The 51,069-nt window shown below is 46.9% G+C and overlaps 1 protein-coding gene across 1 annotated transcript; it reads right to left on the bottom strand.

Annotated features, from left to right (window-relative positions):
- Positions 1–5,645: 5,645 nt before the first annotated feature.
- On the bottom strand, positions 5,646–22,734 carry ACTA2 (actin alpha 2, smooth muscle). Its single transcript, XM_032312746.1, has 9 exons — positions 22,606–22,734; positions 18,082–18,235; positions 16,412–16,540; positions 13,688–13,798; positions 11,814–11,898; positions 11,274–11,435; positions 9,430–9,621; positions 8,391–8,572; positions 5,646–5,935 (listed from the first exon to the last, which is right to left on the bottom strand). Exons 2-9 carry the CDS (start codon positions 18,208–18,210, stop codon positions 5,792–5,794), a joined length of 1,134 nt encoding a protein of 377 aa, XP_032168637.1. The 5' UTR covers positions 18,211–18,235; positions 22,606–22,734; the 3' UTR covers positions 5,646–5,791.
- Between the last annotated feature and the right edge of the window lie 28,335 nt (positions 22,735–51,069).

Genomic DNA, 51,069 nt, shown 5'->3' with positions numbered 1-51,069 from the left:
TGGAGGCCCAAAGTCTGAGGGAAAGCCCACACGTTCAGGCTCTGAGTAGGGGCTCTCTCCAGGTTTGCGGACAGCCACCTTCTTCGGTGTCCTCACGTGATGGACAGAGCTCATCTCCCCGGAGTCTCTTCTTATATGGACACTGATCCCATCATCAGGGCTCCACCCTCCTGACTCAGTCACCCCTACAGGCCACTTCCCTCCACACACCATCACACCACGGATTAGATTACAACATATGGATTTTGAGGGGAGAGGTGGGAGGTACAGACATTCAGTCTATAGCAAGGCCAGTGCCAAAAAGCTAATGTTTTATCCATTTGCCATGCTTTATAGAAGTGCTACTGTATATCTCCTGAAATCCCATAATTACATTAAGTAGCATTCAAGAGCATGTGAATAGCTGTTACTCTGTTCCCTGTGATCTGGTGTTCAAATGCCTTCCAACAGAGTTACGGAATTAAGAAGCTTTCAAAAAGAAAGTTGATTAAGTCATACTTAATCAAGTCAGACTCGGAAGACCTGGGGATCATGACCTGAGCCGAAGGCAGAGGCTTCACCATCTGAGCCATCCAGGTGCCCCGAAAGCCAAAATTAAAAAAACAAAACAACAACAACAACAAAACCACCTCATTTAAGTAATGTCTATACCCATTGTGGGGCTCAAATCCACTACCCCGAGATCAAGAGCCACACACACTTTGAGCCAGCCAGACACTCCAAAGTCAAATTTGAATAATAAAATCCAAGCTCATGACGAAGATGCCTGAGGCTTCTAGAACTCTGTCATCACACGCTTACTGCTGTGGGACACCCAGTCCCAGGCAACTATCGAGGTCACTAGAATATTTTTAGGGTATTTTATTTATTTATTATATTTTATTAATATTTATGATATTTGTTTAAATATAAATATGTTTATGTTTATATTATTTATTTATTTATTTATTAGAATATTTTTAGAATATTTTTCTAAATGAAAAAGAATTTCATTTTACCAAGGACCGTTGACTTCTTGACTGGGTAAGATTAGAAATACAGGGGAAGGGGCTTTTGGGTGACTCAGTCGGTTGAGCGTCTGCCTTCAGTTCTGGTTGTGATCCTGGGGTGCTGGGATCCAGCCGTGCATCTGGCTCCCTGTTTGGCAGGGAGTCGGCTTCTCCCTGTCCCTCTGTTCCTCCCCCTGCTTGTTGTCTCTCTCTCTTTCTCTTAAATAAATATTAGAAATACAGGAGACAGAACTGACAGGAGCCATACCAATGGCATTTAAATACTACTTTTCTTCATGTGAAACTCAGTGGTTTATGCATTCACACGGGAAAAGGCTATCTGGGGACATCCATCTGAAATCACAAGCATTTCATTTTTTTAAGAACAAGGGCTAGTTCTTAATATGAGGGTGGAAATTGCCTGCTTCATATATTTTTTGTATGGGACAAGGGATGTCATTTTGTAGAGGGAGATCTGGTGGATGATTTTAGGCCGTTTCTTCAGGAGTTTCAGGTTGTAGTGTATGCAGAGTGATCTAAAGAGGGGAGGAAATAATGGACCCAATGATAGGACGGAGGAATAAGCTTCAAAACCAAATGTGGTGGGAAAGAAAGAGACATGACCTAAGAAGAATACGGAAGTACCACCTGTGGGACATCTGAGCTTCAGTCTTTGAAAAACTGTCCTTGACTACACTGCGTAAAAGCCTTTTGTCCTCATCAGTTTTCCTTCAAGATAGTGTATGTCACGGGGCACCTGGGTGGCTTAGTGGGTTAAAGCCTCTGCCTTCGGCTCAGGTCGTGATCCCAGGGTCCTGGGATCGAGCCCTGCATCAGGCTCTCTGCTCAACAGGGAGCCTGCTTCCTCCTCTCTCTCTGCCTGCCTCTCTGCCTACTTGTGATCTCCCTCTGTCAAATAAATAAATAAAATCTTAAAAAAAAAAAAAATAGCCTCTCAAGATAGTGTATGTCACAAAAGCAACGAGGCAAACCGTAATCATTTATATTCCCTCCAGACGTCAGAGCGGGCATGGAGTCATGACAAGAACATTCTGGAAGAGCTGTAGCCACCGGGAATAAATCAGAGAGGTAGCAGTCCCTGCGTGTTCGTTTTCCCGATACATTTCTGATGATGACATGAAGAATTTAACCCACCAGATGAAGCACTCACAAACGGTGAATAATTCCAATAGCCAAATTTCTCACTCAAAATGGCCTTCCTGACAGAGGAGGTGCTGTCTGGTTTGGGGACCGACGTTTCACAGAGAAAACGGTATGAATTCCGCTTGGGAAAATCATAGCCCAGTCATAGTCAAACTATGTGTCAGACTGTGTGTGGTCCCAGGCTTTGGGGTTCTCTTTTCAGTTCTCCACGGGGACGTTCTGTCCCATCTCGGCCTCTGCCGGGAACCCGGGCCACCCACATCCTACTTCCCCTTCCCCAGACTCAACCCCCCTCAGCTCCCCCCCAATATTTTCCTAGTTAACTCCTACTACGTTTCTCGTAAACACTACATCTTCAGGGGGGCCTCTCCGAGCCCCTGGCTGTAAGAGCCCGTCTGTCATATTCATATTCCGCTTTTGTGACCCTCACCGCGCACGCCGGCTACATGTGTACTGTCCATCTTTCTCTCCAGACCGGAAGCTCCATCTGCCAGAGCCACGCCTGTTCTCTCTGCATGACTCACACCTGTCCCAGCCCTAGCTGACAGCAGGTGTCCCTCGAGCAGCACCTGACCTAACGTGGGTTTCCCGGGAAGGAACGTGACTTGTACATCCGGTTTTCATACTCTGATGTGGAACTCTAGGGCTGGCTCTTTCCCTCCCCCTCCTCCCCCTCCTCCTCCTCCTGCTCTTTCTCATCCTCCTCCTCTTCTCCATATCTTTTCGAGTAAGCTTAGCGGCAGCAGTGGCTTCTGGTGGAACCGAGTGTATTGGCGCAGACTCCTTTCCCCCTGCAATCGGGCCTTCCTCTCCAGGCTGCTCCGTGTTAGAAATCCTCCTGAAGATATCCGGGCTGGCCTGGTTCCACAGTGATGCCAAACGGACAACAAAGACTTATTTGGTTTCCAAAAAATAAAGGAGTAACACTCCCACCCATCTGTTCACAACACAGGTGTGAATCAATGTTCCTGGAAACCCGTGTCATCTTTTGGCGGGGGTGGGTGGGTTGCAGAAGCCTGTCATGGAGAAATTCATAGGTTCGAGAGTCCAGTTCCCTATCGTTAAGGGAGAAAAGGGGATTCAAGCGGCAGCCAAATTGTTTGCTGGTTTTATGCCCTTGAGATTCATATGACGCTCATCCACAAGACCCTGCCACCTGCCCAGCCTTTCAGGTCACGGGTCATCTCGCGGACTCAAGGGGAGGAGAACTGAGACTGGGCAAAGGTGTGTCGGCTCTGAAGCTGGGCGCTCACAAGGAAGGAGCGTTTCACGGAAGCTCCTTGGTTCTGGTTCTCCTGAGTTCTGCCTCTGGCCATGACGCTCAGATTCTCAGACTCTCCCAAGCCCTCCTTCCCTTAGTGCATGTCCCCTGGTGATAGACAGGAGGTGCAACAGGGCAGCAGACTGGCTCTGTAAACCCTGTAGTGAGGATGGGCGTGGCTGGCGGGTTTTGCCTGAATTACAAGAGCGATCTGAGTACAGATCAGAGTACAGCTACCTGCGCTAATGCCCAAGTTTTACGACCTGGTAGGTAGTGGAACGCCCTTGCCTAGTAAGCGTGAATCTGCAACCGGGAAATTTCCCTCAGTCGTAGCATGTCACAGCAGTTCTCGAGTTTTGATGTGCGAAGGAATCAACAAAGAAGTCTGATTAAAACTCAAGCTTCCAGTCTCAGTTCCAAAGATACTAGTTCAGCAGGCTTTGGATTATGACCCAGGAATCTGCCCACTTAACATGAGCCCCCAGTGATGTTGACCTGTGTGGCCTGTGCCTTGAGGTACACTGGCCTAAGGGCTGAGAGCTGGGCTTAGAGCCAAGGTCAAGTTGCCCCTCTCCCAGTGGTAGGACTGCTCAGTTCCTCCATCTGTCTGTCAAAAGGCAGTAAGAATACCAACTCCGTAGGCTTGTCGTTGGATAAAATAAGGTCTTAATATAGTTAGGACATGCCAACTCATTATTTGTCGTATTACTGTTATTAACCCCAGCCACAGGGCCAGAGAAGACGAGGGAAGAGGAAAAGCTTGGATTTTCTGGGCCAACCAGGCATCAAGTCTTGGGTAGGTCTGCAGTAAGATGCTGCAGAGACAGAGACAGACAAGAGATGGACAGACACCCCTCGCTCGAAGGACTGCCACTGGTTGCTGACCTCCACTTAGATTTTCCCACACGAGGGACAAGCGGAACCCAGCTGGGGGGCTGCAGAGGACACTGAAGAGCCCGGGGAGAAAAGCACTTTGAGACTAAGGCCCCTATGAGTAGGGAAGGTGTTTCTGTGCCTCTTTGTACCTCCCAAGCCAAAATGGGTAAAAGAGGAGCTGAAGTGGACAGCTCCTCTGTATGATGCTATTCAGGGAACAATTTCTGTTCCTTCCTCTGTGAAAGGGACATGATAATGATACCATGCCCACCGCGTTCAGAAGAACACAAAAGGGAGAAGATGTATAAAGCCCTTTGTGTGGTGGGCCTTGGAGAGTCCTGCTGACCTTTCCATCCCTTCTCGTGTGATTCTCTCTGTAGCTATGGATCAGGAGAAGGGAAACCGAAATCCGAAAGCATCATGAGATTTTAGAGCAGCATTTCTTGTTCTTTTAAGAATCTGTTTCCCCTGAAAGACTGAAAGTCAGACTTTCTTTTAATACCCATACGGATGGGCACAGCTTACAATGATTCGACTTCAGATTTTTCAACTTTATGATGGCGTGAAAACAAAAGGCATTCAGTAGAAACTGTACTTCGAATCTGAATTTCGATCTTTCCCCCAGGCTAGCACTGTGTGGTAGATACCGTCTCCTGAGGCTGGGCGGGAGCTGCGGACACAGATCCCAAGGTCAATGACAGACACACTTCCCCCTATTTCGAACCCGTCTTTCACTGCACAGTAATTCATAGATTACACAAGATATCCAGCACTTGTCTTTTTATAAAATAGGCTTTGTGCCAGGTGGTTTTGCCCAACGGGAGCCTCGTGTCAGTGTTTGGAGTGCATCTGAGGGCAGCTGGGCTCATCTAACCATGTTCCATAGCTAGATGCATTAAAATGCATTTTGACTCGCAGTATTACCAACTCAGGTTGGGTTTGTGGGGATGTAACCCATTGCAATTTGAGGAAAATCTGTATATTCATTGTTGCTTATGTTTCATATATATGATAATCATACACCTGTATCTCTAATACCCAGAGTTACTGTTCTGTTTTCACTCAACAGGCTCCCAGTACTGAGGTTTTAAGACAGCAAAGTAATGTAATGACGGGAAAGTTGTGAGCTCAGGGTGGCTTATCCTACTGATACACTTTCATCCATGTTTCCATTTACTTCGTGTATATTTTCAAATTATTTCCACTGACAGCATTTGCTCCGAACTTGCCAGGTTTGTCTGAGCGAGTCTGGCCTACCCGTGTTGTGTTCCAGGATCCACCACCAGGGGGAGCCACTGGTCCATCTACAAAAGCAGGTGAGCCACAGGGGGCCCAGCAGAGGCCAAGACTGCAGGTGACCAGTAACATATTTCAGATTTATTAAAAAACACGTAGGTAACAAGTCAGAGCTTTGGCTAGGAATGATTTGGAAAAGAATTGAAGGCATTACTCCACATAACATTCACAGTTGTGTGCCAGAGACAGAGAGCAAGGGCGTGTTTTAGAAGCATTTGCGGTGGACGATGGAGGGCCCGGCCTCGTCGTACTCCTGTTTGCTGATCCACATCTGCTGGAAGGTGGACAGGGAGGCCAGGATGGAGCCGCCGATCCAGACAGAGTACTTGCGCTCCGGAGGGGCGATGATCTGTTGGCCGGGATGAGAAAGAAGGGCCGTTAAAGCACTGGGACAGGGCCGGGCATCCCCCCAGGGTCCAGACTGGGTGCACCTCGCTGGAGTTCTGTGGACAGCGGGGACAGTCTTGGCTGTCGGATGCCTGGCCCTAACCCCACCCTGACCCTAAGCCCAGCGAGGCAACCAGTGAATTTAGACTCTGCCTCCTCCCACCTCTTTAAGTCTACTGAGATGCACTGTTTGACACTGGAGGGGCTCAGGGTCCCCTGTTGGATGACATTTCTCTGGGGTAGGTCCCAGTAAGTTGCCCTGCCTGGCTCTCCCTGCTACCCAGGACTGACACGCAGGCCATGCTAATGTTCCTTAAATAACTGAATGGTTTAGAAGCAGAGAGAAATGACTCCGGATAGGGGTCCCTTCTACCTGCTGGAACCCCAAAACATAGCTACGGCGGAGCAAATTCCCAACCCCAGTCCTCACTGGAATACTTGGGTACAGACAAATATGGACACTTGGGCAAAAAGACAAGGTATTTCCGAAACCACGGTGAAAATGTTTAATTCCTGTCTATTCCCCAAGCTCTGTTTGAACGTGTATTTTTCTTTTTTTTAAAAAAGATTCTATTTATTTATTTGACAGAGAGAGACACAGCAAAAGAGGGAACACAAGCTGGGGAGTGGGAGAGGGAGAAGCAGGCTCCCCGCTGAGCAGGGAGCCTGATGTGGGTTTTGAACCCAGGACCCTGGGATCATGACCTGAGCTGAAGGCAGATGCTTAACAACGGAGCCACCCAGGTCCCCCTGAACATGTATTTTTCATACAAGTAGCTGATATTTGCTGAGCACCTTCTATGTGCTTAACACGACGCTAAGCGTTTTACACATATTACCTCAAACCAGTTTAGAGAGTATTGAATTAGCCCCATGTTACACATGCGGAAACAGAGTCTGAGAGAGGTTTAAGTAACTGACATTAGGTCACGCTGGTGGTGCTCCCATCAGACCCAATATTCAAACCTGGACCTCTCCCAGATGAGGTTTTGTTTTGTTTCGTTTTGTTTTAGAAACAACCTTATCCTGTGGGGGGTAATTCTAGATGGACAGAAAGGTAACAAATACAGTGCAGAGTCCCTATAACCACCACCATCCTGTTTGAGTTTTCCCTGAATTCATCACCTTATGGCCCCAGATTTTTTTAACGGGTTTTCTCTCCCCCCAGGGGAGTCACAAGTTCCGCATTCGTGTCATTCAAGAAGCTAGGTTTGGGTAAGCAGGAAAGGCCAGCTCTGGTCATGTAACACACCCCCACCTGGGCAGGCTTTGTCAGTGCGTTCACTGACCAGAGCTGGTTGCATGTCTCTCCTCCCCGCCACCCCACATGGGAGTAAGGGGGAGACAGCCAATCAGAGGAGCATCCAAGAAACACCAACCTTGGGAAAGAGTCTCTCCTCTCACTATACAGTCTTTCAGAGCCTGCGGTGCAGGCAGATAACTCTGGTCTATCTATCTGTCTGTTACCTACAAACCCTTTTCAAAAGACAAGGGAGTGCAAGTAACAGAGAATGTGTCTGAATACTTCCCACGTGTGTGGTCTGCACGCAAGTGTCCTCTCTTCCGCTCCCTGGGACATGGGTTAGAGAGTCCCAGCATGGCTTCTGACTTCAGAGCGGGAAAACAGCTTTGGAGAAGTCTCTAGGCACCTGTCAGTCTGCCTCCAAAGAACTGTCTGTTTCATCTCTGAGCTCCCATGACTGGGAGTGCACACACATAATAGAAGGGTCTTTGGTGGCTCGGGGACCGAACTTGGTCATCCTGGAGGGATTCTGCACTTCTGAGCACCTAGATCAAAAGGCCAGACAGAGAGCCAGAGATACAACTCTAATTCTTGGCCACAGAGCTGAGGTCAGGGTTGACAGTGGAAAAAGAGCACATGGGATAGAAACTACAACATTTAAACCTCTTCGGAAACAGGTCCGTATCGTCTGATTTTTGGTAATGTTCTGTGTGTGATGCACGATTTCTGTGATGGGGAAAATGATGCAATGTATATTTTTAAGAGGTACGATGGAAATCATCTAGACTTACTGTTGGGATCGTTTCACAATACAGGCAAATACTGAGTTAAGGTTGTACACCTGAAACTAATAAAACGTTACGTGTGAGTTATATCTTAATAGAAAAATCAAGGCATATGCCCATATGGGAGCTCTGTTGAACTTCACTTCTGAAAGCTGCTGATGGCCAAGGATGATTATAGGTGAAATTTTGTGCCAAATAATTTAGCTTCTCTGATGAACTGGACTGACTTACACCCTATAAAGGGTGGAACTTGTGGATGTGGACCCACTGCTTAACGGGAAACCACCAGCACACGTGAGTACGACGTGGCCTCCGAGAGCCCGTCGCATCTGGTGATGGGTTGGCATCACAGCCGGCAGCACAGCTGTGGCCCCTACCCTGAACCGTACCTTGATCTTCATGGTGCTGGGGGCCAGTGCCGTGATCTCCTTCTGCATGCGGTCAGCAATGCCGGGGTACATGGTGGTGCCCCCTGAGAGGACGTTGTTAGCATAGAGGTCCTTCCTGATGTCAATGTCACACTTCATGATACTGTTGTATGTGGTTTCATGGATGCCAGCGGACTCCATCCCTGCGAAGGAGACACAGGTCATGATCCTTGCAGGGGTGGAGGACAAAACTCAGGGCAGACTGAAAAAGCATCGTGAGCTGCTGGAGGGTCTTAGGCTGGACGGAAGCTAGGGAGGCATCGCGGTATGAGCACCGCCTGTCCTGATGGTCTCCACGCTCTCCCACCTCTCATCTAGTGGGGAAGCCTTGCCACGGTGCCTCCGGGGGGCAAGGGCTACAATATCACTTCGCTGGAGGTGGGGGGCAGAGCCTCAGGCTCCCCGCGGGAGGTTCCTACAGAGCCAGTGAGAGCAGCTGTAGCTTGGGACAAACCCAAGTCTCTCATTGCCTGCTCCCTTGCCAGCGCCCCTCAAAGCTAAAGGGTGCCAAAGCCCAGGGAGGTGCTTCATCCGACCCAAGCCCGGGCTCACGCCTCCAAGAGCCCACCCTCTGTAAACAACCAGGCTAATGTCCAAGGTCAGTGCTAATGCAGGAACAAGCTCTTGGGTTTCCTCTCCCACCACCGCACTCCTTCCATAGTCTCAGCATTCAGCCTATCCTTCCCACCCATCCGGGGCTCCTGTGTCCTCAGCACAGGGAGCAGCTGACTTTTTTCACCATACCCCCCCCACACACACACACCAAGGAGGCTTTGGGCTTGACTACAGCATAGACCATGTTGGCTTAGAAAGAAAACTCCTTTCCTGGCCTTCTGCGCTCCCTAGAAATCGAACACTCTCTTCCTTGCCCTGGTTTAGAAATGCATTTGGTCTTGCAGTGCCCACAGGCAGAAGGGTGCTGAGAGCCAGGAGCTGGCTGGATTGCGGGGAGGGGCTAGGGTGCTCCGCCCCTGCGCAGCGAGGGGACGCTGAAGCCTACCGATGAAGGAGGGCTGGAACAGGGTCTCCGGGCAGCGGAAGCGCTCGTTCCCGATGGTGATCACCTGCCCGTCGGGCAGCTCGTAGCTCTTCTCGAGGGAAGAGGAGGACGCAGCTGTGGCCATCTCGTTTTCGAAGTCCAGAGCCACGTAGCACAGCTTCTCCTTGATGTCGCGTACGATCTCGCGCTCGGCTGGCAAAACACAAACATGCAGGTTTGCGACAGGTGTTAAAACCCCCACCTGCCTCCCTTGGGCATCGCCCCCAATATGGGTGCCTTCAAAAACGTGCGTAAATTCGATCTGCAACCCCAAATCCGTGATGGCAATTAAACTACAGGCCCACGAGGGAGCCCCTTCTGTCCCTAACAGAGGGGAAAATACTGTCTGGAAAACATGACGGGAAACATGCTAGCTACAGGCATCCTTCTGCATGATACTTGTGGGACTTTTTTTTTTTTTTTTCAGGATTAACTATTCACTCTCTGTTACGCTTGTCCTACAACAGTTCATTATATGGAGTTTTCAGTTGTCCAAGAAGTCTCATGTTTTGAGGCCCCCATGGTTTTCTTTTTCTTTTCTTTCTTTTTTTTTTTTCTTTTTTATTTTTAGTTATTTATTTGACAGGGAGATCACAAGTAGGCAGAGGTAGGCAGAGAGAATGAGGAGGAAGCAGGCTCCTTGCTGGGCAGAGAGCCCAATGCGGGGCTCGATCCCAGGACCCTGGGATCATGACCTGAGCCAAAGGCAGAGGCTTTAACCCACTGAGCCACCCAGGTGCCCTGAGGCCCCCACGGTTTTCAAAAAGCTCCGAGACCCATGCTGACCAGCCCAGGTAGGTCTCAGGTCACACCACTGGCATATTCATTTCCTTCCAGAAGGAGACGAGCCCTGGCTCAGGCCTGGTCCCAGCCCAGGGGGCTCCGTGGTGCCCAGCGCAGGGTAGGGGGGCAGCAAGTACTCCTCGGATTCTTGCACGCTGAACTTCTAACCTCTTGGTTCCACCTAGGCCCCTGGAGCCTTTTGGAGATCACCTGGGGTTCTTTGTAGGGAGCAGAAGAGCAACGTAGGAAGGAATTCAACTCCTTACCCCAGAAACTTTAACATCCACAGGGCTCAAGCTCGGGGTCTGTAATAAACCTCAGGTGTGTCCAGACACCGAAATGTGTGGACACCACCAGATCGCTGGGGGGAGGGCCGGCAGCCAGGGCATCGAGGACGCCACTGGCAAATGTAGACGTGCGGCAGGTGCTTGGAGGCCGAAGACACCTGAACAGCTTGCTGCCAGGCTGGTCTTCCGACTAGCTAACGATAACTAGCTTACTGACTTACAGATGCGGAATTACTCAGTGCTGGGAATTCTGCATGCTTGGTGTCATTCAATATGACAATCGTGTGAGGGGTGACCCCCCTCCCCATTCTACAGATGAGGAGACTGTGGTTTGGTGAGGTTGGGTCACCTTGCTGGTGAGTGTCAGGACTGGGCCCCGGCCCTCCCCTGGTGTCTCCAAGAGCAGCACCCTGGGCCCCTGGCAAACACTGCCCAATGTTGTCCCCTGTCTCTGACCTCTCAGTGTCCTACTTGTGAACAGAGGAGGTTAAAAAAATGTCCAAGTGATAGACCCCCGCTTAGCTGTCCTCCTAGAGGTTCTCACTGTTCTTAAGGAGACCCTCTCATCACTTGGAGCAAAAAAGGGGCTGTGCCTGACTTGGGGCATTGAAATCAAGCCTTGCCACCCACATAGTCTCCTCCCATTGCCTCCCTGGATGGTCCCTAGGGTCCTGGATGTCACTGTGAAGAGACGTGGCCCCTTTGCCCCCCGGCCCTCACTCCTGCCCGCCTCACCGGTCGTCACGAAGGAGTAGCCGCGCTCGGTCAGGATCTTCATGAGGTAGTCGGTGAGGTCGCGGCCGGCCAGGTCCAGACGCATGATGGCATGTGGCAGGGCATAGCCCTCATAGATGGGCACGTTGTGGGTGACCCCGTCTCCAGAGTCCAGCACGATGCCTGGGGAACAAATGGGCACAAAGAAAATCACCACGGCAGCAGGTGTGTTGCTGGGGGGAGGGGGCACCTGGGCGAGCGGAAGGGGAGTTTCTGAGCCTCTGATTTGAAAGAGAAGAGAGAAAGCATGTGACAGCATGGTCCGAGCAGGGCAGGGCTGGGGGAAGATAGAGACAGAGCGGGAAGAGAGAGAAAGAGAAAGTCCTGCTGGAAATAGAGCTCGAGGGCTTATTTTTTAAGGTGGGAAGAAGGCCTTTCTCAGGGCCGGGATTAGCCCTGTCTGGTCTAGCTACCCACCCCACCCCAAGTCCATCCAAACTCCATGTTTACAACTGTCAAAGCCCGTCATGGACGGTGCACCCAATCCGGGCTCCCACCTACCGGTCGTGCGGCCAGATGCGTAGAGGGACAGTACTGCCTGGATAGCCACATACATAGCCGGGACGTTGAAAGTCTCAAACATAATCTGCAAAGCAAGCCAAAGAGCTACATTAGGGATGTGACCAGTCTTGGCAAGAATGGTCAAGAGAGCGCCCCCTGCAGGTGGGCTCGGAACACAGCCCTGCCTGTGTGGCTCAGGGCAGAGGGCATGGTGCCCTGAGGTGCAGGGAGGGGGAGGGGCGGTGCACACCCGAGAGGGGTGGGGGTACGCAGGGGGTGGCCCTGGCTCCCACGAGACCTTGGAGATCTCATCAGCTGACCGCTGCGGGCTTCCTTCCTGGTGTCTCAACTGTCCACGGAGGAGTTTGGACTAGGCGAGCTGCGGTGTGAGCAACCTAGGACGGACTAATGGTACTAAAGCCAAAGGCAAAGAAAAGATGACTTTCAGGCTTGGACTTCTCTGTTCTACAAAAGGACATCTTGGACCAGAAGCCCCGACCGGTTGGGAACAAGCCCAGTTCCGTGAATTGTCTGAGGTCCCTGTTCGGTCTGTTCCACTTTCTCATGGAGTTACTGGGTCAATGTCAGCCCAAGAATCCAAAGTCACTTTGGCTTGAACGGAAGGGACCTTGATCCTGAAAGACGAGACACGCCCCCTGGAAGCTAAGGGACCTACATGAAGGCCAGTGCCTCAGTTCATGCAGTCTGGGGACAAGACCAGAGCCACTGCAGGTCACGGCTGAGAAGGTGATGCACTCAGAGATGCCCATGGGCCTCCCCTTCTCCACCTGCCAAACCCTGCCTGGTCTATCCGCCAGAACATCTCACATCGTTTGCTGGACAGCCATGATTCCCAACTGTTCTTCCACTCCCACACCATTCCCAGGGATAAGAACACCCGTCAGAAATGACATAGATGGTCACGTGGAGGGAATCCCAGGGGCACAGGTGTCCCCTGCACAGAATGACCGCCCGTGTGTTGGTGTAAGTGCCAAGAGCTCTTCTGAGGGAAAGGTCCTGCGTATATAAATTTATTGATCCCAAAAGATCCCAGGTCTGTTCCAGGCTCTGCTGCTTTGAGCTGTATGACCTTGCGGCAGTCACCCCTTGTACACAATCCTTGAAATGCTTGTTTATATAATCAAATATCTCATTCTATAACCACTTCTCTAACTCTTCATTTATAGACTACAAACTGCTTCACCTTGTTCAGGTTTAAAGAGACAATGCAGGTGACATGCTTTACCCACAGCTTCAGTAGAGCAAGTATTAAGCTGATATTGGATGCTTCTGTTTGGTAGCTCATCCAAACTGGAAGGCTTGTCTGTCCGGTGGAATGGGTGATCTCCTACCCTAAGGTCTCTGGGCGTCACACAAGTCACAATAATGACAGTAAAAACTATTATTGCTGAACATATCTTGTATCAGGCACTGCCAAGCACATCTGACATTTTGCCTCACTATTTTTCACATCAACACTTTGAAAAATAATAGTACTAGTCTTATTCCCAAGACACACGGGCAAGGAGACCAGGAATCCAAATTAAAGGGATTCATTAAGCTCGTGAAGCTGAGAAGCAACAGATTCCCCGCTGGATGTTAACCCACATTTTGAAATGATTTCTCCTTCCAAGTTTGTAACCTAATATGCCCAGCCTTTTCCATTACATATTCTAATTTCCTATTGCTTCTGGAGTCAAGGGGCCGTTCCTGCCCTAAGGGAGTGGGTAACATCATGATGTTTCTGTCCTTGGGAATCCCCAGGTTCCTGGGAAGTTGTTGGTCTGTGAGGAGACTGCTGGGCTGGGCCTCCTCTCTGCTCTCCTGCCCCGCGCCTTTCAAACAGAGTGCTGGATCCTGGAGTGGCTCTTTACCTGGGTCATCTTCTCCCGGTTGGCCTTGGGGTTCAGGGGTGCCTCGGTGAGTAGGGTTGGATGCTCCTCAGGGGCAACACGAAGCTCATTGTAGAAGGAATGGTGCCAGATCTAGCGGGGGCCAAGGAGAAACGCGATGAGGTGATGTTGTGGGGGGCTGCGGGCCCCCAAAAAGGGACCAGAATGAGCTACACGAAACTAGGACCAAATCGTACGTTACAAGCACTCACCAAATGTCCATGTTTTTACTGACACAGACACTGAAGCTTAAAGACTGTGAGTCACTTACCCAAGGAGTCACCTCGAGGAAGTGACTCAGCAAAAACCCAGACCCCGGTCACGGGGGCGGGACAGCATAGTGGCTAAGGGCATAGGCCCAAGCGTCAAATCCAGGTTCAAATCCCAGCTCAACCACTTCTTGGTGGTGCGAGCTAAGGCAAATTTTAATCCTTCCCAGCTCATCTCACCGTAGGTAATATGAAAATAACTTGTCTGTCTTTGTGAGAACCCTAGAGTTACTATTCACTCCAGTGCCTGGCCCAGAATGAATATTATTATTATCACTCAACTATACCTTTGTTTAAAGTCATCTCTATGGCCAGTGTGGAGCTTGAACTCACCATCCCGACATCAGGAGTCTCACACTCTTTGGGCTGAGCCAGCCGGGTGCCAACTATATCTTTTCCCCTATGACCACTTCAGTTAATATTCCTGGGAAAATGATTTAGTTTTGCAAGTAAATGAGTGAATGAGTGAATGAGTCAACGAGTGAATGCGTGAATGGATGAATGAAACTGACCTGAAAAAGCTAGGTACCATTTTTAATACTTCTTGGGAAATTTCCCTCCATAACATATCCTAAGAAGACAGGTGTCCCCCTCTCTGGTCTCCAGGGCTGGGAGAAGCCTGCCCTTGTGGACACGCTCTGGACCTTCCATTTGTGGACGGATATCTGACCTTCAGGTGCTTTGAAAAAAGCCTGTGTCCGCTGATAGCTCATTCGTGTGAGGTACTTTGGACATGAGCATGTTTGCTTTATGGTTGAATGTCCTCGATGCCAAGAAGAACAGACCATTGTAAAAAGGGCTAAATTAATTCTTTTTAAGGGCCCAAGAAATCTTTGCTAGCACGGGGAATATGAGATTCATCCAGAACTGACACAAAACAAAACAAAACGGGAACTGCTTGCCCAAGTTTTTATAAATCGACAAAAGCCAGACTGACTTTAAAGAATCTTTATCTTGTCCTGGTGTCTTTGGTTCTGAAGTTGTGGTTTCTAGAAAGGAAAGAAGGCTCTTGAAAGTTGTACTCCTTTGATGGGATAAAAGTAGCAGAGTGTTCAAGAAATCCCACAAGTCATGTTATATGCTGTGGTTACGCCGAAATTGAGAAAACAACCAACCAACGCCTCCCCTCGGCAAGCCTCTCTCCCCACCTCACTTTAAATTTCAGTTTTATAAATGATTAAATGCTTTATTCCTCCCAATTCTCTCAGTGCGTGCATTCTGAGATGCTGCTATCTCCACGGAGAAACTCTCAGAGTGTTTCCTACTGTCATTAATACCTTCTTCTCCGTGCAAACTGCAGCCCTAACCAAATCCGGCATCTCAGAGAAAGCAAACCTAATGAAATGCTGTTGTAGGGAAGTAGAGTCCTTGGCATTTTTACTGATAAATTCTCACAATACTATTTTCTTTTAAACTGGTGAGATTGTGTGTGTGTGTGTGTGTGTGTGTAGGGAACTGACAAATAAAAGTCCAGATATCGGGATTCTAATATTTTGCTACATTAAAAAAAATTAGTGTCATTTTCCCATTAGCCTGTCTGCTTTTTCTCCAATCATTTGTTTCTATGATGCCTAATAATGAACATTAAAATCCTAGGATTTGGGGCACTGGGTGGCTCGGTCAGTTAAGTATCTGACTCTTGATTTCAGCTCAGGTCATGATCTTAGGATCGGGAGATGGAACTCTGCACTGGACTCCACGCTGGGTGTGGGGCCTGCTAAAGATCCTCTCTCCCGCCCCCTCTTTCCCTCCCCACCCTCGTTCACCACCCCCTCAATCTTAAAAAAAAAAAATAAATCCAAGGATTTAACTCTTCCCACAGCTCTTTTATATTAAATTGGGAGATAAAGCATTCACTTAATGCAACACAGAGAGGTACTTTTTAAAATATTTAAAAATTTGTGTCTGTTGCTTGAGCTTCAGTATAATGGGGAACATTCAGCAATGTGCCAAATGTGCAATGTCATGACTCCCGCTTCTAGAGCGAAAACTAAAACACTTAAAAGAAACACTTAAAAGAAATTCAGGGTGATTGGTGAAAAGCTTTCCAGCGTGGGCCCTGGGCAGGGCAGAGCTACTCTGGCTCCTCTCCGCCACTGGGAGGCACAGCCTTCCCGCGGCTGGTGAGAGCAGGGAGGGAGGGGTTGGGGGGGGTAGGAGGGGGAGGTGATTCTTCTGGCTGCCCTCCCTGGGAGGGTAATCCAGTTGACTGAGCCAACAGACTGTTAATTCCTACCACTGGCAAAGGACTACTGCTCTCATCTGAAGAACCCTCTCCCTTTAATTAGTTTATAAATCTTTTATGCAGGGAATTTTTTTTTTTTTCAAAGAAGCATTTCAGGATTTTTTTTTCCCCCAACCATAGCAAAATCTTTTGAACCAGGGCCATGGAAATTATGCATCCTGAGTGCTCGACCTACAGAAAAGTTCCTGGTACCTTTTCCATGTCGTCCCAGTTGGTGATGATGCCGTGCTCTATGGGGTACTTCAAGGTCAGGATTCCCCTTTTGCTCTGTGCTTCGTCACCCACGTAGCTGTCCTTTTGTCCCATTCCCACCATCACTCCCTGTAAAGATTCAACACAGCCTGAGTCAGCCTCCTCTAGAACTTGTGAACTGATTCCGATCCAATCACAAAGGGTTAAATTATTGCAAGAGGAAGTTCTCTTTTAGTTCCAGCAACTTGATATTCTGTATCTAGTGGCTCTGCTCTTAAACAACATCCCTCAGTGGATTGGCAACAGACCTGATCCATCTCCAAATAGCAGAAGGCCTTATGGGTTAAGCAACTTTACACTATAAATTTTTATCTCCTCTTTTTCTTAATGAGCTCTGTTAAGGCAGACACTGTCCTTGTCTTGTTCGCCTTGAGAACAAATTTCCCAGCAAGTATTTATCGCTCAGGAATTACTTGTGAAATGAATGTATGAAATTTTACATGTTAGTTAGAGGGCACTTTGCCTCTTGTTAACCCTTGAACCTGTACTGTTAAAGCGGTCGCCCACGTAAGAGATGTGAATATTTTCTAACCATTATAAGCAAAAGTATTATATTGACAAACGAGAGCTCGGTGCTTGATTTCTAATGGATAAATCCGTACCAATCAACATTAAGATGTTTGCCTAAATTAGTCGGAAGTACATTTTTAATCATTGAAGTGCAGCTTAAAAAAAAAAAAAAAAGAGAGAGAGAGAGAGAAAGGACATTGTCGTTGCTGGGATTTTAAATGGCACCGGAGTGCTTGTTTCAGAATTGCAAAAACAGTTGTTGCTATTAGAGCCATAAATAGTGGTTTGTACGAATATCTCCATTGCACGCAGTTCAACAAAGAGATAGATTTCAGATTTCATTCATGGGACGTGGCTATTATTATTATTTGTACGACTATATGCCAAACTGAGAGTCACGGAGATTAGTCAGACAAGCTCCGCAAGCAACCACATTGCTGATGCAGAAGGAGACTTTCTAAGATGAAAGGTGGCGGCCCCCAACATTTTGTTTACACATAATTTTCTATAAAATTATCATGTGGCTGTCCACGGATATGTCACCAACCCCTAAGATATGTAAAATTGCACTTGGCAGCAAAGCCTCCTTTCGTCTAATATCAAGATCTTTGAGAGGAGTGACCTAGGCGTTTATTTTAATCTCCTTCCAAAGAGGGACTGTGGTTTGCATTCCTGGGTAATTCACAGTATTTCTCATGATGATAATGATCGTACTGAGACAAAAAGGAATGTGAGAAAAGGTTAACTTTATGTCCGACAGATACCCACTAGATAATCTGTCTACATGGTCTATGAAATTCGTACTTATTCCTAGACATCAATCATCAGAGGTCTGTTTTTAACAAGGTTACATCATTTCTGGAGAGACCACGAGAGACACTCTGGGGATACTCACGGACACACAGAAATAGAGCGACCTAACCTATAGCCCCGTTTCTCTCTATTCCAATCAGAATTTGTTTTATTGAATACATTTGATGGGCAACGTTGTGCAAGTTTAAGGTGCACACCTGTTATCTTGATACATTTATATCTTGTAATGGGACTGTCAATGTAGCGATATTTATCACATTCCATAATTGTAGTACGGTATTGCTTACCTGGTGTCTGGGGCGTCCCACGATGGATGGGAAAACAGCCCTGGGAGCATCGTCCCCAGCAAAGCCGGCCTTACAGAGCCCAGAGCCATTGTCACACACCAGGGCGGTGCTGTCCTCCTCTTCACACATTTTGATGGAGCTGCTTCACAGGGTCCTACGGGAACAGGGATGAAGCCCACCCAGCTGTCATCCAGTGATTGTGGCCCTTAACTGACCACTCCTACTCTGTACACCTAGAGTGCACACCACAGGCCGTTATCACAGCATTTATTTCAAAGTACTTTAATTAGACTGAACGCTTTTATAAGCCACAATTCAGAAGTCCATGTTCATACAATTGACCCCCAACACTGTGCCTGGCTTATCACATGTGCTCAGAAGCACTTTAAAGAATGACCACGCAGGGGGCACCTGGATGGATTAGTGGGTTAAGCGCTGCTTTTGGCTCGGGTCATGATCTTGGGGTCCTGGAGTTGAGCCACACGTTAGGCTCCCTGTTCAGCGGGGTGTCTCCTTCTCCCTCTGCCCTTCCCACTGCTTGTGCTCTCTCTCTCTCTGTCTCGCTCTATTTCTCTCTCTCTCAAATGAATAAATAAAATCTTTAAAAAAAAAAAAAAAAAAAAGAATGACCAAGCAAGTGAATGAATGAACAAGTGTAGAGCACAGACGGGGAGTATCAGACTAGGAGACCAGATCTTCACACAGATAAGTGACTTATCATATGTTAAAGAAGTTTCTGGAATTTGCTGTCTGTACCAACCCAAACACATTTCTCTGGATAGATTATCACATTAAAATATTTTCTTGAGGGGCGCCTGGGTGGCTCAGTGGGTTAAAGCCTCTGCCTTCGGCTCAGGTCATGGTCCCAGGGTCCTGGGATCGAGCCCCGAATCAGGCTCTCTGCTCAGCAGGGAGTCTGCTTCCTCCTCTCTCTCTGCCTGCCTCTCTGCCTACTTGTAATCTCTGTCTGTCAAATAAATAAATAAAATATTTAAAAAAATATTTTCTTGACAAGGTAGATTTTGAGGGGTGGGCAGCATGGGAAAATTTGGAAATGCTGAGAAGCTGAAATGTTAAATGTAAAGTGTTGAAAAGGGAAATCTCTTCTGGATCCCAAGAACTGTTGTTTTACCTTTGGAAAAACATTAGAGCCAATTGAAACTTTCGAAGAAAGTGCTTTAAATTTTAGGGGCCACAGTTATTCTCCATTAATAAAAATCATAGCTAACTTAAACATCCATGTGAGGGAAAGTCTAAGAAATTGCACATTGGGTAGTAGGATACCTTGTTGCCATTAAGAAAGATAAAGGACAGGAAAGAGTTTATTTCATGTAAAGATAATTGATTAGAGAAAACAACATCGCATGATCCTATTTTAAAAATGTATTTTTATGCATCGAGAAAAGATTAATTATATTTACCGAGACATTGATGGATATTATTTTTAAAAGATTTTACTTATTTATTTGAGGGACAGACAGTAAGAGAGAGCACGAGAGAGGAGAAGGTCCGAGGGGGAAGCAGACTCCCTGTGGAGCTGGGAGCCCCATGGCGGAACTCGATCCCGGGACTCCGGGAGCATGACCCGAGCCAAAGGCAGTCACTCAACCAACTGAGCCACCCAGGCACCCCTGGTGTTGGTGTTTTTAATGATCTTCCTTGGGCCCTGTCAAATTTTCTAAGCTGAGCATGCCTTCTTTAGTAATAAAACAATATGTTTAATATCCTACTCCTATGCTTGGATCCTATCACCAAATTTGAAAAGTTGAAGCAGAAGTAGCAACTTTATAGTTTTGGGAAATTGAAGGTCTGTTAGAGAGACCATTTTCATTCATTGCCCTCATTTCCATTAATGAGAAAATACAGAGGAAATGTTTTGCTCAAGGGCGCTGGAGGCAGAGCTGAATCCAAGATCAGGTCCCTTTGGCTAGCCCCTTAACTTTCAGTTTAGATGCCTTCCATTTTTCCGATCAGACTTAGGTGGACATATCTTGTAAAGAGAGGGACACCCACAGTTCTCTGCTCCAGTTTGAGATTTTAAGATTTCAAGCTGAGGAGGATTCTTGTAAGCTGGTGAGCTCACTACAGATCCGGAACCAGATATGAAAGGCAATTCTTTTAAGGAAATTTCTGGGGTGTGAGAAGAGAAAAATAACAACACCAAAAAAACGTTTTGCAAACAAAAAAACAAAATCAAAAACAACAACAATGACAACAACAACAACAAAAATGCTTTGTAATTTTCTAGATCATTCCCAGGAAATCAATGCTATATCTGTCCAGATGCACTGTAACCCTTTGCAAAGAGTGTGAACCTCAGCTGAGGCCATGCATTTTACAATCTGGATCAGATACTGTTCTCTCCAACTGACAAACAAGGAAATCAAGACTCGATGAATTGAAGTGACCTGTCCAGGTTCCCAGCACTGGTGAAGTTAGGACCACGAGGAAAACAGAGCATGATGATGATTATGGCTTGGGCTCTGCAGTCAGACCACCCGGGTGTGAGTCTGGACTCCACCCCTCAGAAGCCCTGTGACTTAGTAAATTATTTAATATTTGTCAATCACAGTTTTCTTCTCTGTAAGACAGCAAGAATATCAGTTCATGCTATACAGGGTTCTTATGATGGAGGGTTAGTTTTTTTATAGAAAGCACTGAAAATAATTTGTAGTAGCATACACATTATGAGTTCTCAATAAATGTTCAAGTTATGATAATTAGTATAATTATATAATTATCCTCTTTATCCAGATCTCTGTATCTCTAGTCTTGGCTTGCTTTCCATACTGTCCCCAGGCATAGCGTGGAGAGCCTTGACCTGTGGAGTCCACTTGTCAGAATGGAGAATGAAACAGATCAACTCGATCTTTCCCTCCCCAGCCATCCCTTCCCTTCCCAGACACTGGATTCCATTCGGCATTTACGTGATCCGGCTTCCGACCTTGCAGAGTAAGAAGCTGCAGAAGTGAGAAAGACAGAGGAGACAAGACTGAACGGGCAGTAAGAATCAGAGGCATGCAGGGGAGCCAGCCAGCTCCAAGAGGCAGGCTCCCCCGGGATGCGTTAAGCAGACTTTCCAAACCAAAAGAGTTGAAGACGCGATGAATTACGTGGCAGTAGCACACTCTGAAAACGTGACAAGAGGATGTCCTTACTACCTCCTTTCTTGGCCAGCCAGGCTTGAAGGGAGTGTTTGGGTAATACTGCAGAGAATGAAAGCTGACCCCCAGTGTCAGAACGCATGCAGGAAAAAAAAAATCTCAAAATTCAGTAAATACGTTTTTATTTGGCAAAAAAAAAAGTCCACAAGCGATTTTCTAATCTCTCAGAGGAGCACTGCCATTGGAGAAGAATTCTCTGAGTCCCAGGAAAGAAGCTGGCTCAGTGATTTACAGCCCTTATCTATAACCTGAATGAGCAGCTCAATTTGGAGCAAAGCATTTCCTAATTAGGTAAAACACACTCGAGTGTCTGCTTTTGGAACTGCCCCCCTGGCCAGGGGGGTTGCTCCAACTGTTTCTCGTGCATCTTGTGCCAAAAATGAGTAGTTAAGGCGGGGCGGGGCAGTGGGGGAGTGGAGAACACTGCAGTTCCCAGCTCATCCCTCTTGAAATGCAAACCATATTTAGTCAAGGATCACAAAATGGAAGGAAAAAGCTTAGTGTGAAAACCCCAGTCTGGCCGAAGCAGCCAAGCCCTGATTTACAGGGAAGTTGAAGTTCAGCCTAGGGGAGGCAGGGCTGGCTCTGCAGTCAGGTCAGCCTCACCCGGGGAGACAGAAATGCAAAGCAGACCTCCCATAGGCTGAGACCAGAGCAGCTCTCAGCTGCACGCCACTGTGCTCCCTCCCTCTTTACTCACAGAGAAAGATGCATCGGGTTTCCTACTGCACTTGGCTGCAAATGACCAATGGACCATGCAATGCACATTCTGAGGCATAAATTCACAGACATTCTCAAGAGACGCGCTTTCCTACAGCAGACACTACCAATCAGAGCCTAGGAACCCAGAAGCAAACACGCAGAGTCAACATCAAAGACCAGGCAAGCGGGCTCTCTGTTTGCTTCTAAAACCCACTTCCAGGCACCCTCGCTGCACACAAAAAAACACAGTCCAGTGAGAAGTCCCCATACCAAACCTAACTGCAAACAAATGCTGGAGTTTCCAGCATCCAAAAATAAATAAACGTGTGATTTACTGGAAATCACTAGTCTGCGGCTCTGAAACGCCTGCGAGATCTGGGCTGCTGATTTAGCATGAAGACATCCTCCAGGTGACACACGGATTCCGTCTCATCTCCCTTTTGCCCTCCTCCCCCACATCCAACAGCACCTTCGCTTTGTTTTTCAAGTTGAATAACTAGCGGCTAAGAGCTCCAATCATTTCTCTACTGCTGTGCTCATTCAGGAATTTCAGAGCGCGCCAGCCCAGCCCGAGCTCCAGCGATGACGTCTGGTCGCACTGAGTAATATCAGAGCTGCCGGGATCTGGAAGTCACATCCCTGGGTTGGTGCCACTTACCCTGAGGAGGCTCGGCTGGGTTCCTCCGCTCTGGGTGGTGTTCGGGGAGGCTGAATGCTGAAGGGTTATATAGCCCCTTGGCCTGCTTCCCTCCCACTGGCTTCCCAAACAAGGAACAAAGACAGACTTGGGCCCAGCGTTCGGGCTAACACAACCATATAGGGACCTCAGCACAAAACTCTCTAATCTGGGTGGCCGGAGGTCTGGGTCTCTTCCACCGCATTCCACTGCTCTGCTCAAGGAGCGGGAGGCAGCTCAGCTGCCAGAGGGAGATAAACACCCCAAGCCTCCAGAGCCACTCCTGAGATGCCCAGAGACACTGAGCTCCTTGTGTGATGGGGCAGACACAGGCCGGGCCGTATGTTCCTGCTCTCCCGAGGGCGTTCAGGGCATTTCTGAACGACCTGAGCACGAAGAGGAGTGGCCTCGAGAAGTAGGCACTTTAAAAAAAAAAAAAAAAAAACTCCTCTATGAAGGGGGCCTGCAATGGAGACATTGCTCCAAATGATCATAAGTAGAGAGAAAGAGAGAGACGTGATTTGACGGCCGTCATGCTGTTTCTGAGTCGAGTCCGTGTGTGGTGTTCATGGAACTAGGAATTGAAGTGCAGACAGGGTTGACGGGCCCCTGTTTCCCAGAGGAGCCTGGGGACTCAGCGTGACCTTGACCACTTAGTCCTTTGGCACATCGCAAATGCCCACCAACTGTGACCGAGGGATCTAGCAGAATGATGACGGGCCACTTTTGACCAGAGTCCATGCCGCCCCGTGTCCCAGAAACAGTTTGGGAGAGAAAGGGGCGTGTTCAAGGGTGGGGGGGATCCCTCTGACCCCCCTCTCTACCTGCTGACCCATTTGACAGGTGACAGAGAGGCAGGTGAGTATCTCAAAGATAAGCAGGCAGCGGGCATGGATCTGGCTGTGAGCTCTCATGCCCAGGGGTCAGTGGGAGCTTCAGTGTTTGACATCGTCCGCTCTTCTCCTCCAAGCCAGGTTCCTAACTAAATTCATAATAGAAGTCTTGTGGATGGACAGCGTGAGTACTTCCAGACCGCTGACACAGGAGAGCAGTCCCAGAATGAATGGCTTTATTTGACAGCTGAGAGCAGCTGTTCCCTCCCTTTAACTGGGTCTGGTACGTCGTTGGATTGGTGGTACGCACGCACATACACGTGTGTTCATCTTGGAGAGGCGGCACTGCGGATTAGGAGAACATTTCAAATGGCTTAAGACTACATAAATAATAACGGGTTTCTCTGTGTTTTTCGGAATCTGGCCAGTGGGTCTACTTTTTATCAACCAGAAAACACAACAGTCTGAAAGCTCAAATATGAAGATTTCATAATGTAACGTGAAATTCGGTCTGCAGGACTAAACCAGTGGTTTTTAATCTCAGGGACCAGGTGAAGCAAAAATCCCCTGTTTTCCTGGTTAGAGGGCCTTTGGCCTAGAGGTCGTATTCCGGTCTCAGGAGTGGCTGTCTCATGCCTGGTAACTTTGTAAGGTGACTAGCTGTCTAAACACCACAGACAAGACTCGCGGTACTCACCTTACTAATTTTTGCATTAGTTTCCTCCTTGATAATGGTAGTGTATACGACAGCCCTGACAATAACCAGACTGATGTCAACAGACATACTTACAAGGAGACTCAAGATTTAGTTTTTCTTAGGAGCTTTTTGCCCTTTTTCTCTTTCTCCCTCCCCTCCTTTCCTCCTTCCTTGCTCTCTTCCTCCCCACCCGCTCTTTCTTTTCTTCATCTGTGATACTAACCAGAGAGGACCTATAACTGAAAGTAAATTTCTGGGCAGGTGATTAAATGGTCTCATTGTCTGGTTTGAGATTTATACTTCTGTGCCCATCCAAGTCCCTTCACGGAGAGAAAGCAGCACCCTGTGCGTATGTGCGTGCACAGAGAAATCTCCAGCCAAGGGGCCAGATACCTTCTGTATCCATGGAGCTACGAGCCAATTAGGAAAACAGAAGTGTCTGATGGCTCGGCTGCTGTTCAGGAAAAGTATAAAATAAATTCCAAACCCTAAGCACATAGTCAAGAATCCTCTCCAGACGTGCTGTTCCACAAACATCACGAAAGCCGTCTTGGTAGCATTACCCAGTGATGATTTATGATCAATCCCTGAAGATCTGGGAAAAGTTTCATCCTCTCGGGCTGGGGTGGGCACGGTCTAGAGCTGAGTAAACAGTGAGTGCTCAATAATTGCCTAACAAGTTCTTGATCATTCTCTAGCACCATCACCATGTAGGCTTGAGTTAGACCATTGTCAATCCTGGCAAACACCCCTACCATCTGGAATCTGGTGAGATGATTCTGTGCTGCTGTTGCGAATTTGGGCTGTAGGAGTTGCTTTCTCCAGACTGATCACGCTCCTGGGTTCTTCCGTATTATAGTCAGCTCGTAAGAGTCATCTCATCGGAGAAGACATGGTGAGAGCAAGGTGCCTTTTCTGTCTCCCATTCTTGACATTCTCCAGGTCCCGGAAATCTCACATCCCAAGGTTGAGCTGTGCTAAGACAGCGCAGGCAGACAAACGCATGAAACCCAGACTACACACGGCCCCTCTCACGTCACCTGCACACCTTCACCAGGCTCTGCTCTGCTCTCCACTTGAACACCACGAGATCTTCAGGACAAGTTTAGTTTGATGCCTCCCATGGAGGTGGGAGGGCTGGTATTTGGGGGTTATGCTAATGCTCTTGTAGATGGCTTTAATGTTACTAGTCTTCTCATTAACTCAAAATCTGAGAAGCCCAAGGGCTCTCCCAGGAGAGAAGGCACTTCGCACACTCCACGTGAGGGGAATAACATGCAGCCTATGGAAGGAATACAGTGACTATCAGCCCTCACACCTTGGCTTTGTACAAACAAACATTTTCGGAGGGATTTCAGTGTAGAGTTCAAGTTCTGGATCTACTGCTTGCCAGCTTTGGGTCCTCTGTCTGCCTTAGCTTTTTTTCTTTCTTTTCTCTTTTAAGGTTTTATTTATTTGATAGAGAACGGGCACATGAGCCTGGGGGAGAGCCAGAGGGAGTGGGAGAAGCAGGCTCTGTGGAGGTCCATCCCAGGACTCTGAGATCGTGACCTGAGCTGAAGGCAGACATTTAATCGACTGAGCCACCCCGGTGCTCCTGCCTGAGCGTTCTTATATGAAAAATTCTATGAATAATCCTATGTTATCACAAGACAGTCGTGAGTTGCAGAGAATAAAATGAACAGAGCCCAGGAACTCCATCTTGACCTCAGATGTTCTGTAAGAGGGACCTGGATCTACAGGTGAGAAAGACACTTGCTCAGACAACAAAGGTGAAGAGGAGAACTTGACCCTAAGACCTTGACATGCTGTGTTTGTTTCCTGTTGCTTCTTTAACGAATCCCAATGAACAGACTGGCTTCAAACAACAAAATTTATTATATTCCGGTTCTTGAGGTCGAAAATCCGCACAAGGTTTCACGGGGCCAACATCAAGGCGGGGGTGGGGGAGAATCTGTTTCCCGGTCACCTGTTTTCCAGAGGTGGTCTGTGTTCCCCTCCACCCTTAAGGCTGACAATAAACCATCTTCAGATCTCAATATCTGACTCTACCCATCCCGCCTCCCTCTTCAAAGGGCTCTTGGGATTAACGCAGGATTATCTTCCCATTTTAAGTTTAGTAAATTAATCACATCTGCAAAGTCCCCCCCCCCGCCCCCCCGTCTCAGGTACCAAGCCCCCAAGGCTTTGGGATTAGGATGGGAGCACGCACGTGTGGCAAGCCTATCCCAGCACACACAGATGTTTCCTGTTGCATGCCCAGGCCTTTGTAACAGTTTCTCAGTTTAAAAAAAAAAAAAAAGATTTCCATGAATGGTGTTGACATTAAGCATACTTACTAACATTTAATAGACACTTCGGAGATAGTACCAGGGTCCTGTCTTAAGAGAGGTATCTGAGTACCATAAAGCTGTCTGTCCCTGATCCCGTGAAGCCAGTAAGGAAAACAGAGGAAGCCTGTGGACTCCTGGAAGCTTTTCCGAGTGTCAAGAATATGTAATGTGTTTCAAGGTTAAGAGACTCCCTTCGAGTGCTCTGTGTTTATTTCATTGCGCTGCGTTCCTGGAAGCAGACAATGCCTGCTGGGCTTCTGAATTGCACCCTGCTGGATTTTGGACACAACGACTTCAACATTCTCACGGTCAGGGTGATGCAGGAAATGAGGCTTGCCCGTGCAGAACAGAGAGCTTTACACGCTAAGTTAAATCCCGGGAGGAGAAGGACATTCTCTATTGTGTCTTTCTGAACTGCACTTAATTTCTCAAGCTTCTCCTTCCTTATCTGCCCCCCTTGCAAGCACTAGGCTCCAACACGGCCCAGGGCTACTGAACGGTAGACTTTCCCACTAAGAGACCGGTTCACAGCTCAGGACTTCTGGTCCCTCTTCTCTGCCTGGCGCAACCTTTGGCCGTTCACCTCTCTACCTATACCCCCACCCCGGCTAGGCTCGAACTTCCCAGAATCCTCCTGACTGAAACCCTCCTCCCCAGAAATCTTGGATCGCCAAGGGGAATGTCATGGGCTGCCTCTAACTGAAGGGGTTCCGGGGTGCGGGACTGTCAGCGCCTGAGAAAGTCCTGAGCCAACCAGGACGAGTTGGTGAGTCTGATCTTCTTTAGTGGTTCTGTGTGGCCTCTCCCACGTCTTACTCATAGGGAATCCTTCGGCACTCTTCCCCTTCGAGGCTCTGGGAGAAGATCACAGGCATCCCCTTCACACCCATGCTACAGAGCAGCACTGTCCCACAGAACTTTCCGCCGGGATGGAAAGGTTTGGTATCTGTGTGTGGCTACCGTATTAGACAACACATGTCTGGGAAGTGATTTTTAACCTCATGGCCTTGAACTAAAACCAACTCAGGGATTTTTAAAAACCTCAAATGCCCAGGCCACACTCCAGATCAAGTAAATCAGAGCATCTGGAGAAGGACACGGGCAATCAAAGTACCGCCCAAAACGAGAACCTTCAGAAGACTCCAGGGTTCTCCAAGCATCCAAATTATGGTTGATTGGCTTGTATCCAAATCATGAAGAGAGGGTGTGTTAATAACACAGGAAACTGAAACCCCTCCCACTCAAACACATCTTCTAAATCAAGATCCCTGGGGAAAATCTCAGAATAGCCCTTTTAAAATAAACTTTTCACTTTAAGATTTTATTTACTTATTTTGGAAAGAAAGCATGTGTAAGGAGAGGGCAGTGGTGGTGGGGGAGGAGAATCTCAAGCAGACTCTTGGCTGAGTGGGGACCCCGACTCGGGGCTCAATCTCACACGACCCTGAGATCACGACCTGAGCATGAACCTAGAGTCAGATGCTTAACCCAGCTGTGCCACCAGGCGCCTCCCCTATAAACTTTTCACTTTAGAAGCATTTGGGTTTATGGAAACGCCATGAAGACAGTACAGAGAGTTCCCATATCCCCGACACCCACTGACTCTATGATTAACATCTTACCTTAGTGTGGTAACTGGTCACAGTCAATGAACCAATAGGACACCTTATTATTAACTACAGTCAATGCTTTATCCAGATTTCCTGAGTTTTTACCTAACGTCCCCTTTCTGTGCCAGGAACCCATCCCGGACACCACGTTACAATTGGTTGTCATTGGGGCGCCTGGGTGGTTCAGTGGGTTAAAACCTCTGCCTTCAGCTCAGGTCATGATCCCAGGGTCCTGGGATCGAGCCCCGCATCGGGCTCTCTGCTCAGCAGGGAGCCTGCTTCCTCCTCTCTCTCTCTGCCTGCCTCTCTGCCTACCTGTGATCTCTGTCTGTCAAATAAATAAATAAAATCTTAAAAAAAATAAATAAATAAAATAATAAAAAAAAAACAAAACAAAAAAAAAACCAATTGGTTGTCATGTCTCCTGAGGTTCTGCTTGACTTTTTCGCCCACCCAAGTACTCACCAGGCCCGACCCTGCTTAACTTCCGAGATCAGACGAGATCAGGCACGTTCAGGGTGGTATCTCTTGGTAACTCTTGGCTGTTTCTTAGACTTTCTTTATTTTTAATGACCTTGACAGTTTTGAGGAGTACTGGTCATGTATTTTGCAAAGTGTCCCTCAACTGGGAGTTGCCTGATGTTTTTTTGCATATTTAGGCTGGGGTTGTACGTTTTGGAGGAAGATTCCAACATGAAATGCCGTTCTCATCACTTTGTATTAAGTGTATGCCCTATCAAGAGAGCTTATCACCATCGATGTCAGTCCTAATTACCCCAGTGAAGTTTGTCAGGTTTCTCTACTGTAGACACTCTCCTCCCAGCCCCTTGGGTACTGAACCTTTCAGAAGGAAGTCACCAAGCACAGCCCCCTCTTAAAGAATGGGGAGTCATGCTCTGCCTCCTTGAGGGCTGAGTGCCTACAAGAATTATCCAGAATGGAATCGACTTCTGATAGGATCCTCCAGGATTCGTATCCATACTGAAACTTGGGAATTGCTGGGCCAACAGGACGGAATCACGTGATGTCCTGGGGTTCCTTCCAACTTGGTAACTCTCTGATTCTGAGTGTGGTTGACATGGCAACCAGGGGGATTTGCTGGGTTCCAGTGGTGACGGACTGATAGTCAGTTATTTAGTCTAGAAACCAAGTCGTGGATCCTCTAGACACAAAACAGGGAATAAACACAGAATTGTTGATATTACCACCATGGCGTGTTTTGGAATTGGAATCCGGCATGTTGGAGGAGAAAAAAAGACCACACTGTGGAAGATATAGCAGGGTATATAAATACACGTACACATATATGCATGCTTTGGGCTGGAGTCAGACACTGTTGTAGACTCCGCTAAGGGACAGAAAGTGTCGGCACCAACTAGAGACAGGGAGTTATGGACCCTGGGATATAGGAGGTCCCGTGAGGAGGGTCACTTGGCACATGAGCGGTCTGGGACACTTCTGAACATGAGGAAGAACAATAACAAAGATTTTTTAAGCCATTAGTATGCAGCAGACAACAGCTGGACTAATAACATACCCATTCTTTAAATTACAAAGCAGAAGCTGAGTTTTCATAACTTACCCAAGGTCACACCGTAACTGAGTGATGGGTGTAGGATTCAAACCCTATGACCTCAGACCTGAGGTTAAAGCACGGATCAGGCCAGCTGCATTATTAGAGGAACAGGTATTCCCAAAGACACATGGAGAAGGTCAGGCACCTCCATATTCCCACTCAGGAAGGTGGACAAAGGAAGTAGCCTCATTCATGTCACTGACTTGGGAGAAACAATGTAGGAAGGGTGGGTCGAAGGTGGGACCATCCGCCAGAGCGTGGGCACATGAACCGTTGACAGGGTTTGTGGCGGAAAACGTAATTCTGAAACTCAGTGGTCACTAAGAGAAGCTATGGCCTGGTCACAGGGCAGTCTCACTGCAGGAAACGTGTTCAGTTATTGCTGTTTATAAGCCACGGAAAGTCTCTACAGCCTAGATCCCCATTTGGCTTTAGCAAAGCTGAGTTTAGAGATTTGACCTATCATTTCTCAAGTCATGGATCACTGAAGTGTTCCATTTTATTTTATTTGTTATTATTTTGTTATTTTATTTTATTTTATTTTTGAAGTGTTCCATTTTATTTTATTTCAATTTATTTTATTTATTTTATTATATTATATTATTTTATGTTATTTTATTTTGGCTTGGAACTGTTCCATTTTAATAGTGAAGGAAATGACCAGGGACGCATGAAAGGGTTGAGAGAGGCCCCGGAGCCTGGCCACACAGAGGAATGGCTGTAGGCAACAGAAGGCATAGTGGGAGTCGGAACCTCGGGGAGACTGAGGGCAGTCCAGATAACACACTATGAAGGAGAAGACGCATCTTCGTCTTCCATGTGACGGTAGAACCGGCACCCACGGGTCACAAGGAAACGGACTTCATTTGCTGTCACCAGGAAACTGAAACATTTCTAACAACCCAACAACACAGAGGACAAATGTCTTGGAGAGGTACAGAGTGTCTTGTCCATTGAATTAATGGATTGGAAGCAAGATGGTACCAGGGCTGTTAGAGAATGAGTTCTCATATTATGTAGAAACCTTGAAGAGACCTTTGAGTACCTTTAACTACTTGACTCTCCAATACCATGGTATGAGTGACCCTGTACCTGGTGTCTCGCCAAGTGTTACTGCCCACCTCCGTTCTGTGAAATACCGGACTGACACGATCCGCCATTACCTGTGAGAGGCAAAAAGTAACTGAAAATGGCCAAGTGGTTGATGCCTCTAAAGAGCAGAGGGCCCAGGAAGCCCACGAAGGCGTCCGCTACCACTCAGCTCCTACGCATTGCTGGTACGCTAGTTCAGAGTAGATAGTTTTTCCTCTTTTTAATAGAAGGCCAAAATTGCAAGTTTTATATGTAATTCCCTTGTTCTTCAATGCAGGCAACTGAATTACACTAGATAAATCCGTTCTGTGGGCCTTCAGTTGGTAAACTGGGGTATAAATGACACTACTAATCCAGTCCTCACAGCATTTCAACAGGTTATTAATTCCAGAATGAGTGGGGGGGGGATAGATATAAAAAGCCATCAAGAATTAACTTTAAAAAAGGTTTTACATGAGAGGCGTTTGGGTGGCTCAGTCGGTTAGGTGACCGACTCCTGGTTTTCCCTCAGGTCATGATCTCGGGGTTCTGGGATTGAGCCCCACATTGGGCTCTGAGCTCAGTGGGGAGTCTGCTTGGGATTCTCTCTCCCTCTGCCCCTGCCCCACGACTCTCCCTCTAAAATAAATAAATGCTTCTTTTTTTATTTTTTTAAAGATATTATTTATTTGACAGAGATCACAAGCAGGCAGAGAGGCAGAGAGAGAGGTGGGGGGAAGCAGGCTCCCTGCTGAGCAGAGACCCCGATGTGGGGCTTGATCCCAGGACCCTGAGATCATGACCTGAGCTGAAGGCAGAGGCTTAACCCACTGAGCCACCCAGGTGCCCCTAAATAAATGCTTTTTTTTAAAAAAAAAAATGCTTTACAATGATATAACAGAATAGGGGGAAAGGGGCATCAAATCTGGTGCACAGATCTCAATGGAGAAGGCTTCAGATCTGCATCTTCTAGCCTGCTTTGTTATCAGCTGTTTAGATGTGGTCGTGCAAACTTCACTCAGGAGAAGGCGTAACGTAAACCTTGGGTCCCTGTCTCTGATGATAGGACCACAGATGGTGGATATCCTCTGAACCTGAAAACATCACACGCTATCTCAGCGTCTACAGTCAGCCAAAGTCACCATCCAACTAGCAAGTGCTTACCATGACCAGGGAATAAAGGCTATCAGGAAATGTCAGGAAGTTTCCAGGATGTCAGTTCTCTGGGCAGTTTCTGAGGAGCGTGGGATTTGGAGGAAATGGCAGATAATGTCATAGTGGATTCCTAGGAGAACAGAACTTCCATCGAGGGCCAAGGTATATCCCTGAGCAAGAGCACACAGATCCTGAGATGCACGAAATTTCACGCCTTTCCAAACGAAGAGATTAAGTAACAAGTCCTAATTATGAGCAGGGCTATGATTAGAACCTGTGGAGAGTTTTTATTTTTTAAACTCTCACCTGAGTTTATAGAGCCCGGTGATTTCCGCTCCTGTACCAGAAGGGGCCTTAGGAAGCTAACCCACTTCATCAGTACCCACTACAGCTCAGATCTGGACCTGCGACCCAAACCAACCACCCATTCTTCTGGGTCACCATAGTGTTGGCACATCTCTGTCCTTGGAGGGCAGATTAGTTTTTGTCTGCAACCAAGGTTCATTCTCATCAAAAGCTGGCAGAGAAGGTGAGTGGGCAAACGTGGGCAACACCACGCTTTGGGGCAACATGGAGGTGGGCTCTGGAGTAATCAGACGGATTTCCTTGCATGGCCGATAAAGCACCAGGCAGAAGACGTAATGAGCACGGAGCTGTGCATTCCTTCACGTTTGCCTAAAGGTCTCATCTCTCTGTGTTCATTCCTCATTTCCACGCTCTAGGCTCTAATTCCAGCTAGACTAAGACTCTTGCTCTGCCACCTCGTTTCTGATTTCCGTTTTTCCTAAGAGGCCCTGTCTGAGCCCCCAGGTACCCTGAGCACCATCTCTGCATATTGTACCAACTGTTCCCTTTCCCTCTGCGTAGCCACAACTGTTCAATGATTCGGGGAGCAAGAACACACAGGAGGCTCCCTCCCACTTGCTGCCCCCTGGCAATCTTCACCAAGCTCTGCAAGCTTCCTTAACGTCCTAGGCTCCCCGCCCTTGCCCCAGCACACAAATCCAGAGGCCTGCCTCAAAGCCTTCCTGCCTTCTGCTTCCAGAGCCTGAGACGCCTTCTCACTTCCTATCCTGCTAAATCCTGTTCCTGCCTTTTCTCAAAAGCCTGTTGGAACAAACCGTCTTAGACTCCTGTTTCTACATGGAGGATGCATTCCAGTGATTCCCTCATCGCCTCTCCTTGTTGTAAGCTCTTCTGTTTTCTCAGGTGCGCCTCAGGTGGGTCACCGGGAGCCCGCCAGCCTTGGGAGGCAGCCAGACGGATGGTTATTCCTTCCGCCTAGAGTGGGATCTCAGGAATGCAGTTACGTAACTTCTGGTCTCCCCCGCCCCCCGCCCAACCTTAAAAGGGCTTCAGTAACGATCGCAGACGTCGTTATTTTCAGAAAGTTTTCCTAAATTATTTTAAGAAAAGAACCGGTAAGATGTGTGAGATAAGGCCATTCTCTGGCCCCAGGTTTTCCCTAGCACATTTTAGGATTATTTCAATGGACAGCTTTGCCCTCTTTTTCTGAAGCAGAGTGCGGTTGATCCCACCCCGAGGAGATTGAACCCATGAGGTTTAACAGTACGCATCCACTACCCAACAATGCATAGCACAGAGCCCTTGGCCAAGCAACGGGACCAGTTGGGGAGATCAGGTCATCAGTCAAGGCAGGTGAGGCTAGCCACCTTGCTTCTCTGTGCATTTGCACAAAGGACAATGGCTAACCAAAGGACCCCGTTACTAACAGAACAGCAGACTCCTTGGACAAGCCTCTGTTTTAGGATCGACCACGGGTTTTGGCTGACGTGCCGCTAACTGATTGTTGATCACCATCAGGGCTGGTCTATGAGGCCAAGAAGAAGGCATAGTTCCTGCAGTGTGTTCCTGCGGCACACATGCAGACACCAGGAGGTGGGCTCTGGACAAGACTAGAGTCCTGTCTTCCATCTCAGTGTTGCCACTAACTGTCTGTGTGGTTTCAAACGGTTCGCTCACCCCTCCAGCCTTGGTTTTATCACCCTCCACTATAAGTGTGTGAACCCCTATATTTTAATGTCCTTTATCCCTCGGCCCATCTCTGCATTATTAAATTCTAAAATATAAACTCTTCCAATGGCCTCTATGAGGTAACAGGCTAGAGGGGTTGATCGTTTTCACAAAAGGAAAGGCTGTCTCAGATACAGTGGATGAGATTCTGCCCTGGGAGCCAGAACTTCATCTTTAATCGGCGGGACAGGTGATGTGTGCCTCAGTTTCCCCATTTGCAAAATGACAATGACTCCTGCTCAACCACTTTGCAGGGTTCCTCAGCTTATAGTACTTACGAAAGACACAAACTGTGCAACTGTTTTGAAAACAATAAAGTAGCAATCAAGGGGCACAGCACAAATTATCTGCTATATTGGGATTAATCCAGGCGGGGATCAGGTGTCAGGAGATGCTCACATGGTCACCATCCAGAGGGAGGTGGGCGGCACTAGGAACTTAGGGTTCTAGTAGAAGATCCCGGGGCTTGAGTGAGGAGACCCTACAAGGAGCAAAGTGGCCTCGGTGGTGCTAAGGGAGGTCAGGCTGTGTGCCAAGATGAGCCCAGTGTGAATGCGACACTCTTTTTAGCATCAGACATACTCCAGCTCCTAGAAAAGAAAACGAACAGGAAGGACCCTGGGAGATTTCTTTGGATGCCTCAAGAATTCCAAAAACTGCAACTTGGAATTCGAGGCATTCACTTCCTTTTCTAACAAAATGAGACCCTGTAGGGTAATTTCATGCCGAGGAGCTCCCCCTCCCCCTTAAACGCTAGCTAGAAATCCGAGCTAGTTGGAACAGGCCAAGACTCTCCTTCTCCACGATGACAGGCATCATCAAGTAGGAGCTCTGAAATTCGGCTAGGAGCAAAACCTGGTATTCCAATGTACTCTGGGTCTTTGGGCCAATCACCCAGCAGGCCAGCTCCTCGGTTTCTTCATCTGAGAAATGGGGACGATGTGACATCCACTTCATTGGGTCACTGTGGGGAATGTCAGATTCTGATGACTTTCCGTCTTCTGCCCCCTTCTATCACTCCGTCCCTGTGTGTATCTTCATCTCTGCCCACATGGCTTAAATCCAAATTGCTTAATGCAGCGCACGCTAGCAAACACAAACAAAAAGGAACACAAGAACCTTTGTGTCTTAAGCTTGCGAGCTGGAAGAGGAGCAGTTGAAGTCAAACATTTTGTTTCACAGTTTTCTCCCTTGAAGTCCCATCTCGTCAAGACCCATAGAAGAAAGCAGGCCGAATCTCTGCAAATTATTTCAGCCAGGGCAGCAACCATGAAGGTCCACACGCTTGCACACCTTTTAACTGTCACGACACAGAAAGATGGTTGATGAGGTTTTCTTCTCCCTATCCCCTGCTTTGGGAAACTCCTTGGAACATACATACATTGGAGTTTTTTGAATGAGATATCTCAAGATTTTTTCAGAATGATCATTAGACTGCAAGTTTATATTTTGCCCAGAAATCTAATGACTGGAGTGCCCAGACCGTATCTGCTTATTTGCTGTCACGTACACAGTAATTGGGATTATTCTGGTTGTGACCTGAAGGTGTGGCGTGATCCTGCCAAGTAATTTGTATTTAATGCGTACATTGTATGCCGAGCTTGCATGAACATCTTTGAAAACCCTTCATTCAGATGTGTCAGAATGAGCAACTCTCATTTATCCGAAGTACTGGCCTAACCAGCATATCTCATTCTATATTTGGGGCATCAGATCTGTGCATTTAATGGGCTTCTTGACTTTGCAGCAAGAATGGACCATAGAGGTGATTTCTTTTAGGGAAAGAACCCACCAAGCCTACACTTGGCAGTCTTGGGTGCCCTTAGGCTTCAAATTCATAAGAGAACAATTGAAAACATGTTTGTGTCCCTGAGTCCATGACAACCAGAACTTTATCCAAAAAGCCGCCATGGAGGCTGGTAACACGGGTTCTCCGTTGACCTGAAGGAATGCAGGCGAGGTCTGCATTTTGCGCACAGATCTGTCCACAGAGAGCTTTTTTGGTAGAGAAGAACAGAAAACCCTGGCTTCTTCCGGCAACTGGAGGCAGGCAGCCCCTCCTCCAAGAGTAGTCAAAATACCACTCTGGAGAACCTTGACTTTATAAGGGAAGGCAGCTTCTGAGTCACAGAAAGGCTTTTCCTGCTCCATTCTCCCCGGCTGGCCTGGAATGAGCTTCTGCTAAAAATGCTTCATTTCAGGCAACTGTTGATGTAGGAATTCCTGCCCTCTATTCTAGTAACAGAATGTGTACATGGTGCAGAGTTCTACAGGTTCCTATACCCCACTCATGCCTTTTAAAGCCTTCTTCTTGGAAAGTGGCGTAGGGAAGAAAGGCTTCTCAGGCTCTGGGAAGGAAAGGCTCCGTCCACCAGAACTTTGTATGGGTTTGGAATCTGGGGTAAAGCATTACATTATTTTACTTGTTCCCAGGCTACATATGGATGGAAAATGCGTCTGGGTAGAAGATCCTTCTGGATGAGGAGAAACATCCCAGTAAAATGAAGTGTTAAGTGTTTGGAAAGCTATGCTCTGTGTTTGGTTTGGTTTGGTTTGATTTTTGGCCCGCACTGAATAGTACTCCATCCTACTCAGTAAGTAGGATTTTGGGTCTTAACCAAAAAGTGTAATCCTAAGTAATAGAGATGGGGAAAATGGGAACACAGGGTTATTTCCATAAGATTAAAATAGATTTTTCCCATGCCCTGTTGGCTTTCATTTCTCTCATCTCCCAGAAAACTCCACTGAATTTAGTGTTAATATTTTGTCTCAAAACAAAACAAAACAAAACAAAAAAACCCCAAAAACCACAAACCACAAAAACCCCAAAACTGCTATGGAAGAAATGAATTACCTGTTGTCTAATTGAGCAAAGGAGACTTTCAGACATTTGGGCTTCCTCCGTCAGGATCCTTCATAGGGGACGGGTCACTCCTACTCACATTTCTTAGATCTCTGGGATGGTGGCTTTCTTCAGGAAGCCTTCCCGGACCCCCGGAACCCTTCCCAGTTACACTCTAAGAGCATCCGACCTTCTGCGGGTGGTACTTAGCAGTGTTGGTAGTAGTCCGTGTGTGCATGGTCGTTTCACTCATAGTCCCCTCTCTCATTCGGCTAAGGGCAGGGACCCCGACTCTCACCACCTCGTCTCCGGTGGCTATGCCAATGCCCGGGGGCTCGCAGGTGCTCAGTAAATGCTTCTCACATGGATGTTGGTAAACGATAAACTTGCCTGGGCTTTTAGGATGAATGAAGGCTCCCAATCCTTTAGAAAATACACACGTTTTGGAAACAGTGCTGATGACACACCCGATTTGTCCCTGCACCAACGACTGGAAAGGACGATGAATTTAGATGACTTTTTAGCGATAGAACATTGTCCCCAGGATTCGGGCCATCCATCAATCTCTCACGCTCAATGTTAGGATGTAAGAGATGATGCTTGAGAAAAATCTTTACTCTGACAATTTTCTTACGCTTCCTTCCCCTACGGTTCAAAACTTCAGTTGTTTGGATGGGTGAGTGTCTCACTTCCAGATGCGTAAGAGACGGCGTGTACTTCCAGATGCGTGGGGTAAGAGACGGGGTGTTTGTTTTTCCGTCTTGTTCACTTGATGAAATAAGAACAACTAAGGACAAATACGAACATGAAATGAGCAAACCTCACGCGGGATGCTTTGCAGAAAGAGTCGGTGGGACGGCGCCATATGATTTTGTTCAAATTTTGTCAATGCAGCCCATTACAATTTAAGTGAGGATCCGAGTGTTTTGGGTAAACAGAATAAGCTAAGAATGAGTGGGAGATGTGTTTCCTTAAGTTCCATCTGCTAAAGGTTTAGCTCCAAATCTCATTATCTGACTAACTCCTTCCTCTCCAGACCATGTGGATTTGATGTTTTTCCAATGGGTTTGCAAGAAGCAGAAGCATCAAGGGTAACCACCTGAAGAGTTGTTGGCCGTTCGTTTTGATTTTGTGTTTTACATTTGTAAACTGAGGCTAGGATGCGGGTGGACCCGCAGCAGGGACTGGCTTCAGCAATTTGTGCAATATCCTTCTTCTCGTCCTTGCTGTATTTTGCCCTAGAAGACACTCAGGAATGGGTGTTCGGTGGGTGTTGCTCAGACCGGGAGCCGACATACAGATCTGTAGCTTTTCTAACTGTTTATTGAAGCCAGATTTCTAGTTTCCGGAGAGCTAGGAGACTGCTGCCTGATGGAAACACTTAATAATTATCCATTTCTAGTGAAATGCAACAATGAACAGGAGAGGAGCGTAAGTTCAGCTGGTCTTCAGGCAGCAGGAAAGTAAGAGATCAGCTACTGTTATTTTTAATAGTGATCGGTGTCAAAAAGGAGTTGGGGGGACAGAGCATTTAGGAAAACAATCAATCCCCATCTTTTTAGTCTATTAGCCTCTAATGTCATAGTTGATGTGGTTGGATTTCCACCTACTATTTTTTTTTTAAGATTTTACTTATTTATTTGACAGATAGAGATCACAAGTAGGCTGAGAGGCAGGCAGAGAGAGAGAGAGAGGAAGGGAAGCAGGCTCCCTGCTGAGCAGAGAGCCTGATGGGGGTGGGGGGGAGGGTTGATCCTAGGACCCTGGGATCATGACCAAAGCCGAAGGCAGAGGCTTTAACCCACTGAGCCACTCCAGTGCCCTTCCACCTACTATTTTATGACTTACTTCTGTTTATTACCTTTGTTTCCTCTTCTCTCCTGCCTTCTTTTGTATTATTTGAATATTTCCTAAATGTCATTTTAATTGTTTTACTGTATCTTCTTGCCTTGTATGTAAACAGTTGCCCCAGGGTTCAAAATATACATCCTTGCACAGTCTCTGTCCACTTAGAGTTAGTATTGCACCACTTCATGGGAAGTGTTGAAATCTACATTTACCTCCTCGTCCTGTTAACGATGCACATGACAGATCCCATTCGGTGGTGTCATTTTTGCTTTAATGTTCTCAGTGTTACTTCTATTTTAGTATATGTTCTATCAAAGTGAGCCTTTTATTTGGATTTCGATCTGTTTCTGATCTATCTTCCCAATATCCATTTTAACTGAGAACCCTAAAGGCAACCTTGTAGTGTTTGAGGTGTTGTAGATGGCGGATACAAAGATTCTGTGTATGTGTGTGTGGGGCCGGAGGGGGCAGCTATTGAAAAGTGCCACACGGAATACTTAAACACATTGAACCCATATGGCGTTTGTGGTTGTTTTACTTTTTTAATTTTGTTTTAAAATTTTATTTATTTATTTGTCAGGCAGAGATCACAAGTAGGCAGAGAGGAGGCAGAGAGACAGGGGGAAGCAGGCTCCCTGCTGAGCAGAGAGCCCTATCCCAGGACCCTGGGATCATGATATGAGCAGAAGGCAGAGGCTTAACCCACTGAGCCACCCAGGCGCCCCAGTTGTTCTATTTTAAAAGCTAAATTTGTAAGTTCTTAGTTTTTCAAAAAATAAATTTCAACTTCCAAGTTTCATTTTCCTATTTGCATTTTGCTGGGACTTTCCCTTCCTTTCTTCCCACCCCTACCCCTTTTGCCCCATGTGACCCATTGAGTAAGAAACTCCTTATGGGGATAATTTCTGGCACTGCTCTGGAGACAGAGTCCACCAAGATTGACTCTAGAGATCCCTGTTTCGATCTACTGGATCCCCACTCTCGGTGACCTCCAGATCATTGCCATCTGAACAGGTTTAAGAGAAACAGGAAGTGGGATCCTAATGGGGAGTGACAAGGCAGCCCCAGAGATTGTTGGGGGGAAATTGTGACATCCTTTTGCAGAGGTCACAGCAAAAAGAACACTTTCTTATTAGAAGTTGTGTGTTCCTCCCCCTTTCCCTTTTTGTATTTTTTTTGAAAGATTTTTATTTATTTATTTGAGAGAGAGAGAGAGAGAGAGAGAGACAGAGATAGTGGCAGAGATAGTGAGAGAGAGCACAAGTGGGGAGGAGAGGGAGAAAGAGACTCCCCACTGAGCAGAGAGCCCACCAGGGGCTTGATCCCAGAGCAGACACTTAACCCACTGAGCCACCCAGCCACTCTCCCTCTCCCCTTTTCTAAAGAGAAATAGACTGTGTCATTCTGGTTAATCGATTTAGTAAGTATTCATGCATTTTGAGGCATTTGAGGCAGTGTGGCCCCGTGGGCTCTGTCTGGGATGCACTACCCTGCTTACCCTCCTTTCCCTATGCCCCCCCAAAACCTCTCTAACATGGGCTATTCCCTCTTATAGTACAAAGCGCAAGACCCGTGTGAACCTCAAATGACCCCAAATTCCAGAAATTTGAATAAAATCTGTATTCATTTTTACAACTGAACCAAAGTCACTGGGCAGCCTTGTTTTTGTCAGGCCAAAGGCAACCAAATATATACGCACATGCACATAGTCACCTGTCTATTTTGCATATTTACATAAACACGGACTTTTTGAGCTATCGATTTTTGTTAAACTTTCAAAGTGGGACTACACCGGGCATTGAGATGAACTGTAAATAAAGCCTGACTAAAGTAATATTTCATTTGGCTTGAATCTCTGGTAAAGAAACAGACTCTCAAGACCCCTATTTAGGAAACACTTAGCAGAGAGAAAAATGTCCTTGGCTTTCTCCCCAAAAATAGATGTCCAGGGAATTTGCACTTTGAACTTTATGCTTGCTTTATGCTTTATGAATTAAAAGTCAGATGAAAACTAACATCTTAACTATTAGCTATTGAAAAGTGCCACACAGTATACTTAAACGGATTGAACCCATATGGAGTTTGTGATTGTTTTCCTTTTTTTTATTTTATTTTAAGATTTTATTTATTTATTTGTCAGACAGAGATCACAAGTAGGCAGAGAGGAGGCAGAGAGAGAGGGGGAAGCATGAACTTGGAACATACGGAAAAAGCGATTGCCATAGAACGTAACTTATTAAATTGTTGGTGGTCTTTTTCAAAATGAATTCTTCTGGTAGCCAGATAGATCAGTTAATGGTTATTAAGTAATAAAAATGTTTTCATAAATTCCACCTGACCACTGACCTTGGCATTCATGTCTCTCTTAAGACTGGTAAAATGAAATGTCTCCTAATTAAGAAGAATTTTTGGAAAGCTGACCAATGCTCTAATGTCACGGGGTCAAAGAGTATGTGGAATCTTGCCCCCCCATCCCTGGAAATAATATTCCCATGGTTGCCAGGAGCAGGGTAACTTTCTGGAACAGAAAGCAGAGGGTTGGGGCACCTGGGTGGCTCAGTGGGTTAAAGTCTCCGCCTTCAGCTCAGGTCCTGATCCCAGTGTCCTGGGATCAGGCTCTCTGCTCAGCAGGGAGCCTGCTTACCCCTCCCCCCTCTCTCTCTGACTGCCTCTCTGCCTACTTGTGAGCTCTGTCTGTCAAATGAATAAATAAAATCTTAAAAAAAAAAAAGGCAGAGGGTTATATGCGGTCTAGGGATCAGTCTCTGGAGTTGGCTGAGCTCATTTCGAAACCCAGATCAATGAATGATCTGCTGGCTTTGTGACCTTGAGCAATTCATTTCACCTCTTAAAACTGCGTCTTTAAAGTGGGGAGAATCCTAAGGTTATTTTGCAATGAAAGGAGATATAAGGCAAATTGTTTAGTGCAATGTCTAGCATGTGATTAGTGCTCAGTGCATTTAACTATTACTACAGATTACATTAGTATCACATTAAATCACCAACTGAAATAAAAATTACACAGTGTTCCAAGTCATCAGTTCAAAAAAAAAAAAAAAGGCAACTATCAAGCAAGAGTGGTGCTGTCTTTACATTTTTTAAGTCTTTGAACATTTGAACACAAATCTTTTAAGGTTGGGGAAGAAGATTGCTAAATTTATAAAAAGGGAGTTTAATAAATCAGAGGCAGCAGAGGAGTCCCGTCCCGAGAAGACGAGAAAAACACCAGGTCTCTGATTTTTTTTTTTTTTTTTTTTTAAGGAAACTAAAAATACTGACAGTGTTTCTGGTTTGGGCTCATTACAGATGAGACAGGACAAACTTTCTTGTCATCCCTGGTCTCCCGGAACTTTAGTGAGTCAAGGATCTCAGGGGATAAGGCAGGGCATATATAGGAAGGGACACGGAGTGAGAGAGGGCACAGCCTTTGGAAAACCAGCCTGTGGGCTCCAGGCTCTGGAAACTGGGGCCAGGCCTGCTTCTCGCTTGGACTGTAAGCTGCATGAGAGCAGACACTGTTTTCAGTTTTGTTCGTTACTGCATCGCCAAGGTGTAAAACAGCGCCTGGCACATGGCAGGCTCTCCATAAATATTCTAGAATAAAAACAAAGCCATAACCTGGGAGTTACTTGAATGTTAAGGTAGTGGGAGCCTTAGTGAGACTCTGGCGACTTAACAGCTTTTGAACCTTCCTGTCCTTGAATCTGTTCTCCCCTTCGATGTGGGGCGTGTGTACCGTAGTATTAGCCTGTAGTACTGACACTGTAGTACTAATACTACAGCTATACACCATTGTGTTCTACAGGTATAGCTCAGTGAGTTTCATTTAGAATCAATCCTTGTAACAGAGTCCCCACCTGGCTCCTCTTCATTAGATTATCAAATTAATTGTGGCCAAAATCTGAAATCCCTCTCAAGCGTGGGGCCATGGCCAAATGGCTCAGCCAAATAATCTTATGTCCTTTCTAGACTAAGACTCTAACACAGATTATTATTACTGCGAATTACCATAAATTAAATATAGCAATTATATAATGTATTATGGATAATTTAACTCATATGTTAATAAGTGATATTATTACTAGGCAAGAGTAAAGATAGGGAGGGCCATATTTAGTCTCAAACAAAGAGGTTGATAGGGTTGAGATCAGCATACTGGTTCATTTCGAGAAGAAATGAAGAAGCTTTTCTGGGAAGAAAATTATGAACAGAATCCTTGAACATCTATGGTGAGTGCTGTGAAGTGTGTAAACCTACTGATTCACAGACCTGTACCCCTGGGGCTAATAATACATTATATGTTTATTAAAAAAATTTAAAAATTAAAAAAAAAAAGAATCCTTGAACATGTTTCATGAAATAAAGCAAAATGGAACTCTCTAGATACTGGGTAGAGTTGAGGGTTAAATATTGAATGCTTGTTTCTTTTATTAAACATTGTTAGACCCTTTTGGAGGCTTAAACTAGCACCATGTTTGTGGAAGATGTTTATATTATTCGAGATGCTTCCCTCTGGTTGAAGGAATTTTGCCTACCTCCCCCAGATTCCCTTGGATGAGCAGCAAAATGTATTCCTATGGACCCCAAAGGAGAAAATAGATTCCTTGCATCGTTCACCCCTAGTCAATTGGTACTTTTGTGGGCTGAATTATTAAAAAGCTTAAAAGAAGCCCTTACTCTCCCTTTCATATAAATAGGTGAAGTTGAAAAACATAACCGTCAATGTATTTGTTGAACTCTGCAAATTTGCACGATCTTGTTTTCTGTGGGTTCTCGGAGAGTCTCTGTCATACCCGCTCTGACGATGCAGTAACAAACAAAACGGAAAACAGTGTCTGCTCTCAGCCTTTCAGCAAACAGAAGGAGAGAGAAAAGATTCTGTTGTACAGGGAGCCAACCACAAAGGAAAGAAGAAACAATAGCCAGTCAGGCTCACTCTGAGAGCTGGGTCTAATCATGCTTGGTCCAGTGCATTAGAACACAAGCTCACCCTACTTCCAGGCAGCCCACAGGATGGCCCAGGATGGCCCTGGGAACGTCAGGTGGGCAATGTGAGTGTTCTCTCCCCCTAACAGGGGCTAACTTGTCCCATATGAGAGGCAGTTTCTCCATAAAGCCTTCCGTGACACGTGAAGCTAGAAGCAGCCGTCAGGTTCTTGGGTCTCTTAGCAACTTCACCTCACTTGTAGAAATAATAACACTAATAGGAACTGAAACTCATCCAGAAATTCTGTGTCAGATACCGTGGGACATCCTTTCCATGAACCACCTGTCCCCTCCTAGAAGCATGTAAAGTACGTTCAGTTATTACCACCTATTTACAGACAGAAAGCAAAAAGCTCAGAAAAAGGAAGTGACTGCTCCATGCCCTCATCGTTATTGTGTGTGGAGCCAGAAGTCGATTCCGAGGCCACGCCATTAGTGCATAGATTCTCCCGGCCTGCCTGTGTCCTTCCAGGTGACGGGACCCAGGTCCCCTTCCTCCCCGTATCCTAAATCTTTGTTCTCTCTTACCACTGCAAAGATGGTGACTTGCCCGAAAGTCAATAAACATTTTTGAAATGAGAGCCGAGGAGAGAATCGGTCTCCAGGGCGCGCCTGGACTGGGACAGACCGGCGTATCCCAGCTTCCTCCCTGAGGACCATGAACATGGCAGGTGACAGTGCGAGCTACCTGGGCAAAGAATGAAAGACGAGAAAGTTGTCTCCGTAGACCTACACCTTCAGAGTTGTTAACCAAGTGGAAAGCAAACTGCAGTTGGTTTTCAGGGTGACCTGGAGAGCTCCTCTTGGCCCTCACCCGGTTTCCTAAGCCAGCTCCACGTCTGGCCACCCAACTGTCTGCACCCGGAATCCTACTCTCGTCCATAAGAGAACAGCGGAGAAAGGCTTTAACACCAGGGCGCAGGCAGGGCGGGGAAGCGTGGCTCCTCCAGACAGAAGTTTCAGTCCTAGGAGGTCCGGGCGCCCCGCAACCTCCGTGAACACACGCGGATCTACTTGCCTGGATCTACAGTCACGCGGAGCAAGTCGTCGCCCTGTCTGCTCTGTTCACTGCATGAGCAGAGGCAGGGAGAAAAAGGAGGTAAAGAAGGGATGTGCAACCAACCATAGGCATCGGGGAGAAAGGCATGATGATCCTGTGCTGTTCTGTTTCAGAACAGGGTGCTCTGTCTACAAGGCTGAAACACCTCGCTGCATTCAAACCCTAGATTCTTCAGTGCCGGGAAGCTGGGGCTACGGTGCCACACTGGTGTGGGGGAGGGGGGCGGGAGCTGAAATAAAGGGCAAGAAAAAACGGGGTCAGCGAGTTTCCAGGCTCTGCAGCAGGGAGAGCTTTGGCAGCCGTCTGTCCTAAGGAAGCCAGGCCCTGTGATTCATCACGGACCAGATGCCTGCTGACTTCAAAGAGAGATGTTCACGGGAACACGCCAGCATTTGGAAGGGATGACAGTCTGGCTAAGTAATTGTCAGGAGCCCTTGAAATGTCAGCTATGCATCTTGGGGTGATTTAAGCTCTGGTTAGTGTAAGTGGGAGTAACCCTAATTAAAAAAAAATGGGAAAGCGAACATGATGGTCTCAAGCTGAGGCTAATGTCTCTCTATCTCTGTCTCTTCCTCTGTCTCTGTCTCTCTGTCTTTCTATTGTTGATGATGACACTGTTGTTGTTTTTCTGAACACATCTGCCATCCCTGAGAGATGGGGAAGGACAGCATGGATGTAACTGTTTTGATTTGTTTATAAAAAATCAGGATGGGGCCCCTGGGTGACTCAGCGGGTTAAGCGTCTGCCTTCGGCACAGGTCATGGTCTCAGGGTCCTGGGATCAAGCCCTCACATCAGGCATCTTGCTCACCGGGAGTCTGCTTCTCTCTCTCCCTCTCCCTCTGTGCTTCCCACCCCCCCCCTTTCTCAACTAATAATTTAAAAAATCAGGACACCATTCAAACTCCATTCAGTCAGAAAAGGTGAACGAAGTTTGAGAGCTGTCTAGTCCTGACTCCACAATCCAATGTCAGGTGAATCCATACAGAAGCAGCAAAGGCCATTTCCGGCTCTGTGTCCTCGTCACACACCTCCCGGCGGGCGCACAAAGCTCCTGTGAGACTTTGGAGCAGGCCCTGGAAATACAGAATGGTGGAAGGGGCGCTCCCCGCCTTGAAGGAGCTACGAAGCTCATTATGGAGATGGACAGACACAAAAGAAGCCCAGCACAGCCGCTAAGAAAGTCTGTGGGTTCAGAAAAATGGCCAGATGGGCCCAAAGACCTACTTGGACCTCTTTCCACTTGAAATTTCATTTTATATTTTATTTTATTCACTGCTTGCAATTTCCTCTCCCTTCTAATCTCTGGCGGAAAGTGAAGAGCTCAATCTTGGACACACAAAGAGTTTGAGATGATAAGTAGAAATGGGACAAAATTACAAATGGCGCCCTGTAAGTGTAAGCTTAAGTCTGAGGGCACGAGGTAAGCAGCGGGGCATCAGGCATAACCAGGGTGAAGATGCAGAGAAGGAATGAACCCCAACACTAGTGTCTGGGGAACCAAAGAAGAGGAACGTTTCTACAGGCCACGAGAGGCCTTGGTTGACTATTGAAACCACTCTACTGTGTTGTCTCACTGGCCTGTAGAGCCCAGGGAGGGGGGCCATGCCGTACTGCACACTGCTAGTCCTAGTGCCTGGTTCAGGCCACACCATGACATAGGTGCCCATAAATGTTTGTTTAATTAAGGAAGATCGTTGAGATCCAGACTTAAGCTCAAAGCCTCCATTCAAAAACCGTGGAAGATAATGGCCTCTTTTCAAGCAACTCACTTCCTGATCAGTATCTAAAGTCAAGGGCAGTTGGGGGTCAATGAGGAGTTAGAGTGGAGAAGTTCAATTCCACGTCCACGTGGATTTATCTGAAGCAGAAATTTTTCAAGAGAGAGATACTTTTTGGAGACTCCGCATGAGAAAATCAGTCTCACTTGCTCCTCACGAGTGCTGAGTAAGTTCTAAGTTTGGAAAGGTTGTAATGGGCAGAAGCCAGCCAGGGAAGGCTCCGAGTTTTTAATTTTGCTTTATAGGGAAAGTGGGAGCTGGATTGTGAAACTGGAGGAAGAAGCTTCCAGAGGGGCAGTTTGGGTGACACGGTGGAGACAAGGTATGGGGAGGCAGACTGTGAGGAAGCCAGCGCAAGCCGAGGACAAGATGATACACCATCAAAGTGGGATTGGGCTCAGCTGGCAGAGGAAGAATCCCGCCCCAGATTAGATGGTTCCAGAAAGTGTCCCAGGGACACTGGTATGTGCAGGATTCTAGTTGTGCTTTGTAAAGCTTTCAGGCTGGATCTCTGTTTAAAAAAAAAAAAAAAGCATGAGGCCAACTGTCTCAGTCACTAAGAAGGTGGAGATAACAAGATATGGTGCAAAGAACACTGCCTTGACAGACAGACAGACCTTGGTCCCTTCCTTGCCTCGGAAACTCGATCCAGTTACCTGCGCGTGTGAATAAGAAAAGTAATTCTTGCATAGGTGTGGATATCAGAATTAAATGAGATCCTACACATTACAGGGTTTGTAAACGCGAATGCTCAATTAGTTAGCACGTGCTTGCTCAGGAAGAAAGTGGCCCCTTGTCAAATGCAAGAAGCAATTCACTGTCTCGGTTCAGACACCAGCTCTGGAGCTCACCCCCCCCCCCGCCATGAGGTCCCTTAGTGGCTGGCTCCTTCCTTCCTTCCTTTCTTCCTTCCTTCCTTACTTTTTTTTTTTCTTCTTTCTTTCTTTCTTTTTTTAGAAGAGGAGAATAAAGACATAAAAGGCAGAGTTTGTGGCACAGAACAAGACACACATCCCCACGACAGAAATAAAGAGGCAGAGATTCAGTGAGGCGGGAATTTATGGACATTTATGGTCACATTATTCTGATTGGCTGAGGCATCAGTAGGCTTCTGGCCAGTTTTCTTACTGTTCACAGAAATAAAAGCTCAGCCTGTTTGAAAATGATCTAGGTTTGCTTTTCCTTTTTCTTCATAGGAAGAGCGTATTTCTATAGTCAAGGCAGATGCATTTCTGCTAAGTAAAAATTTGGCCTGAGGAGTATAATATTAAGGTAATGAAAACTGGATAGAAATACATTCATTAATTTTGTGTAGCATCATTTAGTTTGTTGGTTTTCCTAGATACCCCACCTAATACCATAAAAGAGGTACTCGGATGATAATACGACTAGCCAAAATGGTAAAAGTAGACTCAGCTTGTTTTTATCTGTGGATCAAACAACTGAATTGATGGGTGGCTTCTTTGGGCTGGCTAGTCCTTTGCCAGCTCAAGCCCCCTTTCTAGATGGTGTTACTGACGGCAACACGGGAGAGCTTGTGAGAAATACAGGGTTTCACACTCCTCTCCAGACCTACTGAATCAGAATCTGAATTTTTTTAATAAGATTTTTTATTTATTTGAGAGAGAGAGTGAGCAAGCATGAGTGGCAGGGGAGGGGCAGAGGGAGAGGGAGAAGCAGACTCTCCACTGAGCAGGGAGCCCTGTGTGGGGCTTGATCCCAGAACTCTGGGATCGTGACCTAAGCTGAAGGCAGACGCTTAACGGACTGAGCCACCCAGGTGTCCCCAGAATGTGAATTTTCACAGCATTGCCTGGTGAGTTATTTTCATATTAAGGTTAGGAAAACTTTGAGTTAGAGGGGGGACTTGTGGCCAAATAATCTTAGCTGGGTCTTTATTTCAATACAATTTGCACAAGCAAAGGCTGTGATTTTTTGAAGGGAAAATGGGGTATAAACACAGCAAATTTTCTTACTTGATCGAACTATTCAACACAATCAAGAGTTCCCTCAGCTCACAGAATTATGGTCTTAGTAAATAAAGCCTAAAATTTAAGCAAATAAAGTGATAAAATATGTGACCTTACTCAACAGGAAACCGTGTGTTCAACAAAACAGCACAACAGTCAGGGCTGAGGGGAGTTTATGTCTCAATCATTAAGGTCATGGATGTAACTTTTTTGAAGAGGAAGTGGATTCAGCAGGGACCTCAAGAGATTTTTCTCAGATACCTAGTAACCACGTGACCCTGGGCAAGTTGCTACAAGGTGCTCCCGTGAACAGGGATGGTCGCAGGACCTGGTTCATTGGGTAGCTGGGAGGTTTGGAAGAGTTAGCAGTTTTGTAAAGACCCCCCCCCCCCAAGGCCCCCAGCACTCTATGAGTATTAAATATTACTACTGGTGAAACCTCATTTTTGTTTCTTTTCACAAATTCCCAGCTCCCAAACAGTTCCTCCCAACCTCCCCTTTTCAGGGTTTAAGTAAAAATAAATTAGAAGAAAAAATTTAAAGAATTTTGATAAACCTTTGGGATGGCTTGGAGATTCCAAGGGGGATTTCAAAGTCAGGGGTGGGGGGCGTGTGGAAGTACCTTCCTGCATCATATCCTTCTTCCGGGAAGGCTGCTGTAAACATCTGTCTCCCCTAGTGTACCATGATCAGGGAGTCAGGCTGACTCCCTGTCCTCGTAGCCTGGACACAAAAAAAAAAAGTCTCCCAAACATGAGTTTATGAAGAAGGAGGTTTGTGATGGTAAAAACGCATCTTCCAACCTCGCGCTGAAGGAGGGATACTAGCAGCTGTGTTTCCTGGAGCTGGTCCAGCCCCGTCTCTAGGTAGTCCTCTTCGGATAATAATGTTGAGCAAACACTTGTCAAACTACAGGAAGCTGTAACGTCGGGGAGAAATTTCTAAGCACTGGAAAGCATTCTCAAATGGCAGGAGCCAGCTTGGGAGACAGAGAGAGCCAGCACTGGAAGGATTCAAGCCAAGCCTGGGGCCCCAGAGCGGAGGCTCGATTCAAAGGGGAAGGACCTTGCTGGAGTCCCAGTGGTCTCTCTCACCTTGAGGTTCTGTGACTGCGGGTCTGAGGCTGGGAATGGGTTAGAATGCCCATGAAGGATCTCCGAGAAAGATTCCTGACGTTAGCCCCAAATGAGATTCTGCATTGAAGTTTTAACACCTAAGAGACCCCACAGTTTTCACCAACCCGCTTTGATCTTTGTGTTGATTTTGCCCGGCTTTAATGCACTAGGAGAACTTCCAAAGGCAGATAGGGCCAAGTTCTCTGAACCAGGCCTCTCTCGGGATGTGTACATAAATCCCTGGGGTTCACCGCCCCCTTGATCCTCCATGCTTCTGTTTGGCCCCTTCGCTCTTTGATAAGAAATCCAATCCAACCAAGCATATTGTGACTGTCCACAGAGAGAAGACCCATCAAACAGGACTCAATTTGGCTCTGAGAAGCAAACTGAGGGTTATGGGGGTGGGCGTTGGGTGAGCCTGGTGGTGGGTATTATGGAGGGCACATATTGCATGGAGCACTGGGTGTGGTGCATAAACAATAAATTTTGGAACAATAAAATAAAATAAAATAAAACCCCAAACAAACAAACAAACAAAAAAACAGAAACACCTCATCAGGCAAGTCTTTCCCTAAGTCATTCTCCTGACCCCATGTTAATATCACCTCCCTGACTGCTACCTTGATCCATCTCCCCACCAAATATACTCACTCTCAGTGTCAATCTCCCAGCACCTTCTCATGCAAGGCTAGCCCCTCTGAATCAGCAGATTCCTACCACATGACAATCATGAGCGTGTCCAGAGAACCATCCTTCCTAGAAGGCGCTGTGCATACGGCAGGAGGGAATGCTTAGAAATTTAAAACAATTTTAAGTCCTATGTCCGTGCCTCTCTCCCTTTGGTGGGTGTGTCTCCTGATCATTTTGAACAATTTAATAATTATCATTTAGGCACCTCACAAGACAAATTATTAAGTTATTTGTTCTTTTCTTCATTGATACCCATTTGGTGGAATTGAATGCAGACATGACCCAGAGAACACAGACTGGCCATGTGGCTTGTATTTAGTTTCTCGTGAAAACTTTGGGCCTGTCTGAACAGTCACATTATATATGGGGGGAGAGAGACAGAGGGAGAGAGGGGGGCATCTCTTCTTCAGACCAGATCTGATCAGGAAACAAAAGGCAATGATACTGGTAACCGTGGGCAGGGCCCACACACCTTGTCACCTATGAACATGTTGGTGGCCCACACGGTCTGGAGTAGACCATTTGCAAATTGCAAAAATAAAATAAAATGAGATTACAAAAGGCAAGACCAATTCCCAAGCTAATCATTGCCACTCAAAGGGCTTATGTTAAACTGAGGCGGAGAGATGCTAAATATTAGGCAAAGCTTCTCCCAGTTAGTGAAGTTACAAGGACGGAATCCACGGGCCTTCCCTTGTCTCTGTTCTGCATTCGTTGACGAAGACCGTCTTCTGCAGAAAACCTGCTACTTCTCCCTTCTGGGCAAGGGATGTGCTCTAGATTGGCCTCCAGCCCTCCCCGCCCCCCACAAAGCTCTCTCCTCCAACACCCCACTTGCTCTCTTGC

This window comes from Mustela erminea, chromosome 14, assembly GCF_009829155.1.
Source record: "Mustela erminea isolate mMusErm1 chromosome 14, mMusErm1.Pri, whole genome shotgun sequence".
Classification (NCBI taxonomy): domain Eukaryota; kingdom Metazoa; phylum Chordata; class Mammalia; order Carnivora; family Mustelidae; genus Mustela; species Mustela erminea.
This window is presented reverse-complemented; position numbering and strand designations above follow the sequence as displayed.

Bases quoted from the DNA above. Each gene is read 5' to 3' on its own strand.
- ACTA2 (XM_032312746.1), bottom strand. From the start codon at position 18,210: ATGTGTGAAGAGGAGGACAGCACCGCCCTGGTGTGTGACAATGGCTCT. The intron at 9,622-11,273 runs GTGAGGCGGGCA...GTGTTTTGCCAG, and splicing joins CTACTCCTTCGTGACGACCG to CCGAGCGCGAGATCGTACGC. The intron at 5,936-8,390 runs GTACGGTTCAGG...CCCGGCCAACAG, and splicing joins CCAGCACCATGAAGATCAAG to ATCATCGCCCCTCCGGAGCG.